At 28.0% G+C, this 72,089-nt stretch overlaps 3 protein-coding genes across 12 annotated transcripts; 1 reads left to right on the forward strand and 2 right to left on the reverse strand.

The window, feature by feature from the left end:
• Window positions 1-23,680: 23,680 nt before the first annotated feature.
• Window positions 23,681-27,469, reverse strand: LOC119662246. 9 transcript variants are annotated; one of them, XM_038071827.1, is made up of 9 exons: window positions 27,289-27,469; window positions 27,050-27,124; window positions 26,835-26,985; window positions 26,621-26,771; window positions 26,407-26,557; window positions 25,997-26,147; window positions 25,853-25,939; window positions 23,949-24,725; window positions 23,681-23,882 (listed from the first exon to the last, which is right to left on the reverse strand). In XM_038071827.1, exons 8-9 carry the CDS (start codon window positions 24,715-24,717, stop codon window positions 23,734-23,736), a joined length of 918 nt encoding a protein of 305 aa, XP_037927755.1. In that variant the 5' UTR covers window positions 24,718-24,725; window positions 25,853-25,939; window positions 25,997-26,147; window positions 26,407-26,557; window positions 26,621-26,771; window positions 26,835-26,985; window positions 27,050-27,124; window positions 27,289-27,469; the 3' UTR covers window positions 23,681-23,733. The 9 variants fall into 9 exon arrangements, with proteins under 9 accessions (XP_037927755.1, XP_037927756.1, XP_037927754.1 ...); XM_038071828.1 differs by having other exon boundaries at window positions 27,050-27,127; XM_038071826.1 differs by lacking the exon at window positions 27,289-27,469 and adding an exon at window positions 26,211-26,343 and having other exon boundaries at window positions 27,050-27,153.
• Window positions 27,470-38,065: 10,596 nt separating this feature from the next.
• LOC119688359 (CCR4-NOT transcription complex subunit 2-like) lies at window positions 38,066-39,248 on the reverse strand. Its single transcript, XM_038103037.1, has 2 exons — window positions 39,124-39,248; window positions 38,066-39,045 (listed from the first exon to the last, which is right to left on the reverse strand). Exon 2 carries the CDS (start codon window positions 39,029-39,031, stop codon window positions 38,066-38,068), a length of 966 nt encoding a protein of 321 aa, XP_037958965.1. The 5' UTR covers window positions 39,032-39,045; window positions 39,124-39,248.
• A 1,778-nt stretch (window positions 39,249-41,026) lies between these two features.
• Window positions 41,027-49,007, forward strand: LOC119689478 (cell wall protein DAN4-like). Of its 2 annotated transcripts, XM_038104312.1 has the most exons (4): window positions 41,027-41,404; window positions 45,196-45,477; window positions 45,540-46,297; window positions 46,352-49,007. In XM_038104312.1, the coding sequence occupies exons 2-4, from the start codon at window positions 45,237-45,239 to the stop codon at window positions 47,009-47,011; spliced, it is 1,659 nt and encodes a 552-aa protein (XP_037960240.1). In that variant the 5' UTR covers window positions 41,027-41,404; window positions 45,196-45,236; the 3' UTR covers window positions 47,012-49,007. The 2 variants fall into 2 exon arrangements, with proteins under 2 accessions (XP_037960240.1, XP_037960239.1); XM_038104311.1 differs by having other exon boundaries at window positions 41,028-41,404; window positions 45,540-49,007.
• Window positions 49,008-72,089: the final 23,082 nt, after the last annotated feature.

Here is a 72,089-nt window from a genome sequence, read left to right on the forward strand (position 1 = left end):
TTGTGCAACGATTAAAGGATTCATATATTTAAAGTTTTCACACCTTTCACACATACCTACACTTGGTGGAGCGCATGTGGGGTGGCAAACATTTTAAGCACTCTTTAAAGGAGCCTTAACTTAAGTAAAGTTACTGTTAGCTGAAATGAAGCGAAATAGAATTAACTCAATTGAAGTACTGATGATGAATAAGTTTATGGAAGACATTCCAAAAATGCATCTAGCATGGATAAAGTGTGCTAATGAAAAGAGATATGCGTTTTAATTTAGCTTCTTCTTTATATATAATTAAAAAATTTTTAAAGAATAAAAGACTTGAAGAGATGAAAAGGAATTACTCTAACAGATTCCACAGATATTTGTTCATACTAAAATCAATTGATTTTTATTAATGTCACTAACTGGTATACGGGTGTGAATTATTATAGAATATATAAAAGAAATATAATACATGTAAGAAGTTGACAGGCTGTTAAAAGATTAATCTATACTTCCGGCAGACGGCGATAATGCCATAGCTGTAAGCTTTATATTTATAATATAATTGTTACAAATTCTATATAATACAACTTATTTAAAATGAAGTAAAATACAGCCAAAATACTACTATTATAAAAGTGTAGTATTTAATCTCATTTAAGTTAGTATTGTAAGTTTCAATTAAATAAATCCGTATGTGAACATGTTAACTTGGTGCGTATAACATATACTATAGTTATTACTATTGCTATAAAGCTATTGGCCCTTGCATTACCGTAGAAAAACTCATAGATTTAAAAACCATCTTGTAAATTTGACAAAATTTCAAATGCCTTCAAAAGCAGGGTCCTAGAACTGGCTGAAATCATCAAACTAGCATTGTCAATAAAATCTTCGCATGCGCTAAGCGGCAACAAAGCAGGTTGAGACATTCACATCATCCTTTTCACAGCCGCAAAAGGAATGATTATGGAGCAGATAAAATCTATGAGCATAATTCCGTGATCGGCAGTGACTCGCCAGTAAACCTTTCACAAGACTCATATCTTTACGAGGCGGCATCTGGGTAAGTGTGCTGATAATTTATTTAAAAAAATGCGGTCAACTTGTATACAAATGCCTACATATCGTTGACTTTTCCCATCTTTTATTATATTGTTCAGCACATGAAAATTTCAATATGTCAAATAAGTTTTTCGAGTGAGTACCTAAAGCACACCGCCTTGTGTCTTGTTGTCTCGTCTGCATAACAGTTGCCGAAAGCATCCTTATGACCAGGAACCCAAAATATGGAAATGTTAAACTGCGTCGACATCTCATTTAGAGATGTGTTCTGTATCGTTCGTAATTGAAAATGGAAGAGATGTAGCCAACATTTTTGGAGTAGAACTACAAAGATTAAAGTGAATCCAACACAGTAGTTACTAGTGTTTCACTGTAAAGTAACTTTAAGTCTAAGAGTAGATCATGCTGCCATTTGTTGAGTTATGTCTGGACGAAATATAAGCTGTTTTATTTTAAATTAAAATTTCTTTTTTTAAGTAGAAAGCTAAAATAATTTTAAAAGACGAGAATTAAATCATAATTACTTACTAATTCTTAATTAATGTTATATGCTTGAAATTGTTTTTTGTATAATATAATTTCACTAAGATTGGTGAGGCTATATTCGGTAATACCTTGCCCAAAATATTCATTGTGGTTAAAATTCGTGATAAAGTAACGATTGTTATTTAAGTCCACAGTAGTGTAGAGAAACTATTTGTGACATCAATATTATTAACAGCGACATTGTGGACTTGAAAATCATAAATTACTTGAAAGTCAATTTCTTCATAAAAGAAACATCCTTAGGGAAACTGATCCATTAAGTCTTCAAAGATTTGTGGCACTATAAATTCCCTGATACAAGAATCCAAATCATCTGTTTTTGTAAGAAGGTACGGAAAAGTTTTATTATAATAATTGTAGTTGGGCACAGCACAAAGAGTACGAAAATGTACAACCTTGTGCTTTTGACCAAACTCCGAGTGAAGTACTGAAGTAAGGAAACCCATTATAAGACTGATAAGAATAACATCTGCAGTCATAAAGAGTTTTGTACGAATTCCGCTTAGAAGCTTATAGCATTTGATCTCCGGACCCAATTCAAGTGTACCATACCGCATAGATATGGTACACAACATAACAATTAGATTTATTCAGTCCTTTTGAGAAAACTCTACCTCCTACACCACTAACTAGTTTAAAGCCGGCAGTGAAAATAGTTAAAACTTCTTCTACTGAGGGACTTCCCTTTTCTCGATATTAAATTTTCTGTCGAAATTGAAAATGAAAGAGATGTACTTAATATTTTTGAAGTATTACTGAAAAGTTTAAGAATGAAGTAATTAGTCGTAATTCCTATTCTTCCGCTGTAAAGTAGCTTTAAGGGTAAGAGCTACAATTTACAATTGTGATGTGCCTCTCTTTATAATATGTGTTTTGGTCATGACCAAAGAGTGTAAAATTGCCGTGACCCTTCGTCATTTGATTGTCTGTACAACATGACCCAAAAGAACGTTCCTTACAATAACACTTAAACAAAGTATGCTTATGAAATAAAATTAATATATATGTACATATATATCTGTTCTATGTAGCAGTTAGAGTATATTAAGTCACATATCTTGTAGTAAAAAATAATTATTTTCAAACTTATAATAATTTAATACTAAAGAATTTGATGGCGTTAATTAGAACCTGCGAACATGACCGTGCAGTTTAAAATTATCGGCTCAGCTTGCCAAGCTATTTAAGTTAATAAAAATATTATTATTGTTGCACGCGTGTCCCTAAGTAGTTCATGTTCAGACTTGTATTTAGCAAAAAAAAAATATAAGGAAAATAAAAAGGTACGATATCACGCCACTGGGTTTGGCATGTCAAATTTGACAGCATCGTTAAATGAACGGGCAATTAATCGGAATTAAATCGAAAAGTAATGAGCGTTGAAGGCAGATTTTAATATAACAGGAAAAGTAGGTGCGAGCAACATGGCTATAATTTTTTTCAAAACTTATTATTAAAAATGTCAGTACAAAAAATATGCAATGCTACTACAGTCCACAATGGTGAGGTTGAAAGTAATTTTCAAATGTACCATAGGTCAGAAATTATTTATAGACTATGTAAAACATTAGCATATAGAGACGATATGAAGAATATACTCCATAAGGAAAGCAGTAAGAAAAAAAAATCTTTTATTGTTACATCGTAGTCAATGGCTAGGTTGATTATAGCAAGTTGAGTATAACTGGAACTTCATATATTGTGTAGTTCATATATTGTCTAGTTACATTACTGGAATTCAAAATATATGGCTATTCATTCAGTGATTCTGATTTTGTAATATTGTATTCATAACATATATAGAAAAAAGCTATCATTCATGATATTATTATAATATTATATTATTTTAGGATAGTCAAAAATCATGAATTACTATTAAAACATCATTGCTTCCACAAGAATATAGTCTAGAGGTACAATGGAATCATTACTTTTTGAAAATAACGAAGGTATGTCACGAACCGTCAATTCTTAGGTATACATGCTGCCACCAGATGATGTTTAATTTTTCTAGCTTAAAATTCAATAAGTGAATCCGAAAAATATGTGGCTGCAACAAGACCATACTAAAAGCCAAACAATATCCCTTGTTGCAAATAAAATTTCCCGTAGGTGCAATTTTATAATTTCCCGTTATGGCGATGTTTATTGACTACTAAATTTTTGCGATTTTTCAACACTAAAATTGTTCTTGTAGTGTTATGTAAATGATCGCATAACAGTTTTTCTTAAAATTTACTACAGCTGACAGGGTTATTAAGATTCATTTCAATATTGTATTCTTATTTCAGATCTTCCCATTGTTTGCTACATTGAGACTTGGGACTCATCAGTGCATGTACGATCATTTTTCAATATATGTATATACTGAGACAATTTCATAATATTGTTGGAATATTTGAAATGCAACCATAGAGTATAATTGAAAAGTTCAGGGAAACCAATGTAGGTATGTGTTGAATTTTTTAGTGTGTAATTTGATAGAATTTTTATAAAAAAAATTTCAGTTTTTCTAGGCCCTCATAACTAAAACAACTGCAAGCCTGTGCTTTGTACTAGTGCTGTTAATATTATTCTGATATTTTAAAAACCGTGGTTTTTCTATTATTCGAGTTAGTCTCTTTAACTTTTTCTCACGAATTCTTTGAATAGTTTCCAAAAAATCTGATTTTTTTTCAACTCCGTAGACTTCGTTTACTATCCGATTAATCAGATTCTCCGAACACTTCGTAAAACCAAATACGTACAGCATTACTATGTACCGAATAATATTTCTAGAGGTAGCTTGAAGTAAATAAATTTAAAGAAATAACTCATATAGCATAGATATGCTGTGGATGATTTAAAATTTCATCACTAAGTATCAAATGAGTTTAATTCTCCGAACATATTTTACGGCTTCAGTCAGTCATTTATAGTGTGATGTGATTTTTCGAAACCCCATATGTCACAGTATTATCTTGGTCTGATTACTGATTATATCTTAGTGATGAAATATTTGGTAAGCGCAATTGGAAGCAATTTTAAATAAATTTCAATAAAAATTCTTTTTCCTTACCGAAGGAACTTATAAACTTTTGCAGATGGTAAAATTTGTCTTCCGCTCGATACCATTTAAGGTGGACTAATAAATTACTGAGCTGCCGCCGGTAGAATTTGGAAAATTCAAGTCCTCGCAATTTTCTCAGCGCCACTTATGAAACTTCCACAACATTTTGTTTTAAACAATTGTTTTGTATTAAATTTTATTTCCTTTATTTCCTTGACTTCCGTTTATTTAACTTTTTCTCTCCGAAATCGAATCGAATATTTCACAGAAACACCACAATTTGAAGATATGCAAAGGCGAAGCACTGCGAGTGGAATAGGATTCCAAGAGAAATGAAAAGTAAAAACTTTGGAATAACTATGGGCCACATTCAATCTGAAACATAATATGGGTTATTTTTTTATGCTTTCCTTCCTGTTATCAACAACACAAAGATGCTTCTCGGTTGTCAATGACACTTTGCCGACTATTGTCTAGCGTTTATCCACCTGTGAAAGATTTTTTATTCGACTTTTTCATTATTTTTTAGCTTTTGCTTTTATTGCGTTCTTGTACTTTAGTTCTGTTTGGGATGAGATATAAAGTGAAGTCGTTGTTCTCATTTCGAGTGGGACGAAGAGGATTTGTCGCTTGTTTGTTATCTTAAGATTTACTCGATATGAAGCAATTGGAAATCGATTTCCACTCATATTAAATTGGATGTGCAAAGTTTTCTTCTATTTTTTCATTAACGGTTAACTTTGCGTTTACATTTTATGTTTTATGCAGATGTGTCATTGGCGTATGCGATTTCTGCTTTGACTGCTTATATGATTGTGTGATTGTCACCGGGCACAACAGAAAAAAACAAGAATCATATAACCTACATACATATCTAGATATTTTTGCATTAAGCGAAAAATTGTGAAATATGGTTTTCATCGCTTTTTTCTCCAACCAAAAAACCTCTGAGGACAAGTACTGCTAATCAATGTACCCCAAATAGGCATTAGGGAGTACTTTAAATCAAAATGTAAGTACCAATTATAAATATAAATAGCAGCACAATAGAATCTTTTAAAAGATAATCATTTTACAAATTAATCTACGCTTAAAGCTAATAAAGAATATTCGCAAACATATCTATCCCCAAAAAAAACATATCTATAAATTTTAACAAATAAATATTAATACCATATATAATTTAAATAATAATTTTATGAAATCATTGAAATTATATCACTCAATATAGAACTCAAATAATACCTATGACTCTCTAAGAAAATATAACATCACTTAATAACCTAGTAAAACAGCATATAGATGGTGTTGATATGGACAATATATAACTAATAGAAAATTGTAACCTTTACCATTATATTTTTCTTTTGTAGTCTGTAGATATTTTATTTTTAATTTTTTTATTTATAAAAATAATAAGGTTTCAAACAGTAATGAATCGCAACAATAAAATTTTTAATTATTTTTTATTAATTGAATTTTTGCTGACCCTACAGCAATGTTGGGAATGTTGCCAAATGCTCGTCATTATTAAGAGCGATGCTCTTAAATAAAATATTCATATTATTTATATATAATTATTCGTAAGTAATTTAATATTTTGAGACTGTAAATACCAATAATAGAACTCGTGCCAAATTTAAAGCTCAGAAGCAGCGTTCATTAACAAAAAATAGCTGTATGGTCAGTCAAAAATTCAATTAATTAGAAATAAATAAAAATTTTGTTGTTATAATTTACTACTATTCGAAATCTCTCTATTCAATACAATAGTTTCTATTAAGTGAAACAGTCACTACCAACATAAAAAACATTAAAATCGAATTTAATATAAATAGATTACTGTGCTCCATTGGGTCCGTTATATGAATTTTTACATCTATTTAGTATTATAATTAAATATTTATTATCAGTATAATATATATCCAAAATTTTATAACAAACTGGCTGATATTTGACTTATAACAATGGTTTTATGCATTATATATGTATGAGAAGAATCTCTTGTATTCTTTAAATTTTACTTACTACTACCTATTTGCAGACCTAGAAAGAATGCTCAAAAACAAGCTTTTAGCTCCAATTATGAAATAATTGCCAATAGACTATAGATAGTATATAAATTTGTTAAAGACTATTTCTGATACATTCTTACCTACTCCGAATATCGATGATGGACAAAATATTTTTGAAAAAGGCACTGAAGAAAATAATTTTAATAACTAAATTAAGTAAAAAATTAGCTTTTAACTTGCGATTGGTAACTCTAACATATCATATATTCAAATAGAATTGGTCCAATTTAAGTTGTTGAGGCAGCACTAATCGGACTAAAAGTACAGGACTTGAGAAAGCGCGGACGTAGTAAAAGCACTTGGAGAGACATGCTGCGTCATGCCGAAACCCGGTAACGGGTTTTTATGACCAAATCAGTGAGTAAATAGAATTGTTTTGCATACTCTCGCTGTGGATACAAGTAAGGTTTTTGTGTTTCTTTTTAGTCCTTAGTGACGTTATAGTAGCATTTTTATTTCGTTTCACGCTCCTCGTTTTCACCACCAGTTTTTATCTATAAGACTCTGAATTTTCTTATACGAAGGCTTCACTCTCACTGAAAATTGATAATAAAATCCATTAAAATACAGTATGAATACCGATTTAAGCAAAATATTGACATCCATCTTAAATTTTGTCATTTAAATAGTGGAACATAATATATAAATTCATTAAATTTATAATTAAATAAAATATAATTTAAAAATATTATAATATTTCAAGATAAAAATGTGTCTTTATAGCGAAACTAATTTATAGACGTCAAATATGCCCGAGAACAAATAAGAGAGATGATCACTAATTACAATTTTTAGTTTGATTGTTGCTACATTTTCTGTTATTCCCTCTTAAATCCTTTCCAACACTCCAAATTAATACGGACAAAAGCACATACGACGAACTTCGCCAAGAATGTGATGTACAATTAAAATAACAGAATTCCATGAACCACACACACTCCAGACGGACGGAACCAGACGAATCCAGCCAAAACAAGCCCAGTTTGCAAGCAGAATGAACTCGAATATGCAAAATAAAATTTGCGTGATCAAATTTAAAAATAGTTTTCATTTACGTTTTCCATTTCTTGTAGAAAATTTTTATGAAACACTCCCTTCAAGGGTTATTATTGTTTCACCAGCAGATGAAAGTTCGTGCTGGCTCTTTGTGATTCCCCCTCACTCGCCTTGATTGCTACATTCATTGTACGGCACGTTATGACTCAAATATTTCACTTTCGTTTTCCACCCACCTTGTTTCCAAAATTGCATGTCAGTCGAGCTACGGCCAGAATACCGAATGCATTCTTGCTGCCGCATGCAACTACGCACACATCCATGCAAAAGTATCTGTGTGAGTTTGTTTTGGTCGTTCAGCTCACAACATTGGAACAAGCTTTGTGGTACGTGAACCGATAAGCAATAAGAAACACTAAATATTATAGTTTAAATGATGAGTCACTTTATAAGCTCGTGCTCTTAGTGTTTCTTGTGATAGTTCACTACACACACATTTCCATTTTTTAAGATTACATATTAATTATGCAATCCCAAGTAGGGGTGACTGTTTGAGGATTGCTTTCGAATAACATAACTCACGCATGAGTCATTACGTGATAACAACTCACCAATTGAACAGTCTTTCAACAACTAATAATTGACACCTGTGCTCTATGATTGTCATGAAGGATTGTTAGGAAAGGACTAAGCGCTAGCCATACTTTACATGTAATTATTTTGTCATAACCGTAACTACAAAAAAATAAAAGATTATTTTAAAAATTAATTAAAGCATCCATAGATGAAAAAGAAAAGTTTGGATTTAAAATGCGATATATAAAAAATATAGATATAAATATCTAAAAATCATTAAACGAACAACGACGTCCTTTCTTTTACTCCATGTTCTGACTCAGTTGGGCCAAGATTGCACCATACAGCCTACAAGTGACTTAGTAAAACTTAATCATCATACGAACAATTAAGAATAATTGAGCATAGTTCCATGCTCTTTCTGTATTGAAACGAGACGATGCAACAATGACTGAAATTGACTTTGCAGAGCTTAGTCATCAGATAAACAATAAAAGATATGTAAATTGAACTCTATGTTCTAACTTGGTGCCACAATCACTAAAATTAACCTAGCAGAACTTAATTATTAAACGAAAAACAGTAATAAATAGCCATAACATTATCTTCTGACTTAGTTGAGACAAAATGGTGCTACAAAGCCTTTCATTGAAGTAGTAAACCTTAGTCACTTAATCACTTCAACAATAAATGATAATCGAGGACAGTTCAATATTCCAACTTAATTGAATCGAGACAATGTAACAATGACTAACATTGAATCAGACAAACAATAAAAGATAAGTAGCTTTAACTCCATGTTCCTCCATAGTTTAACTAATAGAAAATCATATTAATATTGTATGAATAATAATCACTGCGCATCCACTTATACATACAAACCATAAATACATATATATGTATATCTTTTACTTTGAAGTGAAACATAGTACCCGAAAAACATTTTTTAATCTATTTATATCTGACGAAATATGTTTTAATTTCACTTCAGTTTAGTTCGTCTTTTTCAGTTTTTTACGGCGTGCCTGGAAACATCGAAGCATACGCCAAATTTTTCCTTCCACGAGATCTCTGAGGGTTCGACTAAATAATTTGCCTTGTGATGTCAGTGTATAATCCACCAATTTCATCTCATTCTCAATATATAAAAGTTTGGCTAGTTAAAATCTACAACGTTTAAATAGGCTGATAGTGTCTTCAAAAATTAGTTTCTAAAAATTTTTTTATTTACACCAATATTTGTATAACATATATTCTATCATCTTCAGGACAATAATATAATAAGTATATATACTGTGCCCTGCAAACTCATTACAAGTTGCAAAAAAATGCACAGTTTGCGCGAGCTTGCAATGAACAACAACAAAATACACACACAAAGTTTCTAGCAATTGGTTGTAAACTTGCTATACCTAAACCCATGTATGTATGTAAGCTTGCAACGGAACAAAAAAAGGAAACAAAACAGCTGTTTTGGTATCTGTTGCTTCTCATGTAATGTGGTATATTGCAAAAACAGCTGTTTCATTTTTATATTGCAATTCTGTAACAACAATTCTGTAAGAACACCTCGATCTTTTGCAATTTTGATATAGCATTCTCACAGTTCGTGCACCTTGCAATGACTTTGCAAGACAGAGTGAATACCCATAATGTTTTCATAATAGCCATAATTTTTTCTTTCAGAGTAGCAAAAAAATACTTGCAACTAACGAAAAAAAACATGTGAAACAACAACAATACTCTTAAAATCTTCAGAGTTAGATTTTACTCTGAAAAACTTTTACTTCTTAAGTTTTAGTGCAGCCAAATTCAAAAATCAGTTCATTATTGCAAAATTCAAGTCATCCGTTTACTAATAAATTCAAATATATGAATTAATAAATTAATTTAAATATAGGGGATGGTTTTATTCCGTGGGTTTTTTAATAATACGGTAGCAGAATGTGCCTACAGGCCTAAGTGGATAGCCAGTATAGCCTTGTTTTCTTTTATTTAAATTAATTAATTTTTAGTATTTATAACATTTATATTTCATATTTTCATTTTGTATATAACACAACAAAATGTTGTCAACTTTTTTTTTACCAGACTTAATGCTGTTTTTTTGCAACTCTGAAAGAAAAATTGCGGCTAATGCAGTAATAATTAACACATATTTAAGATAAGTAAGATAAAAGAAAACTTGTCTATTTTTTGATGTATGTACTTTAAATTTTAAACAGAAAGTTATGTGATAATTTTATTTATTTAGATAATTAGATAAAGATAATTTATTCTGTAATAATTCATCTCAATTGATTAGTTTAGTTAAAATTGTACACAAATCATTTAATTAGAATTGTGATAGTTCAATTATAAAATACAAAACTTAACAAACTAAAGGTCATTAAAGCTTCAAGAATTTTAATAGCTAATTTGACGTTTAGGAAATAATATTGGTAATTTCTTTCACACCCGACTGAGTCTATTAAAACTTTCGGAAGTGTAATAAGGTCATCACCGCAAACTGCACACAGAACTTACTTGAATATCCTTGTATAATTTATATCAAATATTGGCCAAATTTCACATTGCCGACTTACATTATTGGATGCATTCTGTGTTCCATATCAATTTAGCAAGTTTTTGTCCACATTTGCGGTTCTGTGGTCAAGTAGTTGAATGTCGAAATGTTAATAAACTAGGAGTATTTTAAATATTTCACACTTCGGTGCTTATTTACGCCGAGAAGAGAACTCACAACCAAACATCATTTTTAGACAATTGTCCAATTTAGTCTGTCCAATTGTCTTAGGGCAATAAATTAAATTATTGTTTTAAAATTGTTATTTAATTTAATTTTAAATTTTTCGTTTAATGAACAACTAACTATAGAACTCGAAGATATTAGATACGAGTACAAGTCTGTCAGTAAACGGTGAGCAGGAACTCAAATTAAGCGCATATAAACGATTGAACTCAAAAATAGATTCTATAATCTTTAGTCTGTAGTCTGTAGTTGTAGTCAATAATTATTATTTTATTTTTTTTTTTGAAATTTCGAAATACTCATCATTTGTAAAATTGAAGAAATAAATAAAAACAAATTGTTGTATTTAAGAATTCATTATGAGTTGCACGCTTTTGTCAGCAATGTGTTCTATAGAATTAAGCCGTGACAATTTGATAGTCAGAGCTTCAGTATATTCGTCAGTTGTGCTGTGTAAATTTAAAATAAAAAGAGCAAAATATCCAAACTCTGCAGAAATGCAGAGCATTCAAAAGACCGAAATGAAGAAATTCAAAATTTTTGCTTGTGAAATTCGGTCCACGTATGAAGGAAGAACTGCAAACGCTGCATCGTCATCTCGGGACGCAATGGTCGTGCGCAATTTTGGAAGTGTGACATATCAAACAGTTGGCAAAATCGATTTCCAAAAAATGCAAGGCGAACCATTGTATCTAACATTGTCTAACAGAGGAATGAATACACTGAAGTGAATACACTGCTCAGTCAGGCCATATACAAAAATGGAATTGTGCTCGAAAATTTATAAACTGCAAATGCCAAACTATAGAAGAAAGAACATTTTTAGTTTAATTTAGTCAATAAACAAGCAAGGATCCCATCTTTCTGTTTCAATTTGAAAAGAATTTGAATTAAATAAAAAAGATGTGAGCTGCTAAAATTGTATCTGAATCGACTCCCTAGTCGCAAAAATGCAAAAAAAGCATGTAAATGCTTTTATTTGTTAGTCACTAGCAATAATTATGACCTATTATCGAACTGACTATATACTATATATATATATATATATATATATATATATATATATATATATATATATATATAGAACTGTAAGTAAATAAATATCTCAACAGTTAAAATATGGTCTGTGCAAGAATCAGAAATCTGATACTACGAGAATATCAAATGTAATTTTAATCAATAGTTCTGTTTTTATTGATGGAAATATACACAGCTGTATCTTTTAAACTGAAAATGTTTCAAATGCAGACTGGATTTACAGTCAAGTGGATTTTAGATAAAATATACAATTAATTATAAAACATATTATCAATGTAAAGAATAATGACTAAACTTAACAAGCGAACAGACATTCCATTAATATTCATTGCATCAGCTATTAGCTATTAATTTAAAGAGTTCTTACAAATATATACATAATACATATTTGTATATATTAATAATAAAATATTTATAAATAATAAAAATATTTCTCACTTATATGACCCGATTATCGATCCCGAAAATATTGATGAATTTCTATATTTTATGCAATTACTTCAAACTAATTAAAAGTAATTAGTTTATAAGAATTAATTATTTATTTAATTGTTTATTTATTTATTTATTTATATATCTACTTAATTTATTTATTTATTTGACGATTTATTCTATTTTTTTATTTATTCATTTATTTATTTATTTATTTATTCATGTATTTGTTTATTTATTTATATATTTATTTATTTATTTATCTATTTATATATTTATTTATTCATTTCTTTATATTCTACATTTATTGCTTTGTTTATTCCTTTATTTATTAATTTATTCATTTATTTATTCCTGTATTTATTCACGTATTAATTAATTTATTTATTATTTACTATTTTTTTATATTTTATTAGTTTATTTCTTTTGTATTTATTTTTTTATTTATTTATTTACCTACTTACTTATTTATTTATTTAAATATTTACTTTATTTATTTATTCATTTATTTAATTATTTATTTATTTATTAATTTGGTTATTTATTTATTTATTCATTCATTTCTTTATTTATTCCTTTATTTATTAATTTATTGATTATTTATTAATTTATTCATTTATTTATTACTGCATTTATTAATTTATTTATTTACTTATTTACGAATTTATTTATTTATTTATGTATTTATTTATTCATTCGTATATTTAATTATTTATTTATTTGTTTATTTATTTATTTAATCATTTCATAATTTATTTATTTATTTATTAATTGATTGATTATTGATTTATTCATTTATTTATTTCTGAATTTGTTAATTTATTTATTTATTTATTTACGTATTTATTTAATAAAAAATTAACTGAAAACCTTTTTTATAGATTTTTTGTTTTTCTTTTTATTTATTATATAAACACAATCTGAATTTTTTTTTTTAATAGATGTGAGATTTTTTTAATACTAATAGCAACTAATTTCAAAACAAATTCTAAATTCAATTCAAAATAAAAATCTTTATTAGATTAAAAGATTTGAGACCATTTTGACGAAAACAACTAAATTCTTAATATAAACTATTATCTTCAATAGAGAGGTTTTATCGAACAACATTGAATTACAACAACAAACAATTTTATTATTTTTAATTAATTGAATATTTGGCTGACAAATACCCATCATCAGTAGTCTTAAAATAATTTCTTATATATAATTATTCAGAAATAATTTTTTGAGACTGCAAATACCAACAGCTAAACTCGTGCCCTGCAAAATTTAAAGCTATAAACATAAAAAATATGTTTGATTAATAAAATAATTTTTTAATAATTTTTTTATATATAAAATCATTACTATTTATTCAAATTACAAAAAAAAACTCGTGCCCTGCAAAATTTAAAGCTATAAACATAAAAAATATGTTTGATTAATAAAATAATTTTTTAATAATTTTTTTATATATAAAATCATTACTATTTATTCAAATTACAAAAAAAAACTCGTGCCCTGCAAAATTTAAAGCTATAAACATAAAAAATATGTTTGATTAATAAAATAATTTTTTAATAATTTTTATGTTTATTTTTATGTTTATAGCTTTAAATTTTGCAGGGCACGAGTTTTTTTTTTGTAATTTGAATAAATAGTAATGATTTTAGTTTTTTAAATAATATGGAGAGAAAATTTTAACAACTCCTAAGATTTTTATTGAAAAATATTGTTGCTTATCAGTCTGATTATTTTTAGTGTATAACATATAACATAAGAGGTTTCTAGAGTGTTGATTTAGATTTTGATCCCGACTTCATCTTATATTGCTTAACTCACTGACTAATTACATGTCAAGTTCTTGAAATCCCAGGCTACTGAAACTACGGACATCAGAACTTCATTTTGTCAATATAAAAAATCGCTTGACCATAATGAGGTCAATTCACATTTTGCAATTAAAATGCAAAATTTCAACTCTGAGAAAATTTCTAACACAACGAAGCCGAAACAAAACATGGCACCGTTCTGATCATTCCATATATCTCCCATTTTTATCTATTTAAATTTTTTTTAAAATATTGGTAATTATGTCAGAATCACTGGTTCGCTATTTTCAAAAACAAAAAAATACAGGCCCCACACATTTACAGACCAAATAACATGCGGTACATTGAAATAGTGAAGGATAGTGAAGGATCCATATTATAAAATGGCAGACCTAAAAGTCAACATATGAGTGAGTATAGGTGGCAGTTCTGTTGACAGATTTCACTAATACGAAATTGATAATCCTTTATATATTGTTGTAATCGTCTTATGAGAATATACCGTGACAAGAAGACCGATGGAGACTGAAGAAGACCCAAAATTATGCATATGATGGTTTAGATAATAGTTTTGTTTGACACATGTTATTTAAAAAGTTCTGAAAAGTCAGAATAACGAAATTGGGAGCTTTTTGTGTATTCCAATACCCATCTCATGATAAAGTAACTTTATCATACAAGAAAAAGCTATTCTTCTCATGTCTCAAGAAGCCCCTTTGCAGTTGGAAACGCTTTTTTCGAATAAGGACTAAAAGTCGAATGGGTGAAAGTGCTGATAAGTCAGAACCACAAAATGAATAATATTTTCTATATACTCTAATACCCATCTCATGATAAAGTAACTTTATCATACAAGAAAAAGCTATTCTTCGCATGTCTCAAGAAGCCCCTTTGCATTTGAAAACACTTTTTTCGAATAAGGACTAAAAGTCGAATGGGTGAAAGTGCTGATAAGTCAGAACCACAAAATGAATAATATTTTCTATATACTCTAATACCCATCTCATGATAATGTACCTTTATCAGACAAGAAGAAGGTGTTCTTCTAATGTCTCAAGAAGACCCTTTGCAGTTGAAAAAACTTTTTTTGAATGAGTTACCATGAATTTTTCTAAATTATAGAAGTAAAGTTAAGCCGCAAAAATCACATTTAAGCCAGGATAGCTTTATTTTATTAGAAAAAAACTTAGAATTTCGTCTCAGAACTCACGAAGTGGCAAATATGTTTGACGTCCCTGGTTTTTGCTTCTTCTTTTAAGAATAAGAATAAGAATAAGAATAAGAATAAGAATAAGAATAAGAATAAGAATAAGAATAAGAATAAGAATAAGAACAGCCGTTTCTTCTTTAAAGAAAAATTTAAGATATGTTCTCAAGTGTTTCGAAAAAGTTCGTTATTTATTTTTTTTTTCGTTAAGATAAAAATAAGGAAAAAAAACAAAGTTAAAAATACAAATTGACACACGCTTTAAGTGCAGAGAAAATAAAGTTGTTGCTTTGTTTTCGCTTCACATACACAAACACAATATACACGCACACACACACACACACACATATCCTGGTTGCATCCACTCGGCTCACAACACACAGCACACAGCACACAACACACATGTGGCGTTTATTTTGTTGCGGTTGTCAGGACAAACGTACACTAATGCAGCAGTGCTTATTCACTCGCTTGCATGTATGCCTGTGCATGTGTGCGTGTGTGTAATAGAATGCATTTGCTGGTGAAACTCGCTCCTATTTACGTATGTTTGGATAAATATTTAATGCAAATTTAGAAAATTTGAAAAGGATATGCAATGTCAGGACATAATTTTATAAGCATTTCGGTGTGCTTTTTTTGATTTTGTTAACTTTCTCATTTCTGCTGCGGAAAGCAATGAGTGAATAGGGAATTGTGCAGTAATGTCCAGCATTACCATATTCCGTTAAATTTGCCTTTTCGGTACTGCTGGTCCTCACAGTCCTTACAGTCCTCGCAGTCCTCGCAGTCCTTTCGATTTGCTGTATTCCCTTATTCCTGTAACATTCGCATATGTTTATTTTGTATTGCTTTTAAGTTGCTTCTGTTGGTGACTTCTTTTAAAATTGTCTGGTTCAAACCGAATTAAAAAGTGTTTAATAAAATCCTTTGCAGAATACCAAATACTGGATGGTACTCGTAATGACATCCATAAAGTGGTATAAGCGAGTACATGAAACGAGTAAACGAATGGCTTTGTTTTTAGCATCAAATTGTAAATTTAATTCCATAAAATATGGCAGGATGCTTCCACTGGTAATGCGACAGATAGTAACCCACTAACGCTTATAAAGCGGAATAACGGAAAAGCGAAATAGAGCAAAACTGCTTCCATAATTTTAACCTAAAAAATTCAAACGAAATTTTATTATCGAGAACGCGAACGACAATTTAATTAGAAAACATTTATTTTAATTTAAAAATAAATTTAAATCAATTTATATTAAAATATTTTTTAGATTTAATTGATGGTTTCATGGATTTATTTAAAATGTTTACCTAAGTATTGTACGAGTATCGACATATGGTCAACGATATGGACGAAATTTTTTTTTATGAGTTTTTCTAATAAAATAAAAACATCCGTGTCGAGGAAAAAATTATTTAAATCTCATTCAATAAACGTTAGGTATACCACTTTTTGAGATTTTTTATAATCCCAGGATTTTCAGAATTTTTAACGTTAAAGCCAGTATAAATAAAGTACATTAAAATACTAAATTTTAAATTTCCGCCCTATACTCTTACTATGAGCAATGTCCTTACTCAATGTATTGTATATAAATACATTGTAAATACACCAATGAAATAGTAATAATAATAATATAATAAAATTTAAAAAAGATGAAAAAAGTAATAAGTTGCGTATAGTATAAAGGTCGTTCTTTTACAAATGGGACACCTTCTTAATCAAGACCAAAAAATTTTTTGAAATTTAGGGGTAAATATTAATACGTAAATATAAACAAACTAAATTGTTTTAACTATTTTAAAAAATTTGAATAAATTATCTTTAAAACACAACAAATTTCAAATATTTATTATTTATAGAACTTGAGATATGGCCGTTTAAAAATATATCTACAATGCTAATTCTCAAAACCCCTTTGGTCCATACCTCCTAGGAAATAAAATTTCAAAAGAAGGGCCGTTGCCCTTCTATTCCTATCTTTTTATATCTAATGTGAAATTTATTATTCAAATATGCGTATACCATATAAAATCAAATTTGGAAACTAAATATTTATGAATTTTGTTTAATTTCTTAAAATTTCAATTAGTAAAAATTGTAATTATATTCCATATTAAATTATTTTATATATTTGAAACGTTTTTTCCAAACCAATCCATCCTTTTCCACAAAAGTTCAAATTATTTACATAGGACCTGCAAAGCTCCTCCGAAGCAAATCAAACAGAAAATGTGCCAGGATATTGGCCTATTCTGACCTTTAAACAACCTACTCAATTAAAATTTACCAACGGTTGAAAAATAATAATTTAATTAATCAATTTAATTTTTAATTAATTAATTAATAATTAATTTAATTAATAAATTTAATTTTTAATTAAATAATAAGAGATAAAAAATTTTTATTTTTCTTAAAAAGATTAAAAAAATAATTTTATTTGACAAAAATAATTTATTCAATTAAATTAATAAAATTTTGAGTTAGTTATAATTAAACCTTTCTGATATCAAAATAGCAGAAAGTCTTAACCTTTCACTCTTTTCAAAGTCTTGATAATAGATATTTTTAAATATTTATTTTTGCTTTTTGACTATATGTAGTTTTATCGGTTTTCATAAAAAAAATTAAAATTTTTAAATTTTTGACCAATGAAACTAATTTTTAAACCAATGTACTTATTTTAATTATTTTATAATAATTAGAAATTATTTTTGTTCTATGAGAAGAAATAATATTTGTAGAAAGTTTTAGTTTTTTTTAATAATAAAATTAGTTTCTATTGAAAATAATGTTTTTATTTAATTTAATTTTTTTTTTTTCATTTTAGAGTTAACAAATAACATTACACAAATTGTATAAAAAAAATTTACTACTTAAAAAAAAAATTAATTGTTAAGAAAATGGCAAAATTTATAATTGTTTTTCAAATCATATCAAAAAATTTAAATGAAATTGTATTTAATAAAATTATTTTCTATTTGATATTGATTTCATTCAGTACAAATAAAAAGCTAGCTTTAAAGGCATACGGTTCCAAAATTTTGTGAGATAATATATTTTTATTTTTTTTATTCCTTCACTGCACATATATTGTATATATTATTATATGTATATATTATTATACTATGATTATATTTTACTATTACTATTATTTATTATTATTATATTAAATTATTATACATATATATTGCAACTTGAAGATGTGTTTTACTGCTCTCTACTAGTATATGGTTACTTTGTAAAATCTTATCCACTCCTCTCCTTAAAAAAAAGATATAAGATATAAAATATTTAATTTCAAATTTTATAAATTCAAATTTTTGAATAAGATGTGACCTTATTTAATTATTTAATTAATTTAAATTTAAATTATTTAGATTTTATTTATATAATTTAGATTTAAATTATTATTATATTATAGTGTGTTAATTGCTTAATATTTGCTATATTAGTTATTATTATATTGTATTGATGTCCTAAGAATAATTGTAGATTAAAATCGAAGTATTAAACTCAATAAAAATTAGTATAATTTTTTAAAAAAATTAAATAATTAAATAAAAATACAAACAACAAAAAAGTACAATAAAAATTAATTTATTAATATTTTTATTTTCAGTTTTCATTTAGAGAGATTAACATAATTGTTAAATAAATCTATTGTAACATAATTAACCAGTCCTGTTACTCTTAAAAGGCTCTATTGTAATAGCATAAAATCTTATCCACTACTGTTGCTCTTAAAAAGCTTCACTGTAATCCCATAAAATCTTACCCACTACTCTTGTCTTTATATTCCCCTTCTGTAATACCATAAAATCTTTTTCCTTCCGGTTGCTCTTAAAAGGCTCTATTGTAATCCCATAAAATCTGATTCATTCCTATTGTCTTTAAATTGCTCTACTCTAATCCTATAAAATGTTATCAAATCCTGTTGTCTTCAACATAAAATCTCCTTATAAAATCTTATAAACTCCTCTTTTCAATATACTTCTTTAAAACTCTCGGCATTAAAAAACTGTGTACTACTTATATAGAGAATATATTGAACTAATTATAATCTTAAGCGTATATAAACAGTAAAAATATCTGAATATCTTGAGTTGAATTCAACTCTTATCTAGTTTTATTTATAATATACTCATATATTGCTTTATTTATATGGTATAGGTATATTAATTGATTTTTACAGCCGACTTATAGGTACTCTTATGATCCATACTACAATTTTTTATTGTGAAGCAACTTGATTCAAATTATAAATAAATAATTATCTTTTATATTATTAGGACAAGAGAGATAATAAAAGTTTGTGTATTAAACTCATGTTTGGAAAGAATATATATTCCCAAATCACAATGCAACAAAATTTAACGTAATTAATTACCATTTATTGCCATTTCTTTTAATATTAACACTCTTACAAGTAATCAAATAAAGTATCTGATTAATAATCTTATTCAAAGCTAATCAATAACATTTTCTCCTTTTTATTATCCGTATCATTTTTTCGTATCCTGCGGCTAAGCATGACGTTGAAAAACGACACGAGTGAGCCTAATTAACATGTCCAACCATCAATCACCAGGAATCGAGTTCAACGATGCAAGAAGACATTGCAATTTTTTTTTTTTTTTTTTGCTAAAATATATTATATATTTGCACTTTTTTGAACAGGCATTTGTGTATTTATGTATATATGTACATATTTAATCACGTTCCTTATTTATTATTAATTTTTTCTTCTAGTATCGCACTACTTTCACATACTCAAAACGTTTCATTCATCCTCATTCATCCTTTTTTTCCGCCTTTCGGCAGCTTCCTTTTTTTTTGAAAAATAAAAGAGTTGACATGATAGTTATTTGAGTATCATTAGTTAGAACAATCACAATTAATTAGGTTTTGCTTAGAAAGGAAGTAGGTTTCTTATATAATAAAACCAATTATTATATATTTTTTTAATGGTAAAGTCAAAAGTTCAAAAGGTATACGATTATAAATTTTGCTCGAAACGATATGAGCATTCATAAGAATACCTTATAGACATAAGATATTCCTTTTTTTCGTTACAAAAGAAAATATCAATGAAACTTCTTTCTTTATAATGAAACTTCTTTCTTTCCTTCTAATAAGAAAATTTTTTCTTCTAATAAGGAAATTTTCTCTAACTTAATTACATTAGTAACTAACTTGAAAGTAATTTTTGTAGTAGTCTGATTTCTCAAACAAAATTAATGTAATGTTATAACAAAATCTATTCTTACTATAATAGGTTAATTATTAAACACTTTATTAGTCGATAGTCAACAGAATTTATGGTATTAGTACAGGATTCAATAAGAGAGGATTAGATTTAAAAAAAAAATTATTGTTTTAAAGCAAAATTAAAAATATAATTTCTAAAGATTTGCCATTTAGAACACTTTAAAGAGAATAACACCTAAAAAATACGAAATTAACCTTTAAATTAAGTAGAGGTAATTGGACACAGAAACTATTACTATCACATGAAAGTCGAAAGCTGATTAAAAGCGATTCAAGATATGTAAATATACAAATATATATATATATGTATGAACAGCTCCTTAGTATGTACTTAAAATTAATTAACCTTACTAAATGATATCAAAAACAAAGCAATTTGAAAAGAGAATGTCACTTCATTACAAATTTATATAATAAGCAATTTTTTAATTATTTTATTTATTTATAATGATTCTTATAAAACTATCTTGTAAAACGTAGTTCCAATAAAACTTTTATGAGTTTAAAATGCGATGGTTTCCACCAGCACTTTTTAAAATCGTTTTAAAAGAGAGCAAGAATGTGCCACTTCATAACAGGAATGTGCCTTCTTAAAACACTATTTTTATAAAATCGTTGAGAATTTATATAAACAAAACAGTTTTGTGACAATAATTGAATTTAAATTTAATATAAAAATGTTTTTATAATTGAAAAATGAAGTTGTTTTGTTCATATTTTTCTTTAAGGGATAATTATCCAATATTGTGAAATATAAGTTGGGGCAGTTACCAATTTATAATTGCCTCGCTGTAGTGCTTAGTTGAGCCATTAAAATTTTTACATCAAATTTACGTATTTTATATATATATTTATATATATATATATATATATATATATATATGCAATTGAAGGATACTTCGAAGTTGGAATTCGAGTGTTCACCACACCCGCAAACGACTGAAGGATCTTATAATAAATTATTAATATACATATGAAATATATTAAAAAAACCAGGAAGTTACTTCCTATCTCACCGCCTTTATTTACAATAAATCGGTGATAACTTATTTCTTAACGGATTTAGACAAAATATTTAGTTATTTGCTAAACATTCTTTCTTATATGTGTTTTTCAATTAAAATGGAAGATATATGGATAAGATTTTTTATGGCTTGACGATGACTTCAGTGAAGAATTAACTTAAATAAGTGTAATGTAATATACTGGACAGATTAAATGAGAATAATTTCTTATACTTATTTAATGAAATATAGAAGTCCTAATTGCACATAATTAAAGCCAAAAAAAGTATTAAATAAAAACAGTGAATGTAGTGAATATATTTGAGTATAGACTTTTGATGCTATGAATTTGATGAGGCACGAATACCTTAAGTTGTTGATAGCTATCATTGACAGAATGCAAATTAATTCAATTGAAACAATTAAAAAAAAAAGTATACAGTTAATTTATTTCTACAACATTAGTGAAAACAACAAAGGCAAAATTTAGCTATTTTCAATAAATACTTCATTCAAGCCAATCCACAATTAGCTGGAGTTGAGGAGGCATATCTTCCTTCATGTTCGCTTTAGCCGTCTCCAAAGAAAAAGTTTTGCCATTCACTGCTTGTTTGTGTTTGGGGATATAATTAAAGACTGGAATATTATTTAAAATTACCCCAACACGAAAAGTTTACTTGTTGAACTGTAGTAACGAAAGCAGAGTAATTTGTGATAAATGCTCTATAAACCTGCAATAGCCTCCCAAAGGACTCGAATTTATCTAATAAGTAGGCACAAGCATTTAAAGCATTCAAGACAATAAATTAAAAATTCTCTTTCATTTGAATTCGCCAAGTTCAGCTCTTTAATGCGAACTCAAACGCACAAACGTAGAAACGCACAAACGCACAAACGTAGAAACGCATAAACGCAGAAACGCACAAACGGGCTCCACACCAGAATAAACATTAAAAAACAATTTAATTTAAATTACTAATAAAGTGGCAAAATTTTGAAGCAAACAATTTTAAAACTATTTAAACACCCCCCTCATCCATGCCCCTTCCTACCCGCCCTATATAATCATGTAATTATTATTTGCGTTGATATTCCAAACGAGTTCGAAATAAAATTAAAACGTACAAAATTTTATATTTAAGATTCGATGGCTCGGTATGTATCTCGATTCAGAATTTAACGTTTTATTGAAACACATTAAATTTTAGTCGTTTCTGTAGTCATTTTGGCGTGTCCTAAATTTAAGTGCAACTACACATAATCCATGGATTAATGTATAATATGTTGTTGATGTGTTGTAATTTCGTTCCAAATTAATTAGTATTTCATTTCGAACATACGTACGAACACAAACGTAAATGAATGCATTTACTGGACTACGTGTCTGCATTTCGAGCGTTTTGAATTTCAGTTGGAACGATAAGTGACCAATACGATTTAGAATATTACAATTGGTTTGACTGGTACTCCTAAACCCCTGCATAAAATATTTGACATTTAGAGAATTTGTCCCCATTTATCACAAGACCCATTTGATTCGGTTGTTTTTCTAGGTTGGAAGACAATCGCCGCACTGACGGCACGATAGTTCAGGCCAATAATATCAATATCATCGACATACGCAACTTTTGTAGAATATTGTGCCAATGCTGATCGAATTAAAGTTTCCAACATTAAGTTAAAGTCACCAGTAAAAACTTGAAACCATTCCGCGTATCATATTTCGGTTTTAAAAAAAAAAAAAAACACCAAAACAATCGTCAGAACAATGTCAAAAGTAAAAAAGAAACCTATATTGGAATCACTATCTTAAATGAAAATCAAATGATTAACTTAAGACAAAAACTATAATTTAATTAACGATGATCCAAAATATATCACAAAATTTAGATAACAAAAATATTTGAGTACATGTTAAACTATGGACTTTCTATATCAGACGTTTCTAATTGGTTTTCATATAATGAAATTTCGTCAATATTGACCAGACAATATTCGGTAATACCTCGACCGAAAAATTCGTAAAAACAGGTATCTTCGGTAATCAACTCATCAATTGGGTTTTCATCTACAAATAAAAAAACACGAATAAGAATAATTCTCAAATTATATATAAAGTTTAAAGCTTTTTTACCTTCGGATAGATAGTCAGTTAGTATGTAGGAATACTTGTCATGACAATCCCTTATAATTTGCTTATCAGCGAAAGATAGATCAGCAACAGCTGGTAGAATAATTTGTTTTGGTAATAATCGTCCGCCCTGTGGTAAAGAATAAATATATTCCATCCGCTGCATCTTCGATAATAATTCATTGGCATCCATGGTAAAATTGGCGTTAAGTTTCATAATAAAGCAGCGATTTTTATATAAATCTACAATTGCGGTTTGATTCCTGTTAAAACTGTGAATCACTTTACTTGAGAAACTATTCGTATTATCAACCACATAAATGGCTGTGGAAACTTTTCCACCGGATGTCTCATTGAATTCAATTACTTCACGCAAAAAAAGCTCATATGGAAAATTATTATCTAATCGTTCTATCATTTTTGGCGCTATTAACGATCTCCAGCTATATTCTAAGTCATGTGTTTGTATAAGTAGGTACGGTATAGCCTGATTGTCATCGTATAGCTTTGGCACAGCACAAAGTGCACGATAATGAAGAACTTTTTGCTTGTGACCAAACCTGACGTAAACCATGGATGTTAGGAAACAACACACTAAAACACTGAAAACGATCGCAAGTACAGCCATAAACGTCTTCATACGAAATGCGCTTGGTTGTTTATAGTCTACAAGGTCTGCATCTATTTCAAGTGCACCATCCTGTTGTCCATCCTGACGGCCTTGGAATAAACTATCAGGGACTTTTTCCATAATAATAGATGTGTTCTGCATAATTTATACTAAAAGAACAAAATTGTTGTAGAAAAATTTAATTAGTTTTTAAATTTCCTCCAAATTTATTAAAATATATATAAACTTACAATATTCGGAACAAAAAATATCAATTATTAAATTGAAAAATGTTTTTCTTACTACAATAATACACACTCATGTTTGTATTGATGGACATAAGAAGCAAAAAAATTAATCAAGAAGTAAAAATTTACAAATACATAAGAATTCAAAGATAAATGTTTTATTTTAGTACCACAATAAATAAGGGAAAACGAGAAAAAGGTATTGCCACACTTTCACTAGAAAGTTCCTTTCAGAGAGAAAGGAACTCACACAATAACGCTTATTTCTAACACAAATTAATAACACAGAGAGAGCTAAAAAAAGAAGAGTAGAATCTGATTAAGTCTCATACAACAAGTTCAGGCAGTATCTAAAGAAACTGAATCCAAGATACTGACTTGGACTTGTTCGGTGTAGCCATCTTTGGAATATTCGTTGCTAAGATATTGGAAATTAACTGTGCATATTTGAATTCTGAGAAGTATTTATATTATATCTGATTGCTTCAAATTAAATGATAACTGTCGAATACATTTTTATCACCTCAAAGGTGATATTTGAAAATTCCGAGTTTAATAAAGTTGCGTTATTTGTTATGGAAATAAATGGTAACTTATAAATGTAGTATATAACTAGACTATGAACAGTATGTAGCATTCAGAGGCTGGAGTTAGACGGGAATTATACAGCTGAATATTACAGAAATTATATATTCAAATGAAATTATAATTAAATAGATTTATATATTTAAAAGTTAACCTATGATATATGGATACCTCTCTAGGGCGGCAACATTTTTTTAAACACTAATTTAAATTGGCTGCAGACGCTTTAGGTACTTATTTTTCTTAGAAATAAATAACCAAAAAAGTGCTGTCCTGGAGCAGAAAAGTGGACAATTTTATTGGCTTTGTTAGCAAATGAACAGCGTGGGAAGCGCATTGCTCATAAGTGTCGAATTTCTTAAGATCGAGTTTACATAATAGCTTCAATTAATGCCATTTATATTTAATATATAATAGATCGTCAGGTGTATGAAAGTTTGTGTAATATATTACTTAATATTTACCTCTTTTTGAACTTCCTTTATGGCAACTTTTAGATAGTTCAACGCGGATATTTATAAGTTTATACCATGAACCAGTTATATCTAATTCTAAAAAATTTTATATATATATTTTTTTGATATTTACTGATGTAATACAATATTTACTTCTTTTTCAGATTCCTCTCTTTCTCTAAGTCAACTTTTAGATAGTAGATATATCTACGCGGATATATTTAAGTTTATACCATGAACTCAAATTCAGTATATTATGTCACTAAAATGTCCACAGGGGTCTTCTATTACACAATAGTTATATCTAATTTCAAAAAATTTTATATATATATTTTTTTGATATTTACTGATGTAATACAATATTTACCTCTTTTTCAGATTCCTCTCTTTCTCTAAGTCAACTTTTAGATAGTAAATATATCTACGCGGATATATATAAGTTTATACCATGAACTCAAATTCAGTATATTATGACAGAAAACTGTCCACAATAGTTATATCTAATTTCAAAAAATTTTATATATATATTTTTTTGATATTTACTGATGTAATACAATATTTACCTCTTTTTCAGATTCCTCTCTTTCTCTAAGTCAACTTTTAGATAGTAGATATATCTACGCGGATATATATAAGTTTATACCATGAACCCAAGTTCAGTGTATTATGTCGGAACACTTTTTACAGGTCTTGACTAGTACAAAACAGTTATATCTAATTCCAAAAAATTTTATATATATTTTTTTTTGATATTTACTGATGTAATTCAATATTTACCTCTTTTTCAGATTCCTCTCTTTCTCTAAGTCAACTTTTAGATAGTAGATATATCTACGCGGATATATATAAGTTTATACCATGAACCCAAGTTCAGTATATTATGTCGGAACACTTTTCACGGGTCTTGACTAGTACAAAACAGTTATATCTAATTCCAAAAAATTTTATATATATTTTTTTTTGATATTTACTGATGTAATTCAATATTTACCTCTTTTTCAGATTCCTCTCTTTCTCTAAGTCAACTTTTAGATAGTAGATATATCTACGCGGATATATATAAGTTTATACCATGAACCCAAGTTCAGTATATTATGTCGGAACACTTTTCACAGGTCTTGACTAGTACAAAACAGTTATATCTAATTCCAAAAAATTTTATATATATTTTTTTTTGACATTTACTCATGTAATACAATATTTTACCTTCTCTGGGACTCCTCCTTTTTATATCCTAAACCTGTTTTCAGTATATTATATTAGAGTCCTGTCCATAGGTCTCTACTAGTACAAAACAGTAATATTTAATATCAAAAAATTATATATATATTTTTTTGACGTTTAATTGAAAATTAAAAATGTTTAAGTAAAATTATAGAATGGGTATCCACATATCTTAATTTACTTATAAAAATAGTCATTTATGTGAGTGTATATCAATATACCTGTAAATTAAATGGTAATTTTAACAAATTTCTTTTCACTAAGCAAAATCTAAATCTAATCGAAGTGACTTGCGATGATTTTCATTAAAAAGGCCACTAGGTTTTAAAATTTGTCCAAATTACTCCAGCTTTGTATATAAAAGCTCAAAATTGATTCCCTCAACCGATTTGATTTGAAGATTAATTTATTTCTTACTACAATAATTTAATTTTATGTTTTGGTTGAAGTTAAAAAATAAAAATGTCATTGCCAACTAAGGTTTATTCTTTCTACTAGTTTATCTACTTTTTACTGAAACTATTACATTTAATTTCAAAACTCTTTCAATTACCCCTTATTGTAATTTATCCTATTTTCTTGGACAACTTTTAAGTAGTAGAACCCGATACTAACACTTTTATACAGTAAACCTATTTTTAGTATATTATATCAGAGCACTGTCCACAGGTCTCTACTAGTACAAAACAGTTATATCTAATTTCAAAAAATTTTATATATATATATTTTTTTGACATTTTCGCGTTTTATATAATTTTTACCTCTTATGGAAATTGTTCCTCTCTCTTAAACTGATTTTAAATAACAGAACTTCATTATTTATGTCTATACAGTAAATCCGTCTTCAGTGTGTTATATCAGAACACTGTCCATAGCTCTATACTAATATACATTTTTTCGACGTTAACTCGTTTAGTACAATATTTACCTCTTGTTCACATTGCTCCTTCTATTTTAACTGCTCATCCCAACAATTCTCTAGCACCGATTAGAAGAATTCAAGCGACAAAGTAAAGATTTGTCGTTATAGATCTCTCCAAGCCGGTTTTTCACAATAAAAGTTAAATAGATTGCCAGGTTTTCCAAGTGTCAATTAATTGACGTGCATCCTGATTAACAAGTAAAGGTTGTAGCTGTAACCGTCAAATCATAATCTACTGAAGCATAATCTGTTGTACTGTTAACATCTTTTAAAACCTCAACTTGAATTTTACGGGGACTGATGGTTTTAATAGAAGACTGCTAACTAATCGGTTCATAAGTATTACCTAATGACAATTACCTGATGACAATTAAGTAATATACTATATATACTCACTTTCTTGCAATATCTGATATCATTAATTTAAAAAAAATTCAAAAATGTAATAAACTTTTAAATAAATATCAATCCAAATAAACACCGCAACAAATCTTTCCTATTACACACGAATATTGTATATCAGTAATTTCGCCTTTCACCCTTCGCCCTTCACCCTTCGAGCCGGCATAAAGTGGCAATTTATCTTTTAAATGATTACATGTACATCGCATAAATTTCAAATATAATAAATAAAATTGCATAAACAAACGAAAAAGATGAAAAATTAAAATATCTCGATAAAAGGATACCCACGAAATGCAAATTCCTTTAAATATACAATATACATTGAAGTATAAATACACAGAAATGGAATACTAAATGTACCGACATTTCACTAAGAAGTAAAACTGAAACAACACGAAGCGCTTAGAATGCAAATGGACGGGCTGAAATAATGGGTATGAATGGGTATGACAATATCGGCTGCGAAGGAAAATAGCAAATTCATTTCTAAATACCCATTGGGCCTAAAAATGTAAATTGTGTGAATGAATAAATATACATCGGAAACAGGTCAACTTAACCGCTCCGAAATGAATATGAAAATTTTAAATAAAAACAAATAGAACACAATTTTGATACATGTGTTCCCACGAACCGCCCGGAATTTATCAATTTTAATCATTTTCATTTTTTAATACACAAGCACTTTTTTTTTTTTTGAATGAATAACTATATTAAATTGAGTTATCTGAATTCATTATACTCAGACCCCAGATATGCTATGGTCAGATCTGAGTGGTATTTTTGGAATTGCAAATATTTATATGAATAACTACCAAATAAAATTTAGGGATACAAGGAATCTGTAACAAGGTTAGCTCACTACTTTACGTTTTTTCTATGCCAAACGAAAGCATAATCTCTCTACTAGGTTGTTGATAATAGTGGCTGAATTGAAGTCAGAAACCACCCTTTTCGTTGTAGCATTATCTTCCATCCTCATGTCATACCCTATACAGTACAGCCTACAGAAAGATGAAGATGCTACTTCATAGTGGATTAAGAAGCTTTCTATGTCATCTTTCTGCTTTATCGCAAAAATTTTCTTTTTCGTTGATGGAAAGCGTCATAATTCACTAAAACCACCTTGATTGGAAAAGATTTGTAGAAAGAGCACAATAATTTCAATATGGTTATTAAAGTCCTTAGTTCTAATACAGTTAAACAATGGACCATAAAGCAGAAATGGATCATACGAATCGTGGGTATAACCTTAACTAATCTAACACAACAAGCAGACGATCAAGGTCCATTGTACTGTCAACATCGCAAAACTTTGAAATCAAGTACAAGTGAGTTTGTAAATTTTATCAGTCAGCACTGTGTACCCAATTATATTGATATCGTCAGCATATACTCGTACTCTATCTAAGTACATTTGTGGGTATTATTTAATAAAGGGTTACATTATCTGAAGTCTCGCACAATGTCATAGGTTTGAAAAAACCTTCTTATAGTTACAAACATTTTCAAAGCGCTATAAGAGATATTTTATGTATGTACAGTGTTTTTTTTCCGGTATGGGGTTACCATTCTGTACCCTAACATATGCAAAGCATTGGATCTCATTAATTGCTTATGATTTCTGCTAACTATAAAATTCAATTCTATATACTAATATTATTAATATAAACTCTATATATATTTTCAGGAACAAAATATATATTAAAATTTTGGTTTAATTTTGTTTAACATTAGATACCATTTTAAAAAAAAAAAAAAAAAGAAGATTATTATTGCCGAATCACTGATCATCTTGACATTTTCACATTTGTCATAATTTGTGAGAAGTTATACGAAAAAGTGGCAATCATAAAATATTTGAGAAGGTTTTATTAGATTCTCCGCTTTTCACCTCTTCTTCCACATTTGGTGCAGAAAATCCATTAGTGGATGTTTTAAACCATAATTTTGGTTTTACTAGACAATTTTTCTCTCTTTTGTGTTTTCTTTGATTCGTTTCCTTACTTTTGTATCAGGAGTAAAATTATTATTTTAGTCAAAAGTTGTGACAACTCAACAAAAGTGTCAGTCAAGCTTTGTCAAAGAGAACCATCATATATTCAATTAGGTTTGGTTATACCAGCGATCTTAAGGGATCCACTGAGGTCTATAGGCCAATTGAATATAATCAATTAAAATTTAATCAATTATTTTTATTAGAAACTTAAATTTCAAGTCTCTACCACTTACTAAGCCTGAGATATTGCCATTTACAAACTAGCCCAAAATATAAATTCTCAAAATTCTATAATATGGGTCATTTCTGTGTATTTATTAAATTTTTAAAAATATTAAATATTAAAATAATTAATATAAATTTTCCGAAATACAAGAGTGTTCATTTTAAAAATTTTTAAAAAAACATCAATGAAAGAAGTTTCATGTTTTTTTTTTTTGAAATACGAATATTTTTATTTTATTACAGGAGTCCGAAAAAAAATTTTAGCCACGTCGGAGGTAAAGAAGTAAATTCCGTCTATAAAATAATGACCTATATGTATAGTCGATTTTAAAGGTATCAACTTATATGAAATAACTACTTTTCTCTAACTCGGAATTATGTATTTTAAAAAAAATAAAGTTTATAATTTCATTGAAACCGCAGAAACCGGATTATTTATGACCCATATACATAATCGATTTTAGAGACATCAGCTAAAACATAAATTTAACATTGTTAACTTGAGCACAATAACATGTGTTATCCTTTAAAATTATAAAATAATATATCTACTTGATGATTTTCGGATTCTAGCAGCTATGGACCATCTATTAGAAGTTCGTTCTACACACTTTAAGAATCGACTTAGGTTGTAAGTTATAACAAAAAACCGACAAAATAAATGGTCAAGATTGCACATAAATAATATTATTATTATTAATTACGAATATATATATATAAGAAATAATTGCAAGACCACTGATGATGAGTATTTGGCAATACTCGAAACGGCTATATGGTCAGCCAAAAATTCAATTAATGAAAATAATATAAAAATAATTTTTGCTGTTGTGATTCACTAATACACGAAACCTCTATATTAATACAATTTAAAGATTTAATGGATGGCTTTGAAATTTATATCCATATCGCTCTTTTTATGAAAAGCACATCTGATGCCTGATCAGATTTTATCAGAATTCAGATAATTTGAGATTTTTGAAACATATAGAAATACCAAGATTTTTCTTGGTGTCTCCTAAAAACCAAAAAAAATCTTATATGTATATATAAGATATATAGCTGATACCTGATTTGATTTTATTAGAATTCAGGTAGTTTAAGAGTTCTGAAGCATATAAATATAAAGTATATATAATTTTTCACTTGTCTCCTAAAAATCAAGAAAGATTCTATATATATATAAGATATATAGATATAATATACACAAGATATATATAAGATATATCTATATATATAAGATATATATAAGATATATAGATATAATATACACAAAATATATATATATCTTATATATATAAGAAAAAATATATAATTGTAAACGTTTGAATATTTAAAAAATCTCTGGAAAGTAAAGAATTGGTCTCACTTTATTGAAACTCAATGGATGATTGATTTTCTTTTGTGTTTGTGTAGGGTATATTAATTTTGTACTGTCTTAAAAGTTTTTTATCTCAACTCAGGAAAATGTAAATGTAGTAGCAATGACGCGTGCACTCGGAGGGTAGAGCTTTCCGTTGTCAGCATCGAACCACGCGCGATGAAAAATATCCATCAATCCCACTTAATACCATAAAATTACGCGAAATGAAATAATAATAATTTCATACCTTCGGAAAGTGCGTGACCTGGTATACAAAAAATAGAATAAAAATGAGGCACTTAAGTGCGCCACTAGCCACTTATGAATCACTTGAGAGTTGTATGCAATATTTTCCGTTCGGTTTTTAACCTTTTTCATTGCACGTTCCTAATTCAGTTTTTTACTTGTTATCATCTGTCAACACAGAAAAACATTAACGTCCAACATCGGTATTCTCTTAAGTCGGGTCGATTCCAAAAAATTTGGTGAAACAATCTAAAATAGAAAATTAATAAATTGGTGATATACTATTAGACTTCACCCCAATCATATCACTGTTTTTTGTCAAATGCAATTAAACACTACCGGGACCAAGTACGAGTTCCTGTCAATTAAGGGAAAACGGTTAGTAGAGTAGACAGTGTTAGTAGAGTTTTTATTAACGAATTAATTAAAGTTTTTAATTAATGTAATAATAAAATATTGCACATTTATTTAATTAAAATTAAAAATTCTAAATGTTCTCAAACGTTAATATACTATAGTTCATATATCAGTAAAAGGATAATAGCACCGCGTTAGTGTTGATAAGACCCACGCGAAAAATTTCGAGTGTTTTGATATCCTTAATTAAATGTTTTCTATTTATATATTTTTTATCCATTTTTTCTTTTTTCTTTTTTAAAACATTTTTGAATTCCAATTTCGTTTACTGCAAACCTATTTTATCTTTTACTTGTATTTTCTTATCTAATTTAGGAAAACTCATTGAAAATGAAGCAATTCTAAGCACGTTCAGTTTTATAGGGAATACTCGTATACATCTACTGCAGTGTTTAGTCCTTTTTTAAGGAAAAATAATATTAATGAAAACATTTAAATAGAAGAAACTATAAATAAGATGAATACATCCATCTATTTATAAATGTGTAATTTACTTACACTATAGATTAACAAATCATTCATAAAATGTTGTGTAAATAAGTATAAAACAAAAAGATAAAATTAACATTTCAGACCAATTAATCATTATTTACTCATTTCACTTATAATACATTCACACTGTCTCATTTAGGCGCTTGTTCATTTATATTAATGAGTTCACTTTCTAACTCTAACGTTCACTTTATAATGAGCTCATTTATGCAGTTGATAGAACTTTTATACACAAAAATTTTATATGTATTATTGATATATTAAATTATTTATATATATATTTTACATATCAATTTCATATTCAATTAATAACAAAAAAAATTTTATTAAATACTTACTTCCTCATTGCATTTGTTTACAGCTCATTTCACATATAAAACATATGACAAATATTTCAAATTTATATAATTTCCCTTGTAGAAATTTATTTATAATTGTGATATTCAACATTTTTCGACTTAAATCAGTTGATTTATTTATAATGAGTTCATTAATTTAAAAGCAAGACTTTTAACGATATTTGCCAGAATTGCCCTGTTATTGTTTAAAAGCTAAATCTTCTACTTTCTAATGTCTTCCTTTCCTTTGATTGCTAGTATAGGGTTTCAGCTTTTGACCTTTACCGTCCAATAACTGAAATTTGTTAATTTTGCATTCATAAGAAGTAGTTTTAGTGGATTCGAGTCTCCCACTATGGTTTTTGAAGCTTTCCATCTACACCTACTAGAAAAATATAAGTAAAAGAATTATTTTCTTCAATTTTGATGAATTTTAAACATTTTGTTGAAACAAAAATATGTCTTCATATAAAAATTAGAAAAATCTTTTATTTGATATATACCTTATATTATGTAACTTTTGATTTACAATCAAATAATTAAAAAAAATTAGTAACCTTGTTATCTTTCTAAAATCTTTTCGATTTTATAGAATCAATAGGTAACATTAACTTAAGGACAGCATTGCAATAACAGGTTTAATTACACTCTATCAGCTCGACTTTTGCAATTACGTTATTTTGTTGTAGACTTTTACAATGCAATCGTAAATTATAGCATTTCACCATTATAGTCTGCCCGAGATATATGTAAGTATAATAAGACGCTGTCAAAACTTCATAACGAGACAGAACTCGAATTCTTCATTACACCCTCTTATGGTTATATCTCTACAAGAACGAAGATACATATATATGTATATAATGGTTAATTTTTACTCTTTATCTTTAAATTTTCGTTCTTGTAGAGATAAAAAAGATATGTAAAAATCTTCCATATATTGTCATTGTCACTCCGCAAAAAAACTATTAATAACAAACGTTTTCAAGTTGTGGCCTAGTATGGTTATTTAAACAGATGTAATTATTTAACACATACCTAATTTGTTGCAACTTTAGTAATTCTTCAAAAGTTATCTCATATAGCTTTTTAGCTTATACCATGTTTCCACTGGTCTCATTTAGTTAGTTTTGCTTATTAATGTCGCTAATGAGCATAAATTGCTATACACAAAGACCTTTCATTTAAATGAGCTCATTATAAATAAATCAACTAATTTATCATCAAACGAAAAATGTTGTATGTCACACTTAAAAATAGATTTCTCACAAGGGAAATTACCAAAATTTGAAATATTTGTCTTATGTTTTATATGTGAAATGTTAACAAACAAGCTATTTCATATGAATAAATACGCTTATGCCAATGGAAACGACCTAATCTTAATTGCGTTAACATAAGTAATTTTAGCTGTAGTAAAAACATGATATTACCCTATTTACCGGTTCAATAAATGTAGTTCACTGGTTAAAGTGATCATTTAATAGACACTTAGTATAATGACAAATTTGGTTGCCATAAATTTGCCTCACATCTTTTCAGAATAAAAACAAAATAACTTTAACTCATTCAACTACATTCATAAAATATATTTACGATCTGTTTAAAATAAATAAATATCTTCACAGCATAAAAATCTGCGGATAAGAAATTGCGTACTCAGCATAATTGTAGGCTTGATGAATAAATAGAGTAAAAATTCGGCACAAAACCGACAAACCGACAGCGTTTATTAAAAACTAAGTCAACACTAACATCAGCATTGTACAGCATTCTTTTGTCTATTTTAAAACTAAAAGATTTCGAATATCAAGTCTATTTACTCTATTGTCCACTATATATCCCTACGATAACTTCATGTGGCACTGACTGCAATTCTATTAGTTCTATACATCAAAATACAAGTTAAGAGAATTATTTTATCTGGCTGCAATGCTATTAGTTAGAACTTAGAATACCAGTTAAGAGACTTATTTATTTTCCCATCTGAGCATTTATTTCTATAGACTTTTTATACATCCATCAACAATTTGACACCAGTAGTCTCTTTGAATATTAAAGTTGATATCAAACTCAAACAGCCACCACTATTTAAACGCCAATAAGCTATAATGATGTATATATTTACTTTATATATATATGTAATATACATATATAATATATTCATAATAATAAGTATGTAATTTATATAATATATACGTAATAATATATATATAATATATATATATAGTAAGTATATACATTATTATACCTTATTAGCGTTTAAATAGTAGAGGTGTATATGTATATATATATATATGGTAGCGTTATTTATTCGTATGTAATTTCACAGTGTGGTCGGCGTTCTAATGCCATATGCTGTAGCCGTAAAACCGTATTTATGTGTATTTGCTTATCTTATAGAATTTCTAAATACAGACCATACAGACCATACGGACTATAAAACCTGATAATATATTTCTGAAAACTTTGAATTAGTTTTGCTGTTTCTCACTTGTATTGCTTTTTATAATAATCCAAGAAAAATAAATATAGGCTTAGATATTATTTTCAATTTTTAAATACAGACTAAAGATTTAAATTTCCTTCAACAATTTTGATCGATGCATACATAAAGTTTATATAGGTCCATAATCAGATTTTTTATAGTTCACTAGTTCGTCATCTAAATAATCGACCAATTTTAAAATCAAAGACAAAGAGGACATGTTTTCCCCTTCTTTAGTTATAAGCATATAAATTAATTTAGTGCGTTTTCTAGATAAAAATATTTTAAGACAGTCTAAGGGTCAATTTTACAAAGTATTTTTAAGCGTTGATTTCACATTGAAGCGACACTCATTTATTTAAGTTTTAAGTGATATTTAAGGTGCCTAAAATAAAACACTTAAGGATTACTTAAGTATACATTGTATAGCTGAACTTATTTGTTATTAAACACTAAACTAATTTTATAATATTTTATTTATATTTTATAATAAAATTTAATTATTTTATTTTATAAATATTTTATAATTTACTGTATTATTATTAAGTTTAACAGCAGTTGTTAACTCAGCAATAAAATATTATTAAGAAAGCAAATTGTCAATTAAGTAAACTCTATAACCACCCAATCCGTGAAGAAAAAAATCTTTAAATTAAATTTTAAAAAAAAAATACCTTCAAATATACTTTGCTCTCCTCAAAAAAAATCTAAACCAGATTGGAAGATATTTAATATATTTAGGAGGGATCAATACCAATATTTCCACAAGAAAAAATAACACAAAATATAGAAATATAAGTTATATTTATTCTGTATACTATTTAAGCGTATAGTAAAAAACAATTTAATATAATTAATCTTACTTTTCTAAAAAAAAATTTTTTTTTTAAGTTATATTTTAAGAATTTTAGTGCGATCCAACGCCAGCGTTTGATAAACGTTAATCTTAATCTAATTATTATATATTATGAATAACACAAGTTTTTAACAATGGTTAAAATATGAAATCTATAATATAATATAATGTAAAGTATTTATACTTAATACATTTTTAATCAACAACTATTCTTTTTATAAAAGTTATTACATTTAAATTCGCAATGTAAGACTTTGTACGATTCTTTAAAATAGTTTTTAATTTCAAAATCAAAATTACTTTTAATTAGTTAGTTAATATTTAAATATTAAACAAAAAAATTTAAAAAATAATAAATAAATAAAAATATAGAAAAAAATAAATAAAAGAATAAATAAAAATAGCAAATAAAAAAGAAATAAAAATAAAAATAGAAAAACGAAATGAATAAAAATAACAAAAATATAAATGAATAACAATAGCAAAAAGAAAATAAAATAAGATAAAATAAAATAAAATAAAAACAACAAAAAATAAATAAATAAAAAGACCAATAATAATAAAAAGACTAAACATAAATAAAAAAAAAGACCAAAAATAAATAAATAAAAAGACCAAAAAATAAATAAATAAAAAAAAAATAAATAAAATAAAAAAAAAAATAAAAAATAAAAAAAATAAAATAAAAAAATAAAAAATAAATAAAAAAAAAAAAAATATAAAATAAAAAAAATAAATAAATAAATAAAATAAAAAAAAAAATAAATAAAATAAAATAAAAAAAATATAAATAAATAAAATAAAAAAAATAAATAAAATAAAAAAAAAAAATAAAATAAAAAAAAATAAATAAAATAAAAAAAAATAAATAAAATAAAAAAAAATAAATAAAATAAAAAAAAATAAATAAAATAAAAAAAATAAATAAAATAAAAAAAAATAAATAAAATAAAAAAAAATAAATAAAATAAAAAAAAATAAATAAAAAAAAAACAATAAATAAAATAAAAAAAAATAATTAAAAAATAAAATAAAAATAAAAAAAAAGATAAATAAAAAAACCAAAAAAAAAAGTAAATAAAAAATATAAAAATAAATAAAAACACCAAAAAAAAGTAAATAAAAAGTATAAAAATAAATAAAAGCTAAAAAAAATTATCAAAATCTGATATAAAAAATAAATAAAAACAACAAAAAAATATTATCAAAATCTGATATAAAAAATAAATTAAGTTAATATAAAAATTTCAACAAAATCTCTTAGCAAACTGACTCTCGTCAATAGCTGTAATCTGGGTGAATATTTTAAATAATTCAGGAGAATAAAACTCATATTCACCCGTGAATATGGTCTTGTCAATATAGAACTTACGGATATCCAGCGAGCGGCGAACCCAAACCCTCAAGACTTTATGAAAACGCCACTGTCTTTCATATAGTTCTTCAGCCGATTGTAATTGATATTGATCCCTTGGATACATATAGAATATGTAGAAGAGTGTTTCTAACGGCATATATTTAAAATTTAAAGGTTGCAAATGGCTTCTCACATATCCAGAAAATTTGTACTCCTTAGGGAGGTAAATTAGAGAGTCATCAACACCGTAAATATCATCTAAGCCGCCAGTGAAAGTGGTCAGCAAGTTGTCAGGACAATTCAAATCAAGACCCATCTGTGTAAGGTCTAAGCCTTTGCAGAGCAACGTTTGAACAGGATTAGTATTCCTTATCATCGATGCTAACGCAAGCATACCAAATTGATCATCAAGCAGTTTTTTTGCTGGCTCGTTCTGTTCAGGCATTTCATTTGATGAGCTTTCTGTTTCCATGTTATCGACTGATAAAGTCGACTTATCTAATGTTGGCGGAAATTCCATATCAGAAGATTCAAATTTGACTGAGCTCAGCGACATTTCTCTTTCAGCGGCCATCTTAAGCGAATGTGATAAATCGGGGAAGTCTTCTAAGCGCATATTGAAACGTTGTGGTACTGTTCTTAAGCGAAAACTATCCGACGAATTAGGTTGAGCATCTGAAGCGCTAGCTAGAACTTCACTATAATTCTTGGCGGTGTTGGAGCCATCGTAAGCTGCAGTCGGTGAATAACTTTCAACAAAAAATAATTTATGCAGCTGGTTTTTGTCCATGTCAAATCGAACTTTCTTTTTCGATTGATTTTTATTTTGTTGGATATTACTCTTCTTGGGTAACATATCGAATCTTCCAACTGCAAATTAAAATCAGAAATAATTATCATAAATATAATATATGATATTAATATCCGATCAGAATGTTTTATATTTACCTCGCGCTCTACAGACTACAAACAAAACAAACCAATCAAAGCGAACTTCTGAAACAAAACTAATCACCGCAAAAACAGACGCCACTTAACATAAACCCAATTCAAAGTGAACAGCGCCCGAACTGAACTTATTTCTTTTGAAGCGTTTGAATCAAAATTTTCGCGGCGAATTCAAACAATATTTTTTACAGTTAGACAGACACAGGATGGCTTGTATTAAAGGCAAATCATCTTTAAAGATTTTGTAATTATTAAGTTAAATTCATGGACATATATTGTATAAATAAATACTTTAAAAAAACAAACCAATAAGTGGGATGGATTACATAGAGAAACGACTAGTTCTTACTAGAGTTATGAAAAATAAATAAAAACAGCTGATAAATTAAAAGCAATTATATGTGAAAAAATTTTGGAAAATAAAATAAACTAGATATAGATGCCAATTACATAAAAAATGATTATAATTCAGTTATATGTTAATTTTTTAATATTAATATTTTAATTAAATTAATATAACAATTTAATTTTAGTACAAAATTTTAACCATACGAATATTTTGTGATTCTTATTGTTGTACAAATTTTTACTTGTTTCACATTCAAGGATATTTATCAGCAATTCTATACAATTTTTAACTTTTCAAAGTATTTTAGGTCTGTTCCTCGAGCTACTCGTAGTAACTTTGAATAACACCATGTATACACAAGTGAGTTCCACCAGCAAATTTTCGAGTAAATGAGAGCATCTGAGAGAGCGTAATATCCCTGTCGAAATTTAAAAATGCTACACAGACTTTACTTGTACATTTTATTTCAAATAAAATTCGTGTTGATCTGTGAATCAGCTGTTTTGGTTTAAATTCAAATTTTTGTATTGTTCATTTGTGCAGCACTGGTGTTCTCACCAAATTTTACACAAAGCTGTTCCACAAAAATCTGTATAAAGAGCGTAATTTACCATTTTATTTGTGTTACGCTCTCAGTTTCTACTTTACTTGTGTTTTACTTGAGTTTTACTACGACTAATTCGAGGAACAGACCTTTTATCTACTATGCTGTTTTTCAAGCTTTTACTGGCATAGAACAATTTTTTTGTTACTATGACTAACTTTTTTAATATTTTACTTGAATTCCTAATAAACAATGCTATAATAATGATTTTTTTTTGCAATGGGGTGTATGTTAAGGATATATGTATTGTTTTGGCGTTAAATTTAAGATCTATTTCAAAACAAATTTTAAAATAAATTTAAATTTAAGCGTTTTAAAGTTTGCAGCACGCTGACACTCATACCTTAAAATATATGTTAAGGATTTTAAAATGATTTGTTTCAATTTCAATTTAGATATCATATATATATGTATTTAGGTCGGGATTAAAATTTCCTGGGGATTTTTTGCACTGTACTTATGGAAATATTTGTTTATTCATTTATTACACTTATTTATTATTTTTGGTTAAAAGTTTAAAATTTATTTATTAAACATCTTATAATATTTTTACAATAGTAACACTCATTTATAGTAATCTAATTTAACCTACTTTGAAATTCTGATAAATGCCAACATTCGCTGCCATACCGACATAATTTACTATTTCCATCAATTGAAAATCAATTTACTCTTAAATAAGTGAGTTGTGTTAAATTCCTTAACTTTGATTTTAATCTTTCTTCTAAAAGTGAAAAAAACTATAGTTTATATCCTCGTTAGATATCAATTAACAATTTCTAATAAGTTAATAAAAATCTAATAAAAATGTGCAAACTGCATATGCTGGTAACCTTTTTTTTACTTATTATTTGCGCAATTTTGAATTCGCCGCATTTTTGATCATTTGCTTTTGCTTTAAATTTATTGCGCTCTATTGTCGAACATCCGTTAGTTTTGATTTTTTTAATTATAAGTCGTAAATTAAAATTCTGTTATTAAATCATTTTGACGTTACGTGTGAGGAAAATTTTATCTACCTGTAAAACAATCTAACGATTTTAAAACGAAGAATATAAGCAAATATTCTGAATCTTTAGAGCTAAGAAATATATTTGTCACATGAAAAAAGTCGCCGTATTGCAGACATAAAATCTATGTTGCTACGCTGATGTTCCAGCAGCCTTTGGTACATTTTGTTTTTGCTTTGTTTAGCATAATTTTGGAGTAAATCCATAAAAATTGAAGTTTTGCATTGTTTATTTATTTGCTTTTGATTATTTGCAATTCATCCAACTAGTTTTGCATACGGCGCAGTTTACGCATCAATTTATTGCCTATAAAATTGAGTAAGTGGATATATGTATGTATGTACATGTGTACGTTCTGTAATGTCCAAATTTGTATATATGTAATTATTGCTATTAAGTTTGTCTTACATATGAATTATTATCCTAAAATATGTTGAATTATTGTTCACAATAATAAAATCTAAAAAAAATCCATATATAATTAATTTAAAAATTAAAAATGTATTTAATGTCTCGTCAAGAATGTCTTCATTGCTCATTGGAGTCACTAAACCATGTCAATTACTAAGAAATCTGTAAGATTATAATTAATACAGAAACAGTCTTTATGTTTACGTCTATATAATACATTTGTTACGAATTGGGCCCGGTGCTAGCGAACGCGTGTACTGCAAAAAATGCATTCAATTGAACGCGTTGGCATCGTAGGCACTACAATGATGTCTAAAAGCGGTTCCAATAACGGCCGGGAGTACATTGAGGAGCCACACGTTAAGTTCAACGAACAAATACCGTTCGTCACTCCCAAAAGGGACTACATAAGTAGATTCCTGCTTATGTAGGAATCTGTATGTATTCTACACAAGTAGAATACAACCACGGTGAGACTGCATTGCCGCTTCATTTCTGGATGCTTGTGCGCTTTGGAGCTAACAGTTCGTACTTAGGATAGTCTAATTGTTGCTAATTGGCACTATATTGTGTTATACCATATGTGAACAGCACATGATCGTCTGTGATTGACGAGTGGCTCTGGAACATTAACCTGGTCGCTTCTGGAACCACATAATATTTTTTCTTTGTAGTTTCTATTTTATTGCAATGAACGAAATTATTAAGCTTTAAATCCAATCAGTTATAGTCATTGAAGCCAATTTATTCTACACTTATCGAATTTATGGAATCAAGCGGTACGAAAATCAAAAGTTTTTAACTTCTATTATTATAAATAATACATTTTGTTTGTGTGATTATTCAAATTTTTTTTTTTTTTTTTAATTTTTTTTATAATTTTTTGTTTCATGATTTTTTATTTATAATTTTTGTTTTATATATTTTTAATATATTTTTTAACATATTATACTTTTATATATTTTTAATATATTTCTTTTTCAATTATTTTATTTTTTTTAATATATTTTTTATAAATATATTTTTAAATATATTTTTTATAAATATATTTTATAAATATATTTTTTATAAATATATTTTTTTATAAATATATTTTTTATAAATATATTTTATAAATATATTTTTATAAATATATTTTTTATAAATATATTTTTTTTATAAATATATTTTTTTATATATATATTTTTTAAAATATATTTTTATAAATATATTTTTTTAAATATATTTGAATATAATTTTTTATAAAATATTTTTTTATAAATAATATTCTTATAAATATTTTTTTTCATAATCTTTTTTATAAAATATTTTTTTTTAAATATATTTTTATAAATATATTTTTTTATAAATATATTTTTTTATAAATATATTTTTTTATAAATATATTTTTTTATAAATATATTTTTTTATAAATATATTTTTATATGATTTTATTTTTTATATGATTTTATTTTAAATATATATATTTATTTTTTATATATTTTTATTTTTTACATATTTTTACGTTTTATATATTATTATTTTTTATATATTGTTTAAAGGTCTATATCGGTTTGTATGAAACCCAAATTAAGTTTCTTGAATACTGCCCCCACGATTTTTTATTTTAAGATGAGTTATATCTTTGTTATTACTTATGGAATTTAGTTATCTCAATGGATCATTGCAAACCACATAGAAATTAAATTGAAAGAGGTTGGTAATGCTTGGTTGTCATAGACAAGTAACTCTGAGATATCGTGGATTGTTGTTGTTGTAGCTTGCAAGGATATATAAAGCAGTTAACAAGTAAGGAATTACAAGAAAAATACATGGGTTAAAATGTGGATAGGTATTAGTAGTATAATAGGGTAAGGGGAGTATTTAAAAGTTGGAGACGTCGCGGATCTACGCAACTCCTAGGACCACTATTGTGTTTGTCACGTTATTAAAACTTCTGTGACTTTTTTTAATTCTCTTGATAAAACGTTTACTGTTGTTATGTAGCACACGTATAATTAATCCAAAATTATCATCTGTTCTTAGAATTCGTTGCTATAATTTAAATTTTGCAATTACATGTTAAAAAAAGTTATTGGTCATCTAAGTTACAAAATAAACTAGAATATAATTGATATTAGAATAACAGAAAATATCGACAGTATTAAATTTCTAAACATTCTTGCTCTAAAGTCGATTTTATTTTTTCAGAATTTTTCATTTTATTTCGATCGTTACTTCTAGTATATATCTATACGTATTCCGGCAAATTCGCTTTTATAATTTCTAATATTAAGAATTAGAATTATACTAAAATATATATAAAATAAAATATAAAATATACTATGAAGTTAAGCTATTCATACAACTGCTCCAGTATATATTAGAATCGTATGTAAAGCAGAGAAAATTCTATATAGAAGTCAAATACTATTGCTATTGTTGTGGATATTGTAGGTGAAAGGTCTCTTAGAATAATGTTTTAAATTAAGTGCTAAACACATTTTTTATATCAGACTTGCCTACCAATTCTTGGCTTGTCTGTTCCACCATTAATGATGTCACAGCTATTCTTAGCACAAATCAAAGTCATATTTTAGTATTTAAGGGTCTTAAAACAAATTACTATTAATAAATCATGGTTAGAAATTCGACTTATTCGTGTAAATACAAATAAGAGTACTCACGTTGTATTTGCTTTGTGTAAGAACCTATGATCTTCAGTCACTTTAGTTAATACCAATGTTTCCCAAACCTAAAAATATAAAAAATACATTAGATTTATTTCAGAAAGTCAAAAATATGTTTGCATTATAAAGTACATCTAACATATATAGACTTTACTTAAGTCTATCTGGATAAATGGTGCCAAACAATAAGACAATTATTGCCGTTCACTACCAACTAAAGGGACTACACAGGCTATAAACACAACAACAATAATGAGTGTCTAGTTGTAATATTTGCCAGTATTCGAGTATTTCACCGTATACAATTTAAAGTTCTTTATTAAAAACAAGTCTTCTCCAGTATATAAGGTAGGGTATAAGACATTCCACGAAGAACTAAAAATCCTTTTTATTAAATACGATCTAAAAAAGATTGAAGCAAATATCAGAAAAAACGAACCACTCCTACTTTAATTGTGTCCCACCTTTGATAAGACAAATACTTAAAAATGATTGTTCATACTTTTTTTAAAAAAAGTGTATTATTCTAATATAAGTAACTCTACATTAATAATGTAACTTAATAATATAATATATAGTATAACTACATTAATTATAATATATAATATAACTACATTAATTATATTAATTATAATAATTGCAATATTATACTATTATACATAGTTATAATACTATAACTACATATTTGCTCGTTGTGATTATTGTGATAGCCCTTTGTGGTGTGATAAATAGCACCTATAGATCTGTAGACGTAGACGTTCTTGAAACCATATAAGCTAGTAAATATTATTTATTTGATACTAAAAATAATTTCTTGTTTTAATTTGAACTTTTTTTGGGTCGTGCGTTAATTACTCCTTTAAGATACTTTGTTTAGAAATAATAATCATGACTTTGCTATTAAAGGTTGTTATAAATCTCTTAAAGAAAACCACTTTTAATGTATGGCTAAAAATAAATTTATCGTAGAATGTGATAAAGTTGAATGTAAACTAAACGATTTTGTTAATTTTGTTTTTTTTTTTTCAGATTTAAGTATTTTATCCAAATTTAATTATATCTCTTTATAAATGAGTGCTCCTGAAGACACACGAAAAGGATCAAACAATCCAACATCTCAAGAAGAGGAAACGCGTAGCAATGTGCCCACCAACGCAGACGTTCCAGGTTCATCGCAATCTAGGAGTATAATTGCAAGAATAATTGATAGAAATACATCTGGTATAACGCAACAATATACTAGTTCTACCAATCGCAATATTGCTATAGAACCATCCAATCAAAGGCCATCAGCCGAACGTTCGTTGTTACGTTAGTAGAAATATGTTAAGATTGTTAAATTTAAAATATTAATGAATTTTTTTTTTTATTAGCACAAGAACGTCCAGCAGCTTCTTATTTTAATATATCTACTGAACATTTTCCATCGTTACCAGATCCTAGACATTCCTACCATCGTCGTAGTATAACATCAAAACCAAGTACATCAAAAGCAGCCAGTAGCGCATGTGTTCCAAGTAGCTCCAGTAGTGCATCTGTTCCAAGTACTTCCAGAAGTGCATATGCTCCAGGTACTTCTAGTATTGCTTGTGTTCCAAGTACTTCCAGAACTGCATATGCTCCAGGTACTTTCAGTAGTGATTGTGTTCCAAGTACTTCCAGAAGTGCATATGCTCCAAGTAGTTTCAGTAGTGCTTTGGTTCCAAGTACTTCCAGAAGTGCATATGCTCCAAGTACTTTCAGTAGTGCTTTGGTTCCAAGTACTTCCAGAAGTGCATATAATCCAGATACTTTCAGTAGTGATTGTGTTCCAAGTACTTCCAGAAGTGCATATGCTCCAAGTACTTTCAGTAGTGCTTTGGTTCCAAGTACTTCCAGAAGTGCGTATGCTCCAAGTACTTTCAGTAGTGCTTTGGTTCCAAGTACTTCCAGAAGTGCATATGCTCCTAGTACTTTCAGTAGTGCTTTGGTTCCAAGTACTTCCAGAAATGCATATGCTCCAAGAACTTTCAGTAGTGCTTTGGTTCCAAGTACTTCCAGAAGTGCATATGCTCTAGGTACTTTCAGTAGTGATTGTGTTCCAAGTACTTCCAGAAGTGCGTATGCTCCAAGTACTTTCAGTAGTGCTTTGGTTCCAAGTACTTCCAGAAGTGCATATGCTCCTAGTACTTCCAGTAGTGCATTGGTTCCAAGTACTTCGGGAGCAAGTGAAAGTGATATAGAAGAAATAATAGTGCATCCTAATGGTGATATATCTAATGTACGGCCTTCGGTTTTAAATGACCAATATGGAATTTTGAGCATCTTATCAATGATACGAATTGGCGCACCAAGTATATCACATCTAAATCTGGGCATAGATCTTAATACATTAGGCATTCCCACAAATTCAAACGAACTTCTATATCCCAGATTTAGCGGCCCATTTGGAAACGAACCTTTAGCTAATCACAATATGACAGTTGCTGTGCCAAGAGAATACTTAATGAATAACGCAATCGTACATAAAATTACACCACTTAATTTAGAAGTTTTGTCTGACGATACACTTTTCTACATATTTTATATCTGCGTACGAGAAAAAGTTCAACTAGAAGTTGCTGTAGAGCTTTTTAACAGACAATGGCGTTTTCATAAGGATATGAAAGTCTGGTTTCGTCGAGCTTTAGATCGTGCAATCTATAGGAGAATGGGAAATAGAGAAGAAGGTTTATACATTTATTTTGACCCTAATCAGTGGCAAATTGTTTCCGAGTTTCTAATAATTTATGACCAGCAAGTAGAGGCAATACTAAATTTAAGTTTCTGTCAGGAATTTTTTGACCGCAAACATTTATTTTTCTAAATTTATGTTTTCTATTTAACCTCGTGAAATAGGCCAATAGTAGCGCTTGTTTCAAGTTCGTATTTATTAAGATTAGTTAAGCATGTAATTTTATTAATATTATAGATTTTGTCGTCTGTATGTATGTTTATCCTCACATTAAATTTTATGTATTATTTATGTACTTATAAGCAAACAGTATTGTAGGACAAACTAAAATATCTATACATGTTTTTATACGCGACTTATAAAAATAATATCTATTATCTTTTTATATGTCAATAATTTAAATTTATTAAATATTTAAGCTTTTTTATAATGATCAAGAATGCATCTGCTTTCAATGCTTGGATGTTGAATAGGTGCAGAAATATTAAGTTATCATCATCATTGTTGACACAACTCTGTTTGGGTATTTGAGTGTTATCGCATTCATCACAATCTCGTACTTTTATATATTATATTTAGTTCTCTGCACATAACAAATTTATATATAATATAATTATATTTCCAGCATGTTTTAGCTTTAGTGTTTTTAGACCTGTCAAAATATTGGAGTGTTAATACAATCTTTTTTTTTTGCATTTCTTCGATGTGCTTTCAAATAAGTTCAATATCTGTAAGTCTTCTCTATGTTATATGACCAAATTGTTTTCTCTCACACATACTTCATATATCTCACTAAATCTTACTTTAAGAATTTTAGTTAGATTAACACTATTAAACAAATATTATTAATAAAAAATTTATCTATGTAATTTAAAGTCAATTCTGAGGTTGCGGCATCAGAAATATTATGAGAAGCTAATATTTTGCATGATTTCCAGGTCTACATCATATAGCCATTTGTCTATAGAAATGACCTAACGTCTTTTTGTTGAGATTTCATTTATATATGTGTTTTTTCTACAAAGAAACAAAGAGTTTCTGCTACTTAATTCCTTTCCCATTTCTAATTTTCCTGTGAATGTATCTTTCTTTTCTAAAACTCTATTTTATCCATCGTTTCAAGTTTAATAAACAAACATTTATTATGTGCAACTATTGTAATATGTGTTATGACCTTTGTTGCTGTCAAGTTTAGATACCCATTTAGGTTGTTACACTACAAATATTTTATTGTAACCCAAGCAATTCTTTCGAGATATCCTCAACATCCAGCATACTCGCAACAGACCTGATATAAAGGATCTCCCTTGCGGACGTCCTAAATTCCTTCTACTACATACCTATGATGCAGTAATATACCGGTATAACAATACCAACTACTAATCATTGTCTCCAAGATTAACAGTTCTTTAGCTTTCAAGAAAATTGGATAAAATGTCTTTGTTGCATAGACCCATCCAACTTACACATAACGATTTTAAATAATAACATTCGCAAAATAGTGAATAACCATTGATCTTATAAGGAAGAAAATTCTTAGATAACTCGAATCTCTTAAATGGCAGATTGTGACATTATCTTAAAAACAAATTGATAAACAATTCCATCTCCCAATCATTGTGCAGAGTAATTTTGTTATTATTTTGTACTCAATGCTTATTTGGAATTAAGATTTCAATAGTACCACAGTTTTTTTCCTCTAAAAATGTAAGTTAAGTGTTTACACTAGCGAAGGTTAAGGTTATGTTCTTGCAAATCAACTAGAATTTTATATACAATTTCGAAACGAATTCTGAATCGAAGAATTCAAAACAATAAAGTCGTCAACAACTCTTCCCGTATGAAAAGACTTGACTTTTTACTGCAACTATATAGTTGCTTAATAATTTTTCTTCATAGGGTAAAGTGTTGAGCTATTTAGCTTGTAAAACCGACTGAGTTAGAGATTTAGGTGGTGAATATGATTTGGTGGTTTCAAAATAGTTTTACTGTTTTTTTAAAAGTTCATTGATTAGCACTAAATATGTAGTAGGAAACTCAATTATCTGGTTCTGACTTGATCATTATATATATATATATATATATATATGAAAAAATTTATAAAAAAAATGTAATGTAAGAAGCATAAGTTAGAGAAATTGATTTACGTTTTTATTGACTTTTAATTATTTATATACAAATTTGTATTTTTATATATATGTTTTAGTTGTATTTTTTATTAATATCTTTACATATAAATTTATGTATAAAAATTGTATTAAATATAAGTTATTACACAAAACAATATTAACAAGTCAGTATCAAAACATATGGAACGTAATTAATCTATATGTAATAAAAACAAAAATAATATGTATAATAAACATTTGTCAACTGCTTCATAATTGATATTTTATCTAAATATTAACAAAAGTGATTACATTACAAAATTAGGACTATGTTCATATACATTCATATATACTTTCATTTACATACATATATATATTCATATACTATATTCTAAAAATTTAACGTGCTCAGCTCAAGTATGTGCCAACTGATAAAAAAAAAATATTAAAAGAGTAAACAATTAAACAAAACATTTTAATTTGCAAAGAGAATAAATCTCTAAAGTTGCTAAGAAATTATAATAAGGGTAAGTTAGTATGAATGCTAGTTGATATATGGAAAATATAGGTTTAACATTGATAAATGTGTTCAATCAAATTACTAAATTAACAATTTTTGGTTTTGTCTGCGCAAGACTTCAGATTCTTATTCCCAAGAATTTACTTATTTGGTCATAACAATCCATTATCAGGTTTCAGCCTGACGTTGCATGTCTCACCAGGCGTCTCTATTTGATTTTGGCTCTTAGATATAGTGTATTCTACCAGATCCTTTATTTTTTTTATTCTTATTTCCAAGACTTAACTTATTTACTTATTTGGTCATAACAACCCGTTACCGGATTTCAATCTGACGCAGCATGTCTCACCAGGTGCCTCTATTTAAATTTAGCTCTTATATAGTGTATTCTACCAAATAATTTTTGTTTTTTTTTTTTGAAAATCTATATAAATTAGCACAAATAGGAGATGAACAGTTAAACTACGAATTATGATTTTAAGAAGAAACTATGTGTCAATTTAGGACTCAATACACGATCTTCAGTTATTAAAATTACTATCTCTGCTGTGTTTCAGTAACAAAATAATTTTATACTTTTTGGTCAGAAATAATGTGCCTATTTATATTAATTTTAATTCTATTTATATTAATTTAATTAATTGTTGCATTTATTTTTTTCTATTTTATTTACTTTTATTTTTCTATACTTATCCTTTCTTATTCTACATTAATTCCATCTTTTATTATTCTTTTTTTTTCCTATACTTCCGTCTTTTCTCATCCTTGTTTCACCTGAGTTTCTCTTTTTTTCTCCTATCTTTTCCTTTTCTCTTGTCCTTTCTTCTTCTCCTATCCTTCCTTCTTCACCAATTTTAATTCTTTTTCCTATAGTCTTTCCCCCGTCTCTTCCTTTTTTTTCAGTTTGCATCGAGTTCTTATCCATCTTTCTTTTTTTCTTTTCATTATTTCCCGTCTCTTCTACTTTCTTTCAGATTTTATTAATTAATTGAATCCTTCTTCTGTAATCTTTTGTTTTCCAATTTTCTTTACCCGTCTCTTGCCACTTCTAACTTTATTTCAGGTTTTCCTTTTCAATCGATTTTTCGCACCTCTTTCGTCTTCTGCTTTCTTTTCGATTTTCGTATTGAATCGAATCTTGCCATCTCTTCCCTCTTCTACTTTCTTTTAGATTTTCATATTGAAGCGGATCCTTGTTCTGCTCTTTTCGTTTTTTTTTTCATTTTTTTTTCCACGTTCTTCTACTCTCTTTCAGATTTTCAAATAGAATCGGATTCTTCTTCAACCCCACATTTTTTTTTTGGATTTATATGGTAACGGATTTAATTTGAATTTGTGATGAAAATGAGCTAAATAAACGAAGATAAAAATAACTTGTGCCGTGTGAATAATTTATCAGAATCAAAGTGAAGACTACTTTATATTTTTACAGCTCAAATAGAAAATATATGTTGATCCGTATCAAATATTAAACAATATTGATCATCATGAAGCGAAACAACACTATTATGTCGTTTATAAGAAGTTCCATAGCGAAAAAGTTGCTAAGTATGGAACCTAAATCACTAGTGGCTAATGTTATTGTCATCCCACTTTTTCAAGAGATGTTGGTCTGTCTGTCTGTCTGTCTCCATTTGAAGTTGTGGATAATGTCTTATACTTTAATTTAACTTAAAAAGAATTTAATTTAAATATTATTTTTGCAATGATAATATATCATTTAAAAACGTAATTAGGTACTCATTTTAAAATTCAATTAACAAAAAAAAGCAATTAGATTTCAACTGGCCAATGATATGTAAACAGTGAAAAATCCTGTAATACAGAAATAGAGAAATAAGTAAATATTTAGAAGCTCTCATTACTGGAAGAAATCTGAAGTAAAAAAGCCCCCAGCGCTCCACACACTAAGGCACTTTGGATTTTTATTTCAGGAGGATTCTATTTTCGGTGCTTTTTTTTGATGGGTTTAACTGCTTTTTAAGTACAAAGTGCATATAAATTACACCTTAAAAAGACTGTAATTTTACTGTCTGATTGAGAGCGAAATCCAATTACAAACTAAACAAATTTGTTGCCATAATTAATGTTTGATTACTTCATTTCGGTTATGTTTGCGTTGCATATGTGTTCTGGCAGAGCAATTCCAAAACTAGGATATGTCAGAATTTACATTCTAAATTAAATAAATTTTTGTTTGCTAATATGTTGTTCACTTTCGTCGGGATTATTAATATCATACGTATATTTCCATTACTTTATATAATTATCTATCAAAATGCTTAGGTATGGATTAATGGTGACTATCTATAATAAACAATAGATTTTGAAAACTATGGATAATCACAGGAATTTAATTAAACTAAAAAAAAATGGAAGAAACTAACTGATATCTATAATATAGATATGAATATCTACAATTTTCCTATACATGTCTATAATATAGATATGAATGTCTTTACTATAAATATGTATGTCTTTAATACAGATATGAATATCTATAGTATTGATATGAATGTATATAATATAGATATGAATGTCTGTAATATAGATATGAATGACGATAATATAGATACAAATATCTATAATAGAGATATGAATGTATATATTATAGATATGATATATATTATAGATATGATATATATTATAGATATGATATATATTATAGATATGATATATATTATAGATATGATATATATTATAGATATGATATATATTATAGATATGATATATATTATAGATATGATATATATTATAGATATGAATGTCTATAATATAGATAAGAATGTCTATAATTTTCATATACATGTCTATAATATAGATATGAAGGTCTTTAATATATATATAAATGTCTATAATATATTTAATAAAAATAACGATAATCATCAATTATCGTCCAAAAAAATTTTAACTTTTTAGACTTTTCGTCATCTTACCAAAATTTTCCAACTTTTATTTTCCATTAATTAGAAAACCTTGGATATTTCCCAACTATTCTCAAGCATGCACATACCGTCTTCGTCCGAAAAACAGACCTATGGTAGAGTTTTCTTCTTGTCTAAATTATCTGTTATATTTTTAAATATGTGCCAATATATATCTTTTTCTTTAATTGGTCTATTTTTGAATAATTCGTTACCATATTTGGTTAAGTTTTATTTAGACTAGTCTGATCTTATTATTGGGATACGTTTATAAGACAATATTTTTATTTTATTATTTGTAAGTATTTATTTTATTTTTATATTAAATTAATAAATAAATTAAAAAAAAAAAATATGAAAAAATATACCATTTTAACATTGATTTTTTTTGTCGAATGTGACGTGTCTCAAGACACACGAAAAGACCCTTCTAGTAGGGTTCGAATTGTAATCAAGAAAAAACGACAGCAAAAAGTTGATTAATTTATAAATTTTAATAAATATCCAGTTTTTAGAAATAATACTTTTTAAATTATGTTGTATTCTTCTTACAACTTTTGAAAAACAATTTTAATAGTTTTTATCCCACTGTCCAACTCTCCCCAAACACAAAGTCAACTCTGAACACTCTGAAAAATTGACTGACTTGGGTATAGTCAACACAAGAAAACTGCTAAGAGTGGGAGATAAACCCTTCAATGTTATCACAATGGAGTTTAGGCTAACGTAAGTTTTAATAACTTATTTTTATTAGAAAGTATTTGACTCTCAAAACACGAGGTCAACTCCTTTAAAAATTTGTATTTTAAACATTTACAGACTTGAGTGTAGTCAATCCATTAAAACTGTTTAGAAGGCAATAGTATCCGCAATAGTATCATATTGATTTTTGTTCTATCTAACTTTTAATAATTTATTTTTATTAAAAAGTATCCGACGCTCTCAAGACACGAGGTCAACTCCTTTAAAAATTTATATTTTAAAACATTAACAGGCTTGAATATAGTCGACTCAATAAAATTGCTAAGATGACAAGGTAAACCCTTTAATGGTATTACAACCGACTATCGGCTGTTGTAAGTTTCAAAACCTTATTTTTTTTAAAAGGTATCCGACTCTCACTAGATATGAGAACAAAACCGACTTTCAGTTGTTGTAAGTTTCAAGACCGTATTTTTTTTTTAGAAGGTTTCTGACTTTCACCAGATACGGGAACAAAACTGACTTACGGCTGTTGTAAGTTTCAAAACCTAATTTGTTTTAGAAAGTATCCGACTCTCGCCAGATAAACTCCTTTAAAAATCTTTTTAAAAATCTAAACATTTTCTTTAAACATTGACTGACTTGAGTATAGTCAATCCTTTAAAACAGAAGACAAGTGTATTCTCGCAATGGTATTATCTTGATTTTTTTCTTAAGTTTTAATATCTTATTTTTATTAAAAAGTATCCCGACTTTCTCCGGACTTGAATATAATCGACTCAATAAAACGTTTAAAAAGATGACGTTATTCCCGCACTGGTATTATAATGGACTTTTGGACTAAGTGAGTATCAATGCTTTTTCTAATAGAATTGCCAATACAATGCCATAATAATAGTAATGTAAATATTATTATTGTTATAGATCTATTGTGCGCCTAAAGGTCCAACTAAGACAATTCTAGACTATTTATAAATCTTGTAAGTGATGTGGGCTTCATTTTACCTATGTGTCTTGTCGCTACTGGGTAGTTACATAGAATATGTTCTGATGTGTCCTTCTCCACATGACAGAATCGACAATAGTCACTTTCTAACGCACCTATAATCTTCATGTGGTAATTAAGTCTACAGTGTCCTGTAAGAAGTTCAGTGTAGATTTTAATATAATTTCTACTAAGGCCAAGAATAGCATCAACTTTGATGTGTTTAGAATCAATAAATCTTTTTGACTGTCGCATGCCTGTTTGGGCTCTACAGTGTTTAAGTAAATGTTGTTTCTCCCGTACATATAACAAATCATTTTTGAAGTTATGTGTTACCCCGCAGAAGGGCTCTGAACCAATGAAAGGAGTATATGCACCCCTCTTTGCTACGGAGTCTGCTATTTCATTGCCCTCATGACCTACGTGTCCCGGTAACCACATAAGAGTAACATATTTCTACACTGCTAGGGTATGGAAAAGTTGAAGGCATTCCCAGACCTACTTTAATTGGAATAAGGACCGAGGGTTTTGCTAAAGATTTTAAAGCTGCTTAGCTGTCTAAAAGAATGCGTATTTTGGTATCTCGTGTGCCCCTACGTAGGCATTCTCTCGCACATAACTCTAAGGCATGGACCTCTGCTTGAAAAATGGAAGCAGTTTTTCCCATTGCGATTGCTTTGCGGAATTTCGGTCCTACAATTCCTGCTCCTGGGCCCATCAGTATACCATAATTGAGAGTACTGTTTTAAGATAATTTCATTGTTTCTCCAAGTTGATCGGTCACTGATGACCACTTCGAATTCCCTGGAGAAAGCTAATAATATAAATGTGAATTTTAAGTTTCTTAAAGGTGGAAATAGATGATTTAAATTTATTTTTAAAAACTGATTACTTTTTACTCTTACAATTGTTGTTATTGTTTCCGCATTATGCCGCCAGGTGAAAATTAATTAATTGAATCAAATCGATTGTTGATAATTAAGAAAATAATTTAGTTTTCCATCAGCAAGGTTTATGTATTTGTGCTAAAAAAGGTTATAGCTTATATATAATTATACTAGCATTAATATGGTAATTATTTTGTAGGAACTATTTATGTCAAAAACATTGAAAATATACGACGAAGGCAAAATTAACTTTTTACTTGTTAGAAATGATAAATATAAATGTTAATTGTTTTTATTTTTTTTTTTATAACTGTTGGATTTTTCAATTGTTCAAATGTATCAAATTTAATTTTGTTTTTGTTTATATTAATTTTTTGTATTTTATTTTTTATTATGCTCTTCAAAGTTAGAACGTCCACAACTTTGGGAAACTTTAAATTGCTGACGGAAACATAAGTGCATGTTTATTTTCATTAAATGTGACTGCAGCTGTGTCAACAATGGATCAAAATCCAATAAAGTTAAATAAACTACTTAATGGATTTATGTGTCTTACTAAATCAATCATTGAACTTCACGAACTGCACAATCTGGCCTATACTGACGTTGTAGAGACCAATCAAGTTCGTGCAAATGACTCCATTCGCATAGAAGAAATTAAAGTATGGAATAAATATACTCTTAATGATGTATTTAAATATAAATACACTAGTGATGAGACCTTAGAGAGAAACCAAGACGATGGGTACGATGTCGCATCAATTATTTCTTGCACTAATAATTCGCTGTTGAGGAAATCAAAAATTTAATTTATTGAAGCAAAAGAAATGGGTATTTCAAACATCATCAGAGCTTACCATTTGCAAAATAATTATTAATTGTAGTTAGTTAGTTAGTTGTGGTGGAGGGAGGGCGAATCCTTCCCAATTAGCTAAAAGAGAAAGCCGTTTTGAATCCACAAAAAAACCTCGTAATAGTGGGTAATAGATGTAGTAGTAGTAGAGGGTTAACCTAATGCTAATGCTGGAGATATCGCTAAGTGAGTTGAAGAAGGGGGCCCCAGAAGCTTAAACCTAGTTCTGGCCAGACCTGGACAAAAACACATATCAAAAACAGATATGGTGTCATATCTTCAAGAGCTGGTAGACACGCACTGCAAGAGGTACCACAGGGAAAGCCGAGTCTAGCTCCATGTCGTTCTATGAACCAGTGTCCCGTAGACACAGATATTAGCCTAGACATCTAAGATTTGTTTCTACAAATTAAGTCAGAGGTTCTATATTTGGAATAGATGGGCCAAGTAGCCCTTGATCTGGCTGCTAAGGCAGTAAGGGTCCACTCTCATTTGCCTGTCGCAAAAAATGGTAATATTTATTGTAAGTATGTATAAAAAATATTTAAAAACTATTTAAATTGATTTTACTTTTTATTAGTTTTATTAATGTTTTATGATATCCCAAAGTTAAACAGCGAACGAAACAATGAAAGTACAATTCATCTAGGAACATAAGTTATTCGAGGCGAGATAATCACATATATCAAAGGAACACATATTTAATTTCCTGATTTTCTTAAATCTGTTCTGACATCGCCAATCTGTTCTCTAGTCCAAATACACAAATTTGAGTTTTAATAACAGGTTACATTTAAAATTTCTACCTATTCCTTACTACACTCTGCCACCGTATCACTTTCCCCAAGCCACTGGTATGTGCACTGTTTCGTCACTATTTTTTATTTACTTGCTTTTTAGCTTCGCTTTATTGAAATGGCACAATTTTTTTACCAAATTTAAAACTTCAAACAATTTTTTCATTTTTTTGGCTATATTACACTATCCCACTCTTCTCATTCCACTCTCTTGATTCCACACAATGCTGTATTTTGTCATTATTTTATGTATTTACTTTTTGTAAGCAAGATTTATTTTCCTAGACCCAGGCTAGATTTAAAATTTCTACCCATTTCTTCATCTTTATGCTATATATTACTCTATGGTATACCACTCTTTTCATCTCAATTTTGTACTCCTCCCAATCCACACAATTGTGGTTTATTTTGTCATCATTTTATGTACTTGCTTTTTTGATTTAGATTTCTTTATTTTTACTACAATTTACCACTTTTTTCATCCCACCATCACACTATCCCCATTCCACCCAATTTCAGTTTTTCACTGTCTTTTTTTTTTATTTATATGCCTTCTGACCCAGATAGCCAAACTGGTTGAGATAGCAAGATTTCTTAACTTGGACCCAAGTTAGAACTAAAATTTCTGCCAATTACATATCTTCAGTGCTATCTTATTCCAAACCACTTTTCCTTTCCCGCCATATTGTCGAGCGTTTCATCAGTACTTTATATACTTTCTTTCAGGTCGGCGTTTTGAATCAAAAACAACGAGAAAAGCTATTCGAAACATTGTGTATTCTATTAAATTATAAACATTTCATCAGATAGTAAGTAAACCCAATGTGTAACTTAATAACTTAAGTAATTGATGTTAAGGATTTTTTTACTATATACTCGTATTTCTTTTCAGTTACAATTCGGTTATGACTGCTTTAGCTGAACTATCTAGCCAGAACTAGCCAGTGTGATATTATTATGTTGCTTAGTTAGCTACTACTAACGTTGTCCTAGGTCACGTCCAGTAACCTCCGCTAACCACCCCGTTCAGTAGCTTGCTGTTGCCAGTTGATAGTACCGAGCGCACCTGTATAGTTGATCACCTGGTGCTTCCAACGAAGATACGAATGTCATCTACCGCGTTTAGACCAGCGGGTATCAAATCAAACATATTTCTAGAGGTAGCACGCCATGTCCAAGCTACAGAAACTACTAAATTTTTATACACTTAACTATGTTAATTTCGCAGTATAGATCTTCAGAAGAATTTTTCTATCGAATGCTTCTAACCTTCTTGCTGTATGGTGCAAGACAGGCATGATAAGAGACTTGTAGAGCATCATTTTTGTTTGTCGAGAGAGGACTTTATTTTTCAATTACCTACTTAGCTCGAAGTACCATCCGTTTCCAAGAGTGATTCTTCGTTGAATGTCTAGACTAATGTCATTTTTGGCTCATTCCCAGAAAACAAAGTCGTGGGTCCCAAGACACTAAGGAAAATATGTTATGATGTTAAGGATATATAGGGTTAGAGTAGCAAAAATTGTTGATGCAAAATTATAGGGGTCCGCAGGAATATATTGATTCCAAAGTAGATGACATGTGAACGTTTAAAATAACTAACTATAACATGAAGACAGAAATGCAGAAGAATTATGGATGAGACAATGGTTTGGTACAAACTCTATTGCCAAGGCAATGATGATGAAATGTTTAATGTCTATGCTCTCATATATACATATATACTCATCCATTTGCATATGCTCAAGAGTATTAAAATACTTTAGGATCAAAGTCAGTTGAAAATAAGCGTTAAATATTTATGTATTTAATTAAATTTTTTTCCAGAAAGGTGGTGCAAAAGTGTTAAACGAATATCTGCATACTTTTTTTATTTTTTTTTATTTTTTTTTTATTATTTTGTTTATATTTGCTTCGTAGTAACAATGTTGCATGGGGTTTTGCAAAACTGAACTTTTCTTAATAAAATTGATAGAATTATTTCGTGCGAAAATTTCAATTTAATTGTGCCGCTGAAGTAAGCTTAGAAGAATAGAGTGAAAATATTTGCTTGTATTCGAACAATGAAAAATAATTTCGATATGTTAAAAGCATTTTCCGAAAGTTTTCATATTAATTCTCATTTTGGAGAACTATATTAACTTTTGTTAGTTACATTCATTCGTTTGTTTTGCCCTTTGTTTCCATTAGTTCAAACATTTACCAGGAACATCCCGATAAACAAGCGGTTATGTACATACAGTAAGACAAGAGCTGCAGCCCTCCTCGTACATACAAACACGAAACTAAGTTTCAATTTAAAAGAAGTAGAAAAGTTTGTTAAATGGAAATCCGAGATACCAAGTTTTTCGGCACTGTAGTTGCCATATTTTTTCAAACTACACAAACTGTTAACAAAGATACTCGTACTTAAAATTTTATGTCTGCGTAAATTTATCAAGTTATACATTTTAATATAATTATTATATTTATAATAAATATATATCTAATATAAAAATTTACACGCAAGGTATTCTATATTCTTTATAACGTACCCAAATAACTGCACGATATCTCTTTGTTAAATACTATCATGTTCCCATTGCAGCTAAATCTACTTATGTTAATGAAAATTTTCTAATTTTAGTCATTTTCGTTGTGAGAAATTTATTTTCAGCGGTTGCATTCAATATTTTTCACCTTAAATCAGTTGATTTATTTATAATGAGCTCATTTTATATGAAACCTCTTTGTATAGTAAATTATCCTCATTAGCAACTTTAATGAGCAGAACTACTCAAATGAGAAAAGTGAGAGAAATGTACATAGTATAAGGTTTAACCAACCCTCCTACAGAGAACAGTATTAATAAATTATAACAGTGTTAAATGTATACAAAATAAATGCCCAATAAAAAATGTTTACAGATTGTTTACACCAGGGTTGTCCAGACCAGATACGATCGCGGGCCAATATAAGTAATTGTGCAGATTGAAGGGCCGCAAAAACAAATAAATACGTCCATGGTTTTTTTGGGAAACAATAAAAATACGGTGATAATGTCAAATTTAATTATATTAATTGATTCATTTGTATTCATTTTTTTGAGATTTTTTGATTTTGACCAATATATATCTAGAGAAAATTTGCATAATTATGGTAGATTAGAAACATGTCGCAGGCCGCACATATATTAACAACGGGCCGCATCTAGCCCGTGTGTCGTACTTTCGACAGCTCTGGTTTACAACATGAGGTTTATAGCCCCATGCTCACTTATAGCTCACTTTGTAGGTAAAATATCCAAAAAAAATGTTTAATAAAAAATATTTTTAGTGTTTTGACCACAAAGCTCACTTTTTTAATTATAACATACCCAAACAATTATTCTACCAGTGGACCAGAGTTGTTTATTTAAGGAAGATTAGAGAAACTAACACAAAGAGACTTACGTTCGAAGAATAATTATGAATTGTTTACTTATATATTTAAAATAAATGTCTAATAATAAATTTTTACGGGGTGTTCACACCAAAGAACTATGAAGCTAACTTTTGCAGTAACGCATCCAAACAGCTGATCATTATTGTATCAGCGAACACCAAATACAAATTGGGACTATAAATCTCTATTTTAATTAAAACATACTCAAGAAACTGTTAGTTATAGTTTCAGAAGATACAAGTTCTTTGTTAAGTGATAGTTAATAAACGGGCCATTATTTAAGCCCAAGTAGGCTGTGGTGTGTAAAGCCGCCACTCCAGTCTAACCGAACATAGGTTTTAAAAAAAAAATTAGCAAAGACTTGAGTCCGAGCAGTGTTAATAAATCATTTATTTAATAAATTATTATGTATTTAAATGTACAAAATAAATATTTAATAATAAATATTTACAGAATGTTTACGCCATTAAACAGCTAATAATGCTCTTAGAAAAAATGTATTGTTTGATGTGATTTATGGACTTATAATATAAATGGGGCAATACTTGTTCAAACAACAACAAAAATCGGAATGTCACACTGAATGACGCCTAGAATAAAACTATGAACAACAATTTATTTTTCATGCATGGATATATTTGCTCTAGACGGCTTTTGGTTTTAATAACACTATACTACATCTGATAATGTCAGCGTAATCTACAAATTATAAAAGCAAGTCCACATCTGTACTATATTAGATTTGGACCATATTTGATATGCGTAAAACTGGAATGCTTTAGGTAATTTTCAAATTTTATAATTTCTATTAACTATCACCTAATGTATATTTATTTAACACAGGTAAATATTTGTTAGAGATAGTGCCTTAACGTACATACATATATCAGTAGTTTTGAAACTATTGAATATAATATGTTAAATCATTTTTGGTTTCAACTAAATGAATTACTCACTAATAGGTTATAGAAACTATTTGTTTACTATAATCTCTTTTTTTTCAAGAACTGATGTATATCCAATTCAGACTACAACAATAACTAAAAGAATTTATTGAAGGGTTCGAACATTAATGAAGAAGCAAGAACAAAAATTAGATTAATTTATTTAAATTTGCCTGACCATATAATGCTGTATGGTTTCATCTTGTACTCATCTTGGGAATATCTAAGTACTTGGCAATACATGAAACAGCGTTGTATGGTCAGCTAAATTTCAATTAATTAATCAAATTTTTGTTGTTACTTCTTTACTACTGTTCAAACTCTTCATAAGACGCGTCATATTCGACAAAAAAATTAAAGAATTAAAAGAATTTATTTTAAATATTAAACAATTTTAATTCACTAAATACTGCTTTCGAGTAAGGAGTTAACTTTAACTAATTTATCATAATCAGCATTTTAATCTATTATAATAAGATTATTACCAGCAAATTAAAATAGAGTTTAATATTATTTACTATTATTACACTTTTTAAAATATTTTCTTATAAAATTATTATTATTAATATTATTATTATTGTTAATAACAAAATAAAAAATAAAAGCTAGTTACTACTGCTACTACTACTATTGTTCCCTTCTCCCAGTGGGACTTAAGACCTCAATAAGTCTTCTAAATTTGACTCTATCTGGCTATTCCCTGTAAACGTCGCTCCATGTATATAAGGCTTCAGCTTGCTCACTTTCTATCGTTCTTCTCCACGTTTTCGCTGGAGTATAGGTTTTCTCCCACCTTTTGGATTCCAAGTCAACGCTTGCCTCGCTATGTAATCTCTCGGTTGTATAAGCTTATGGCCTATCCACTTCCACTTGAATTTATTAATTAAATTAAAGTGGAAATATTTTTAGTACTTTCTTTCCTATTTAGTTATAAACACTTTCAAATATTAAAAATCTTTGTAAAAATATGGCAACTCTAATTTTGTCCATTATATGTCGTGTGCGTGTGTGTGTTTCTGGAATTCATTTCGACCGTTACTTGACTATTTGGTGGCCAATACGAGATTCTGTCGTCACTTTGTAATCAATGCGTTTTACTTTACTGTAAATACATTGTATGTCCTCGAAGGACGATTTCTAATATATGTTTGCTATGCTGTTGGGTTTCTCCATCACTTTGTTTATTTCGTTCCGAATTTGTTGTCCATTTAAGCGTGACAATCGTAACGAACTTTCTGTTGTAAATATCATATAAAATTATCAAAAAAATAAAAAACTGCAAACCTAATATTGTCTTTAGGGCCAAAATTGTCTAATAAATTGTTGTTAACTAAATAATGTTACAACTAAAAATAACTATATGCCTAGGTATAATTTAGATGAATTTATTTAGATATATTTAATACCTATATTAAACACAAATATCATATTAGTTTTTTGTGACTTAAATAAAGTATCTGTTAATAAAACTATTAAGAATTAATGCTCTATTCTCTTAAGTCGAACTAAATAGCTCTAATAAAGTAGTTTTAAATAAAACAGTTTTCGTTTGATTTTTAAAGTTAATTATGACGAAAGAAACCATGGTCCTTAATAGAAACTATTTTAATAGTGAGATATTTGGAACAGTAGTGAATAACAACAACAAAGATTTTTTTTATTATTTATTTATTAACTGAATTTTTGGTTGACTATACAGCTGTTACGAGTAAATATTATCAAATACGCATCATCAGAGGTCTTTTGAAAATATTTCTTGTATTTATTTATACGGAAATAGTATAGTATACGTATACGTAAATCGGCCTTACCACTTTTGTGACGAAACAGATAGTGACGATAAAAAAAAGAAAAACGACTTTATTTGAAACCGGTCAGCTAATACTACGCGTGTTACACTTACCAGTCTTTAGACCTTCCTATTGTGCTTCGAAATACAGTGTTAAAAATTTATTGCCCACTATTATTATGGGTTTAATGTAAATAGCGTTTGAAAGTTAATACAAATTTGTATTGATTTATTTTTTTTATAAAATTAAATTAGTATAGAGAAAAAATTTAAAATTTATTTTCTTATTAATCTAATTAATAATATTTCTCTCAAATAGTCTTATATACAAATCACTTTATTTGCAAAGTATGCTATTTAGAAGAGGTATCTGACTAGCAGCTACAGAAAAGATATCTTATAACGTGAAAAGTTAAAGATTATAAATGTATATATATAAGTATGACCTTTTCGGATCCTGCCAGAGTGAGAAATTCCATGAAAAAGAGAAGTATACGGTTTAAATATATTTTATTGCTATATAATTCGTATAATTTATTAAAGACTAAATTAATTCATTTTATACCAGTTTGCAGATCATTCTTACCTTATGGAGCAAGAATTTGGGATTGCGCATTACTAAGACAAGACTAAGTGGAATATTTTTTGGCAGCTTGCAGATCATTACTAGCTTATAGAGCAGAAATCTAGTGTTGCGCATTACTAAGACAAGACTAAGTGGAATCTTTTTCTAGTAGCTTGCAGATCATTCATAGCTTATGAAGTAGAAATCTGGTGTTGCGCATTACTAAGACAAGACAGTGGAATCTTTTTCTAGTAGCTTGCAGATCATTCCTAGCTTATGGAGCTTATGGAATCTGGAATAGTACATGATTTGAAGATGTGAATATTTTACATAAAAAATTTTTAAAATAATATATATACTCCCTAAATGTACACTTAATTATGTTTTTGCATTAGATATTGGTCTAGAAGAGAGTCATTTCTATACGTTTAAGCAACAACTCCAATATATTAGAAAAGCACTGTTAAAATATGTTAATACAGTGTTTACTAATATAGCGTATTATTGTATTAAGTCAAGTGAATATCTTTGGTATGTCTTGTACAAATGGTATAACACGAAGATTGGAACGGTGTGAAAAAAAATAGTTAATTTACTAGGTGAGAAAAGTAAATATTACTTTATATAATATAGTAGTGAACGCTAATTTTACAAGCAACTCTATTATCCGAGTGGGATGATATATTACAATAAGGCTTGTCCCCTGAAAAGATAATTTCTTTGAATTATCAAAACTTAAAGCGATCTTCTATGACTAAATAGTGGATATCGTTAAAAGGAAAGAACTAAGCAAGAACTCATACAGAATCTGCCCGCTTTACAATTTAAGTGAAGTCAAAGATCTACAATATTTTATGGGAAGAAACCTTGTACTGAATGTAAAAGTATAACTATTATAATTTTGTATTTTTGAGAATGTAAAATAAAAAATGTATTTAACTTATAGAGAAAACAATTATGTATAGTTGCCTTCTTATCATGACATTTAATAATACTAAGCATCTGACAGAAGGTTCTTAAAATCATATCGTATTAAGTACTTAAATATTGAAATGTAATTATTTTCTATATATATTATTGAATGTCGGTTCTGTAATAAAGCAATTCTCATTAAATCTAAATCTAAAAAATGTATATAAAATACTTAATTTCATTTTTAATAAATGAAAAACAATCATTTTAGTGTGATTGTTTAGTGGAGAATGAGTGAACTTCGTTAATAAATAAACTTGTGTGATTAATTAAAATATTTTTCGAAATAAATCAATGAAGCCACTTAATTTTATTTATTTATTTATTTTTTGCTAGTAACGAAAAATTTTACTAAAAAATTGAAATTGAAAACTGAATTATAGGGATAATAACTAATTAATATTCAAACCAAAAATATTTAACCCACATTCGCTGTCAAACCCAAATATAAATTTTAATGATGTTTTTTACTCAATTTTCAATTAATAATCAATTTTTTTTTAATGTCTCAGGGAATTTTCACTGTTAATTATTTTAAATTTTATTTAGTTGTTTTTAGTGTTTGTTAATTAAATTGGACTTCTCATTTCTCATATTCGATGTTAAAAAATAATTGCAAAATTTAATAAATCTCGTTTAATTTAACTAAAGTGTTCAAATTTATATTTCATAATTTAATAATTAACTAATTAATTTTTACCTTTAATCATATAACCGCACATTGATTTTTTTTTTTTTGTTAATACAAAAATTAGTAAATTGAACAAAAAGAATAAATGTTATTATTTATTTAAATAAAACATAAATATTGTATAAAAAATTATTTACAACGAAATTTTATGGTTAAGAATTGGAGAAATTAAAAGCAAAATTCCCGCTGAGTTTAAATAATCTTTTATTTTTGTAAAAATTTAATTAATGATTAGCATATTGTAGTATTCGTATATATCCATTTATATTTATATATATAACGAATATATATAGAAAAATGTTCGACAAAAATGGCATATTGCTGAAGAAACTTAAATAATTTCAAATTTTATTTTGTTTAATACAAAATTCCTGAATTCTTTTACCATGTTCCAACTGCAGCTAAATCAATTTATGTTTATCAAATTATAATTTAGTCGTTCCCATTAACATGAGTTAATTTATGCATGTGAAAGAGCCTCTGTAAAATTCTAAAAGAACTTCTTTGTTTACATTTCAGTTGATACTTAACTGAAATGAATATTTTTTGTTAAATAATGTATATAATAAATATATATATGTATATAAATAATGTATATAATAAATGTATATAATATTTCAAAAAATGTTTGCTTCTTGTTTATTTGTTTTTGTTTGTTTTTTGTTTACTTTTAGTTTGTTTCATGTGTTAAATGTGTCGAAATTCGATTATTTCCTTTCTGGGAAATATATTTTGCAATATTGCATTTGACATATTTGATGTGATTTTTCTTGATTTATTCTTAACTAATAGTACATTTCCACTGTCTCATTTAAACACTTGCTTATTTATATTAATAAGTTCAAAAGTTGAGTGTTCACATTATAATGAGCTAATTTATGCATCTGATATAACTTTTATAAACTTCACTTAATAATATATCACACAAAAATTTTTAAATATACAATTGATAGTGAAATATGAACAACGGAACCAAAAACATGAAGAATGGATATAGATTTAATTAAAATTAATTCATGTTTTTGTTAATTAGTTCTTATTTGAATATATTAAAAAATTTTAAACAAACGTGTAATAAATAAGTTTTCGAAAAATTTAATTTAAAAAAGGATGACCTGTAGCCGAACATAAAATATATAAAAAAACATTATAATTGATATAATAAATCAGAGACGTTTTTTGAACAGTACTGAACTACAACAACAAAAATTCATTTCATATTATTTTTTATTATTTGAATTTTGGTCTGACCATAAAGCTGTTTCGAGTATTGCCAAATACCCATCATCAGTGGTCTTGAAAATAATTCTTGTATTTAATTATTCGTTAATATTTTTTTGAGACTGCAATTACCAGGAATCGAACTCGTGCCCTGCCAAATTTGAAGCTCAGAGTCAGCGCTCCTTAACCAAGTGACCAAGTAACCAAGTTAACTTTTATGTTTACAAATTTTTTTGGAGTTTTGTTACTTTGCTGTACATTTATATACATTTTATATATCAATTACATATTCAATTCAATTAATAAAAACAAAGATTTTATTAAATTCTTATTTACGCAGTGCTTTGTCTACAGCTCAGCTGTTGCTTGTTTACATTTTACATAATCAACATATTTTTATTATATATATTATAAATATATATTTTTATTATATTCAAAATTTGGTAACTTCCCTTGTGGGAAATTTATTTTTAAGTATTGCATTCGACATTTTTCACCTTAAATAAGCTGATTTATGGTTAATGAGGTCACTTATATGAAAGCTTTTTTTTAGCAAAACTGCCTGAGACAATATGAATGTGCTGTTACTAAAGTAACTTACTAAGTACACAGTAAAAACATTTGATAATTTCCCTTGTGGGAAATTAATTTTTAAGGGTTGCATTCTCCTTTTTTCACCTTTAATGAGCTGATTTATTGTTAATCAGCTCATTTATATGAAAGCTCTTCTTATGCTAAATCATCCTCATTGGTAGTTATAATGAGCAAAACCGCCTAAATGAGATAATGTGAATGTGCTATTACTCAAGTCACTTAAGTAAGTAAGCAGTAGAAACATGGTATAATATAATTTACCATGTATTTTAACGTTATAAATATTTTTTATTCCAAAAAGGTAATAAATAATATTATTCAGTATATGAAAAATATTATAATTATGTGATCAACACCCCAAAATCTGAACAAGTTTCTAACAAAATGAATTAATAAAATTCAAATTATTTTAAAAGTTACTAGTAAGGATCAAAATTGAGTCACATTTAAACGAGCTAAGGAAATACTTTTTTTTATTTGTGTTTGTTGTATTATGAAGAAGAAAACTTTATTGGATATTTCAGTAAATTGTAATCAAATCAAGTAATCTCATACAAAATGAGGTTCTTTATTTGCAATTTAACGCAGCACTTAACCTTAACACACTTATTCAAGAGTCACTTAAAGCCACAAATTTGTAAAATTTTCAAATATTTGCTACGTTTTTTAAAAATTACTTTCATCCTCTTCAGAGCATAATAATAAACAAAAATAAATAAAAGTAGAAGTGAAAAAAAAAGACTAAAGTAAGGGAAATGATGTTTTCGTAGGACGTGAGAACTTCACCTTTCCCATAATTGAAAGTTGTCAACTTGCATACACGTGCACATTTATTAACACATAAATATACAACACCTTCTCAGCAGACCGGAGCAGTGAATGCGAATTCCAAATTCCGAATTCAAATATATTCCCCCGGATGAAGTAAGCAGTTCCACTTACCACTTACCCACTTACCCATTTACCCACTCACAGACAAATTGCGAGCTAAAATAAACAATGTAGACACATTTTACACAATACTGCCAAGTGTTGCCGTAAAATGCAAATAAAATTTTTTGAAAAGGTAACAAAAAGTGCTTTAACAATAAATTCTTATTAAATTATCAACGTTTTATTCTCATAACACATTCATAAATACGATTTATATTTCAATCAAAGTGATATTTTCTCAAGCAAGAGTACATGACTTCATCAGTTTCTTCATAGAATTTTTTATCGTTGGAGACGACACATTCAAGTTATCTCGTCAGTTTTTGTAAGAGATTCTATTTTATTGAAAATTAAAATGTATATATATTGGATCTTATACAATAGATGCATAACTACACAAAGGATTTAATATACAGTAAGTATTATTTAATTAAAAAAAAAAATTTTTAACCTATATTATTATTTTAAGTTATTTAAAATCAGGAAAATAGCTAGAGAGTAAGCCAGGGGTATGAGTTTAAAGGTTTGAATTAAAGGACTATATACATACTTATGTATAAATATTATTAATGCATTACGACTTACTAATAAAATAATTTATCTATATCGAAAGACATTTCCCAAAGTAAATTTCTGTCTATAGACCTGCTTTAGATTATTACAAATAAAATATTAGTATTATTTTAGCCTATAGTCCTGAATTTGATTATGGCTAGTTCAATATTAATATAAATTGCCACTTTTAAAAAACCTCTTAGTGTACCATTATTATTACTAAGCAGAGGATTTTACACTACGATCTAGATTGTTATTACGTCCCTTTCAGGGATTTAGAATAATTTTCCAAATGCAATTTCCTCATTAAATTTTAAAACTATTTTAAAATCATATTCATGAGACTAAATTTTTTTTCCGATATAAGATGTCTTCCCAGTAGGTGTTCTTTCACTTATGCATCAGTGTTAGACTGATGTTGCTTTCTCTTTCAAAAAAAACTAAAAGTTCTTTTAGACTAAATTCTTAGTTTTATAAGATAGTTGGATCTTCAATGCCCCCTATACATATAGAAAAAGTTTTCCTTCAATATATGTACTGCTTGAGGCGGCTTTTTTTTGAATGTGTTTTATATTAGAATCAATTTACTATATATACAACTTATAAAACCATATAAAGTTGTCAAGAGATAGCGAAATGGTATCAAATTCATTTAAATCTTAATGGTTAATGTATGAAGTGTACATTATTCAACTACTAGCATGCACTTATAGCTATCTTTACGCTAATAATTCTTATTAAAAAGAACTCATTGGATTTGAAACAGACTATGTATATGTTGAAATATCAACACCATAAGCAATGGATCATCTATGGATCCTAAGTTCCGACTATATGTATATTCTGATTATATGTATTCTACATATTCTTATTCATCGTTTTGTAGATAAACTTTAAAGTTTTTTAGGGAAGGAATTGCATTACTTAATTTCGAAATGCTTTTATTTTATATTACATTAAATTTTTCTGATCTGTAATTATAACATGTTTCCACTTGCCGCATTTAGGCAGTTTGCTGATTAAGGCTGAGGATAATTTACTGTACAAAGAGCTTATATAAATAAATGAATAAATGAAATCATTATAAATAATTCAACTAATGAATTTCCCACAATGGAAATTACCAAAATTTGAAATATTTGTCATATGTTTTATGTGTAAAATGTAAATAAACAAGCTATTTTATATGCATAAATCAGCTTATGCTAATAGAAACGACCAAATATTGAAATCATTAGCATAAGTAGTTTTAGCTGCAGTGAGAACATACCAGAGTGTTCCGCATATGGTAAGCATTTTGAAATTTGGCAGGGCACGAGTTCATCGCTTGGTATTTGCAGTCTTCACTAATTCTAAGACCACTGATGGTAAATATTTGGTAATACTCAAAACCATACATAAATTAAAAACTAATAAAATTTTGTTGTTGTGATTCACTACTGTTCAAAATACCACTCTCTGGAAAGCAATAGTTTTTGTTAAACAGTTAATTTCCTTCGTCAAAACGAACATTAATAAGCATTAGCATTTTCTGTAACTTGATTTCTGTACTTGGATACCTATCTTTGCATAGGTATCTTTTTTTATTATGATATAGTTGAAAGTTTGTTTTATTCTTAAGGAATTGAGTATTTATTTTAAGTTTGTGATGTAAGTAACTTTTAATTTCAAACTTATAACATTTGTCGGGAGTTTGGGTTTCGCCTACCTCCCTGCTTCTGTTTTCTGTTTTCTGTTTTCTGTTTTCAGTTTTCAGTTTTTATTGTTTGCAATTTAAGCAATTAATAACCTCGATCTTATCTTAACCGAAGTAGTGCAGTCAGTTCACAAAAGTTAAAATTAACAGCTGCAGGAGCAACTTCCAACTTCCAACTTCCAATTCTGTGTCATAGTTTGAGTTGTAGCAGCATTTCCGCTTCTTTCTGTTCTGTTGTAGTTTTTTACTCTCAGATTGTTTGGTTGTTAGGTTGTTTGGTTGTTTGTTTGTTTATTTCGTTTTACGCACACACATTTTTTTTTTTGAATCCAAAACAAATTTTCACAATTTCCTCCAAAATGGTATCAGTTCCTGTGCTGGCTCCAATGCATTTATGGATTTGTGCAAACATATTTGTTAGGGGCTGTGTGTGCATTAGATTTCCAAAAATCGAACTGCCTGAATGTTGGATTTTAACATTTGCTTCCGCAATTGCATTGCTAGAATAACAGAGATATTATTTAAAACGAAAAACCCAAAAAGGAGTTCGACGGTATCATTGTGTACAATGAAACGTATTCCAAGCACATTCACCAACACCAACTCCCAAACGCAAACCGAAATAAGTGCGACTACATTTCGCATCCAACGGATGAATGAAGTTTTATTGCTTTCATTAATTTCACTTCATTTTGTTTACGATTTCTTTTCATTACAAATCACTTCAGTTCGATAACGATCCTTTTTGTTCCACATATCTGCTAGATTGTAGGAATAAGTTTTCGATTTAAACGTACTGAGTTGTTGCTATGGGCAGTACTTCAACTGCTCTTACTACGTTTGTTATGCTATTGGTATTGGTTCTGGAACCAATGCTGGTACTGCCACTGGTACTGCGGTTGGTACGAGTACTGGAACTGGTACTAGTAGAGTTGCATAGTTGCTTCGTTGTTATTACTTACTTTTTCTCCTTTTTTTTTTTTTTTTTTTTTCAGTAATTCACGTAAAGTTTTTGTGATTGCTGTACCACTTGGCTTAGTCTGGATTGCATGTGTACGCCACTGGAAATATTCCTAAAGTGCTACATATTTGGTGTTATTTCATTAGTGGCTGTTTGCTTGCGTTGGCGAAGTAGCAAGTGTTATCGTTTATTGCAACTGGCAAGATACTATTTTTTACTTAATTCGAGTGAACTGAAATATACCAAAAGTCAAGTTCGTTATGAGACTTAAAAAGCATACAATTAAAGTATGGAATTTGAAATATTTGATTGCCGTTAGTAAGTGAATTATAGCAAACTACGAAACATTGCAATAAACTTAAGTCTCAACATTATATGCCGCTTCACTATGAGGATCTGAGAGTTTTCTTAATAATCAAATTAGCCTGCGGTGAAGTGGCGCCTTTCTGCCCACTTGAGCTTAAATAACGGTCTGTCGTAGCACCACGGACTAACATTGTGCAAACGCAGACTAGAGGTCACCACCCCAACATTTATATAAAAGTAAACCGACGTGACGTTTCTATAAACTTGGCTAAGTCCCTAATTATGCAGAATGACAGCTCGGTTAGATCGGTAAGAAAATGGGCGCCGAAGAATATAGGTCTTCTTCTAGCCAACGATGGACACTGAGACATAAAGTTGAGCATAGTTGCGAATGAGAAGGAAACTGTGCTCAACTTTATATGTCATTATCTATCATAGGCTAGCAGTACGAGAGCCATATTGACGACAAAATTTATTGTAGAGTAGACCCAGTTTCATAACATGTCTTTCTAGCATACTGAGACGTATCAGAATCGATACCGTAGTGCTAAGCAGGTTACACCTTACTTTAACCAGCTGATTAGTATAGTTTTTGTCCAGTTTGGACTAGATCATACTTGTGATCTAATTCATCCATCAAATTTTGCTTAGTTATGCTTAACAATTTTTGTTTAATTGCTAGTTTGAATGTTGCAAATGGGACACTAAAATCAGAGAAATAAATGTAAGAAAGTAAAATGTATGGCTTGACAAACTCATTCGCCCTGCAGTTGCCTGAGATGTG

Source organism: Teleopsis dalmanni, chromosome X (genome assembly GCF_002237135.1).
Source record: "Teleopsis dalmanni isolate 2A chromosome X, ASM223713v2, whole genome shotgun sequence".
In the NCBI taxonomy this organism is placed as follows: domain Eukaryota; kingdom Metazoa; phylum Arthropoda; class Insecta; order Diptera; family Diopsidae; genus Teleopsis; species Teleopsis dalmanni.

Bases quoted from the DNA above. Each gene is read 5' to 3' on its own strand.
- LOC119662246 (XM_038071827.1), bottom strand. From the start codon at position 24,717: ATGCAGAACACATCTATTATTATGGAAAAAGTCCCTGATAGTTTATTC. The intron at 23,883-23,948 runs GTAAAAAAGCTT...TTTTATTTGTAG, and splicing joins AACTGACTATCTATCCGAAG to ATGAAAACCCAATTGATGAG.
- LOC119688359 (XM_038103037.1), bottom strand. From the start codon at position 39,031: ATGTTACCCAAGAAGAGTAATATCCAACAAAATAAAAATCAATCGAAA.
- LOC119689478 (XM_038104311.1), top strand. From the start codon at position 45,237: ATGAGTGCTCCTGAAGACACACGAAAAGGATCAAACAATCCAACATCT. The intron at 45,478-45,539 runs GTTAGTAGAAAT...TTTTTTTATTAG, and splicing joins AGCCGAACGTTCGTTGTTAC to CACAAGAACGTCCAGCAGCT.